At 47.5% G+C, this 72,089-nt stretch overlaps 1 protein-coding gene across 1 annotated transcript; it reads left to right on the top strand.

Annotated features, from left to right (window-relative positions):
- The first annotated feature begins 31,736 nt into the window (after positions 1-31,736).
- LOC120933612 (vitelline membrane outer layer protein 1-like) lies at positions 31,737-69,307 on the top strand. Its single transcript, XM_040346911.1, has 3 exons — positions 31,737-31,950; positions 41,858-41,970; positions 68,868-69,307. The coding sequence occupies exons 1-3, from the start codon at positions 31,786-31,788 to the stop codon at positions 69,154-69,156; spliced, it is 567 nt and encodes a 188-aa protein (XP_040202845.1). The 5' UTR covers positions 31,737-31,785; the 3' UTR covers positions 69,157-69,307.
- Positions 69,308-72,089: the final 2,782 nt, after the last annotated feature.

Genomic DNA, 72,089 nt, shown 5'->3' with positions numbered 1-72,089 from the left:
AAGGGCAGTACACCAACTGCATTACGTGGCGCTGCTGTGTCTCAACAGTACAGCAAAAGTTCTTTGGTGTGGGCCTTTTTTGAAACCTGTCCATCAGATGCTACCTTTGCTGTTTGCAACATATGTCTCAAGCGTATCTCGCGTGGCCAAAACATCACCCGCTTGGGCACCACATGCTTGTCCAGACATATGTCGACCTGCCATGCAGCTCGTTGGCAGGCATACCAGAAAGACCCACACCAAAGACCAAAGCGGTCCTCCCCTTGCCCTTCTGTGACCTCAAACCCCACTAGACCCCTAGTCCTCTCTGCAGCCTGCACCGAAGGTGTAGAAATAGGTGTGTCACAACGTAGTAGTGGTAGTACATCCGGCCAATCTACTGATATTACCAGACAAATTTCCCTGCCCCAGCTGCTGCAGCGCCGAAAGAAGTACGCTCCCAGCCATCCACATGCCCAGCGGTTGAATGCTAGCTTAGCAAAATTGCTAGCACTTCAACTGCTACCTTTTCAGTTGGTAGATTCTGCCCCCTTCCGTGAGTTTGTGGAATGTGCAGTACCTCAGTGGCAAGTACCCAAACGCCACTTTTTTTCACGGAAGGCGATTCCGGCTCTCTACCGGCATGTGGAAGGCAATGTCCATACCTCGCTGGACAGGGCGGTCAGTGGTAAGGTGCATCTTACCGCTGACTCATGGTCCAGCAGGCATGGACAGGGACGTTACCTGTCTTTTACGGCCCATTGGGTGACTCTGCTGGCAGCTGGGAAGGACGCAGGTCAAGGCACAGTAGTTTTGGAGGTTGTTCCACCACCACGCCTCCAAAACACTACAACTGCTTGTGACACACCTCTCTCCTCCACCCCCTCCTCTTCTTCTTCCTCTGTGGCCTCTTCCTGTGGTGATGTTGGCTCAGAACCAGCCGTGCTCCGTAGGCGTACGACGGGCTACGCAGGAATGCAGGCCAAGAGATGCCATGCGGTCCTAGAGCTGGTGTGCTTGGGAGACAGGAGCCACACTGGGGAAGAGGTTCTTTCAGCTCTGCAGGGGCAGGCTCAGAGGTGGTTGACGCCACGCCAGCTGAAGCCTGGAATGGTGGTCAGCGATAATGGCACCAACCTCCTCTCTGCCCTGCGACGTGGAAAACTCACCCATGTGCCCTGTTTTGCGCATGTTCTCAATTTGGTGGTGCAGCGGTTCTTGGGCAGGTACCCTGGCTTACAGGATGTCCTGAGGAAGGCCAGGAAAGTCTGTGTGCATTTGCCGGAGGTCATATAATGCCACTGCTCGGCTGACAGTCCTCCAGAGGGAATACAACCTGCCCAAGAACCGCCTAATCTGTGACATGCCCACCAGATGGAACTCTACGTTGGCCATGCTGCAGCGGCTGCACACGCAGCAGAGGGCCATCAATGAGTACCTGTGCCAATATGGCAGCAGAACTGGCTCAGGGGAGCTTGGGTTTTTTTCACCACGCCAGTGGGCCTTGATCAGGGATGCATGCACTGTCCTGTCACCATTTGAGGAGGCCACGAGGATGGTGAGCAGTGACAGTGCATGCATCAGTGAGACTGTCCCGCTTATTCACATGTTGGAGCACACCCTACGTGGAATAATGGACAGGGCCCTTGAGGCAGAACAGAGGGAGGAAGAGGAGGACTTCCTTACCTCTCAAGGCCCCCTTTATCCAGACACTGTTCCTGCTTGCCCACCTGGAACACAGGAAGAGGAGGAGGAGGATGAGGAAGAGGAGGAGGAGGAGGATTGTATCAGCAGCATGGAGGTGGAGCCTAGCACTCAGCATCAACAGCAGCAGTCTTCAAGGGATCATTTACAGTCCCAAGGAACACGTGGACTTTTACGTGGCTGGGATGAGGTGGCTGAGGATCCTGTCGTCCTCAGTGACCCAGAGGACTGTGCCCCGAATGCCTCTGCAAACCTACGCTGCATGGCCTCCCTGATTCTGCAAAGCCTGCGTAAGGATCCTCGTGTACGTGCTATCAAGGAGAGGGATCATTACTGGCTGGCAACTCTCCTTGATCCACGCTACAAGAGTAAGGTAACGGATCTTATGTTGCCATCGCAGAGGGAGCAGAAAATGAAACTACTGCGGGAGGCCTTGCAGAAGGGTCTGTGCAATGCGTTCCCAGAACCGGGGGGATTACCAAAACCTGGCCCTGGACAACGTCTTGCTGAGGCTTCGGTGAGTCAGAGAAGGAGCGGTGGAGAAGGTGGCCGTCTGAGCGATGCGTTCAGACAATTTTTTAGTCCGCAGCCCCAAGGTCTGACCGGTTCCAGCAACCATCGCCAGCGTCTGGTTTACATGGTCCGGGAATACCTAGCGGCAAGATCCGACTTGGACACCTTCCCCACGAAAAATCCTCTGGCTTACTGGGTCTTGAGGATGGATCACTGGCCAGAGCTTGCACAGTACGCAATTGAGCTACTGGCTTGCCCTGCATCCAGTGTTCTTTCAGAACGTACATTCAGTGCTGCTGGAGGCTTTGTGACCGATCACAGGGTACGCCTCTCCACCGACTCTGTTGATCGACTGACCTTCATAAAAATGAATCAGGCTTGGATCAACACCGGCTACCAAGCACCTGATGCCGATGTTACTGAATAAGAATTTTGTGTTGAAATATCAGATCCCTTTGAGACTGCTGATGCTGAGTGACTGTCCTGTTGTGCTGCTGATGGAATATCCTTCTCCTCCTCACTTTTCATGCTGTTAGCTAGTAAGAAATTTTGTTTTTCTGTGCTCCGCCACCAGTGCCTAAGGCCTAATTTTTCTGCCCCTGTTTAACAGGGGCGCCTAATAACAATTTTTGATGCAATACTTTGCACGTGGCCTAAGGCCTAATTTTTGTGCCCCTGTGTAACGGGCGTCTAATAACAATTTTTGTTGCAATACTTTGCATGTGGCCTAAGGCACAATTTTTGTGCCCCTGTGTAACAGGGGCGTCTAATAACAATTTTTGATGCAATACTTTGCACGTGGCTCCTTGTTGCGCTCCAATTACAGATATTGGGAGGGGTTACAGTGTTATGTTGCGCCTAATATCAATTTTGGATGCAATACTTTGCACGTGGCCTAAGGCCTAATTTTTCTGCCCCTGTGTAACAGGGGTGTCTAATAACAATTTTTGATGCAATACTTTGCATGTGGCCTAAGGCCTAAGGCACAATTTTTGTGCCCCTGTGTAACAGGGGCGTCTAATAACAATTTTTGATGCAATACTTTGCACGTGGCCTAAGGCACAATTTTTGTGCCCCTGTGTAACAGGGGCGCCTAATAACAATTTTTGATGCAATACTTTGCACGTGGCTCCTTGTTGCGCTCCAATTACAGATATTGGGAGGGGTTGCAGTGTTATGTTGCGCCTACGGACACATTTTTATGCCCCTGTGTAACAAGGGCGCCTAATAACAATTTTTGATGCAATACTTTGCACGTGGCTCCTTGTTGCGCTCCAATTACAGATATTGGGAGGGGTTGCAGTGTTATGTTGCGCCTACGGACACATTTTTATGCCCCTGTGTAACAAGGGCGCCTAATAACAATTTTTGATGCAATACTTTGCACGTGGCTCTTTGTTGCGCTACAATTACAGTATGTTTGAGGGGTGCCCTTTTTTCTACAATTTTGCTTTCCCAAAAAGATAATGCCACCACCCCTAAAATAATCGAGATATTGTTCCCAGACAGCACGTGCGCAACCAGTATTAAATTACTTTGTTCTTATAATAATTTAATGTTGTGCAGGGACATTTCTAAACATGTGCCACTACTAGAGCCACACAGCAGGTGTGATATTTGAAGGAATTTTTCATTTTTTTTTTTTCACTTTAAACATCATTAAAATCGCTGCTCCGCAAAAACGTCCGTTTTTAAAATATTTTTTTCGATTGATACATGTTCCCTGGGGCAAGACCCGGGTTCTGAAAGACGTTTACCAACATTAAATTGAATATTGGTCTTTAAAATGATTGTTTTTGAATTCGAACGTTCGAGTCCCATAGACTTCAATGGGGTTCTAAATGTTCGCGCGAACCCGCGGTCTGTTCGAACGTTCTGATGCGAACCGAACACGGGTATGTTCGGCTCATCCCTAGTGCAGGCATGTCCCAGATCAGCCTGGGCCAATTGATTCCACACACAAAAAAAAGGAACAAATAGGATAGAAGATATAATACATTTATATATTAATTTATAACATACCATAGGAGAAAGTTTATCCATAATTAAACAATTAATATAATCCAAAAAAATAAAAATAAAGGATAGATATATGTATATAAAATTATTATATTAATTTAATAAATAGAAATGTTGGGGGGGGGGGGACATATTGTAATGTTTTCCCTTATCTTTTTTTTCCCACCTTTCCGGGCTGTCTCTCTGCTATCCTCATGGGGGCCACTGCCCTCGCAGACCACCATCAGCTGACCAGGTATAGAGGCCATCCAGAAGGTGGTAAGTAGAGAAGAGACAAAAAAGAGAGCCTGGCCACTGACGCTACAGTTTTGGTAGCCCTATCGGGTCAAGAGACGCAAGTTTGCGGCACAGAGGGAGATTCAAGCCATGCTTATGGCAGAAGGCGCAAGAAGTCACTCAGGGTTACCCTCTTGTTTTCTTCAAACAAGGCATAGCCGCTCGCGTCACAGCCACTCCCGTCATAGTCGGTCCCACCGCAGACGATTACCTTCATCCCAGACGGAGCTATCTTACCCGCACCACGGAAAATGTTTGCCAAATATGCGGGGCGCCAGCCTTGCCAGGGGAATTGGCCTGCCGCTCGTGCTTCATTGAAGTAACCAAGGATTCGGAGGCCAGAGTAGAAACTGAGCTTCTAGGAGAATCGCCACAGGGATCAATTGTGGGCGATCCTTCCCCAAGCACATCGCCCAGCACCCGGCCGTAACGCCAGGCTGCAGAAACCCTCTCTAAGAATGAGGAGTGTGAGCAGGCGTCGGACTGTCTCTTCTTTTAGTTGAACCATTTGCCCATTCAGTCGAGGAAGCGATCGGCTGGGACGAGGTTATGGCAGAACCTCTGAAGGTTCAGAAATATTTCCTGGTGCTGAAAAGGGGGTCCTGAATCATTTCCCTTCATCGAAGAGCTGGAAAACCTCATAAAGGATGAGTGGGGGAAATCGCATAAGCGGCCCAGTATGAGCAACAAGTTTGCAGATTGTACCCCTTGTGGGAGTCTAAGATCAATTTTTTGATCAATGCAACTACGGTCGATTCATCTTTAATGCGACTCGCTAGAGACGTTTCTCTACCGATTGAAGACGCAGTTACCTTCCGGGATGTTCCTGATCGTAAAATCAATATAGAACTGAAGAAAGCCTGCTCCACGACAGGAGACGCTTGTAGGCCGGCTATCACCACGGCGGCAGTAGCTAAAACTATCGATGCATGAGCGGTTAACGTTGAGAATTCCATTCTAGAAGGAGCCGACCAGGGGAAGATATTCTCCTCCCTGCAGGAAAATTAAGTTGGCTTACGGCTCCTGAGGGGGCGACTTCATGGCTGGGAAGAGCCTTATGGCTGAGACCCTGGATAGCGGAGGCAGCATCAAAATCAATTGGTGCAAAATTCCATATGGCGGCTCAAGTGTATTTGGCACAAAGATGGACTCGGCCATCTCCAAGGTTACCGGGGGATTCCCTCCGATAGGAAACCAGAGCCCCAGGAGGGCCCTGCTTACAGGCGTGATCTTCCTGTCAAGTATAGGGATGTTAGATCCTACCATCCCGGCAGGGAATTTAGGTGGGACTGGAAGACTCAACCCTCCTTCATGTAGGTACAGTAAGCCAAGGCTATCACAGCCTGGGAACAGCAGAAGTCCTTTTTGAGGGTCCGTCTGCCCACCCAGCTCAGGTGGGCACCAGACTCAAGAGATTCGCTCGGATATGGGCAACTCGTATAACAGATCCATGGACACTATCCTCTATCAAGACCGGTCACAATTGGAAATTCATGGGCACATTGCCAGAGAACACATTCCAGCCTACCAAGTACTTCCGCACCAGAAGGGAGGGGGTTTTATTCCCCTTTATATCTGGTACAAAAAAAAAAAAACAGGGGATCTACATTCAGTCTTGGACCTAAAGAGGTTCAACAGACGATCAAAATAGAGGCCCTCAGATTGGAAAAGCCTTCAGTCCATTTTGTTGACAGTGGACATGGGAGACTGGATGCTATCTCTAGATTTTTCAGACGTATACCTTCACGTCCCGGTTCATCCCGCCTTCCAGATGTCCCTTCGGTTCTCAATCTATCAATCTCATTTCCAATTTTTGGGGTACATTTTTCTTCCAACTTCTCGGATTACAAGATTCCTGTCCCGACTTCGGAAGTCCTCAGCCACGGTTATTGTACTAATACCATTCCGGCCAAGGAGGCCATGGTTTACGACCCTGCTACAACTAGGTACGCGGCCTCCAATACATCTTCCATTAACCTGGGATCTCATATATCAGAGGCAATTCTTCCATCCAGCCCAGAGAAGCTGCATTTGCCAGCTTGGAAGTTGAGAGGGCTAGGTTAGGGGAACTAGGATACTCAGGAGGTAATATCAACCTTAGTACAAGCTCTAAGGAGCTCCACTGATGTCACCTATACTAGGATCTGGGAGAGGTTTGTGTCGTCGCAGCAAAGAGATTGGAATCCCATCTCAAATTCTTGAATTTCTTCAGTCAGGGCTTAACAAGGGTCCGGGCTCGGGTACCCTGAAGGAGCAAGTATCCGCCCTTTCAGCCATGACGGGTACTAGATGGGCTCTTCATCATCCGGTCACTCTGTTCCTCAAGGCCTGCGTAACATCAGACCACCTAGGAGGCCAGCCTTTCCAACAGGGGATCTCTGTGTAGTACTCAAGGCCCTGTCCAATCCACCCTTTTCTCCATTCAACTTAGTCTCACCGTGGAACCTAGCTCTGAAGATAGCTTCCCGTATTGCTATCACCTCAGCTAAGAGGGTGTCGGAGATACAAGCACTTATGGCTACGGAACCCCTATTTAGTGTCCTCCCCTGACAGAGTGGTTCTGAAGCCCTCAGACCATTTTTATCCAAGGGTAACTTCCTCCTTTCATTTATAACCAGGACATCGTCCTTCCGTCTTTTACTAATGAGAGGGGCGAGTCCCATGCCTAGGATGTCAAGTCTACCATCTCCAGTTACTTCACAGCTACATCTCAGGAAGACGGATTCTCTCTTGATGCTCCCACACAGGAGCAGACTAGGTCAGCCAGCTACCTCCCGTACCATTACCTCTTGGTTGTTAAAGCTACCAAAGAGACCTATTCCATCCAGCAACTTACGACTCCTAAAGGGCATTAGGGCTCATTCGACAGGGGCAGTGGCCACTTCTTGGGCAGCATATTGCGGGACTTCACCGGAAACCATAGGCAGAGCAGCAACTTGGTCTTCCCAACACATCTTCATTTCTCACTACAGAGTGAATTCTGCTCTCCTGGCTACCGTTGACTTCGGCAGTTCTGTTCTTAGAGCCAATTCCTCAGCGCTATAGAGAATAAATATTACTGTTTTCTTGCACCCTCCCGACTGGCGAGTTATTTCCCAGTGTGTGCTGCCATGAATGCGTCAGGAAAATGGAAAATTGCATACTCACCTTTCCGTAATTTACCTTTCCTGACGCATCTTCATGGCAGCACACAGATGCCCACCCTGCTGTTTTATGATGATATATACAGAGAATGGTGCGGGGCGTCTCCCCTTCAAATTTATAGCTAACCAATCCTGTCAGGTTGTGGGGGCGGAGTCACAACCCAGTGTGTGCTGCCATGAAGATGCGTCAGGAAAGGAAAATTACGGAAAGGTGAGTATACAATTTTCCGTTTTCCTGGTGATTAGACATGGCAGCAAACATTTCAAACATGAAGGCACCAGGAAAGGAGCTTTGAGACAAAATCACACCTGTTTTGTTAGGCCAATCAGGCCTATTTCAGCTGCAGCTGTCAAAATCTGTAGCATGAAAAGGTAACAAAAAAAACAAACTTCAAAATTTGAAAGTAATTTTATTGGTCAACAAAACAAGGAAAGCAAAAACAAACAAAAAAAAACAAACAAAAATAAATAAATATAAAAAATACAAATAAACATAGGTTCATTTGAGACAGTAAACAGAATATGGTTTATGCTTTGAAAATAACAGGATAACTAGACCCACAGACACAGGATGGAAACATTAGTCACAACATCTTGAAAAATATTTAGCAAAATAATGCAGCACAGACAAATACATCAAAGTGAACACCCTAAAAAAAAAAACATACATTGACAATCTGAAATATTTCAGGCGAAAATAGCCCCCACCCAAAATAAATAAATAAGCCAGTCAAAAAATCTTTGATCAAAAACATATCTGTTTTGCAGAGACATTCGATAAGGACACACAAATTTACTCTTGCCAGCTGGCCCCCACACACAATCTGCCCTCTTTTCAGGGCAGGTAGCAACTGCTCTATACAAGCTTTATATATGTGTGCTAATGAGGCAATTGAAAACACATGCACAGCCCATGAAACATACAAAACTAAAGTTCAGTTTTTACATTGGGTGAACTTGTAAGTGGGTACACCTGTTAAGGATGTCCTTAAATTACTAACCCAAAAAACATGTAGGTAGATTCAGGTAGAGTTAGGCCGACTTATCAGTAGATAAGTCGACCTAACTCAGAATCTACGCCGACTTATGTTTACGCGTATGCTCAAACAGAGATACGCTTAAACATATCTAAGATAGGACGGCTTGCGCCGTCCTATCTTAGATTGCAATATTTTGGATGGCCACTAGGTGGCGCTTCCATTGCGGTTTGCGTAGAATATGTAAATGAGTTGATACGCCGATTCACGAATGTACGCCCGGCCGCCGCAGTCGATTTACGCCGTTTCCGTAAGGCATTAGCAGGCCTAAAGTTATTCCATCTATTAGGTGGAATAACAATGTTAAAGTATGGCCGCCTTTCCCGCCGCGAGACTTGAATTTTTTACGTCGTTTGCGTAAGTCGTCCGCGAATCGGGATTTACGTTGTTTACGTCCACGTCAAAATCAATAGGCCCGTGCGGCGTACTTAACCGCAATGCACACTGGGAAATGTAGGCGCCCGGCGCATGCGCAGTTAAAAAAAACGTAAAAAACGTGAGGTCAAGCCTCATTACCATTAAACACGCCCCCTCCAAGACATTTGAATTCGACGCCGGCCCGCTTTAGGCTACGGGCCGTATATTAGCAGGAAAGTACATTGAGAATCATGTACTTGCCTAGCTAACTTACGGCAGCGTAGCCTAAACAGGCTAAGCTACGCCGCCGCAAGTTTACACCCAGGTACCTGAATCTACCTAATGCTCTATGAGCATGCTCAGAAACATCCAAGTGCTGTTCACACACAAAAAGCAACATCAAAAAATCTAAGTCCCTGGGCATGCTCAGATCACCAGAAATGCAGAGGCAAAGCCCTGTCCAAAATGAATCACATCATCCAGCATGCTACAAAATTAGAGATGGGACAAATACCCCCTGTCCTGGGTGGGCAAACAAAGAGCCTAACATGGGCAAAATTTATACCATAAATACAATTGCAGTCTATGGGAATTGTCTTGTTCATTTTGCTAGACCCCACTTGGCTGGCTTATCTTCTAGTAATTGGCCTTAAAATGGGTATGGGGGCCCAGGTCCCACCTAAGGGACATACAGTACCTGCTGCCGTTATTGTACTTTCAGCGTGATCTCATCACTCTGGTTCTCGGCGACAGGGTACTGTATATCTTGCGCTGTCTGCCGCAATAGGAAAAACACAGGAGAGAGAGAGTGGTCTCCATGATGGAGGGGGGGGGGGGACATGCGACGTATGGGCACAGGCAGCACTGGGCAGAAGCTGAGGCAGAGCTGGTTGGCTGTAGCGGAGCCGGAGCGTTACATCAGAGGCAGACTGGTGGTGCATGGTAACAATGTGACCGCAGGTACACAGACAGGTCACACTCACTGCCAGTGGCACTGTGATGATCAGGGGCGCGCAAGGGATGTTTTATTTCCTTCCTCCATTCCTCCACCGCTGCTGTGCCAGCGCCTCTAACACTGTACGGAGGGACTCTATAGTGGAGCGGCTGCCTGTTGAGTTAGTTGCTGAGAGGGAGTGGGATCACCGGTGGCCGGGCGCCCTGGGTGGTAGTGCCACCGCCTCTCTCCAGTGCGCCCTAGGCGGCTGCTAGTGGTAGCACCGGCCCTGACTCCAAGGCAAATTTTAACCACTTCCGTACCCTAGGATGTCATATGACGTCCTGGACTTAGGTGGGGGATATCTGAATGATGGGTGCAGCTACAGGCATCATTCAGATATCCTTTTTTACAGGCGGCGATTGTTCGCACCATAAGAATGATCATAGCGGCAGTTCCGGCACTTGATCGTTCTTACAGGCGGCGGGAGGGGACATCCCCCTCTCACCGCCATCCCGTGCTTCTCCGGGCTCTCCCGTGCCATCGTAGGCCCAGAGAACAAATCGTCCACCGCCGAATGAGGAGCATAGAGATTTAAAAACATAAACAAAGCTGCAATCGCGGCGGAAAGCATGAGATCAGTGTTTTTTTTTTCCCGATCTCATGCTTTCCAGCCTGGAGGACAGATGTGGGGTCTTATTGCCCCAGCCTCTCTCCATAAAGAGGACCTGTCACACACTATTCCTATTTCAAGGGATGTTTACGTTCCTTGTAATAGGAATAAAAGTTATTTTTAAAAAAATGGACACAAAAGTGCAAAAAGAAAAAAAATTATGTTAAAAAAAAATAAAAAAATAAAACGCCCCTGTCCCTAGTAGCTCGCACTCATAAGCGAACATGCATGTAAGTCCCGCCCACATATGTAAACGCCGTTCAAACCACACATGTGAGGTATTGACGCGTGCGTTAGAGCGAGAGCAATAATTTTAGCACTAGACCTCCTCTGTATCTCTAAACTGGTAACCTTTAAAAAAAAAAAACAAGCGTCGCCTATGGAGATTTTTAAGTCCCGAAGTTTGGCGCCATTCCATGAGTGTGTGCAATATTAAAGTATGACAAGTTAGGTATCTATTTACTCGGTGTAACATCATCTTTCACATTATCCCCAAAAATTGGGCTAACTTTACTGTTTTGTTATTTTTTAACCACTTCAGCCCCGGACCATATTGCTGGTCAATGACCAGGCCATTTTTTTTGCGATTCGGCACTGCGTCGTTTTAACTGACAATTGCTCGGTCGTGCAACGTGACTCCCAAACAAACTTGAGCGACAATTTTGAGAAAAAAATAATATTTTTTACTTTTTGCTATAATAAATATCCCCAAAAATATATAAAAAAAATTTCCTCAGTTATAAAGTTATAGCGTCTTCAAAATAGGGGATAGTTTTATGGCATTTTTATTAATATTTTTTTTTAAAAGTAATGGCGGCGATCAGTGATTTTTATCGGTACTGCGACCTTATGACGGACACGTCGGACACTTTTTTGGGACGATTGTCATTTTTATAGCGACCAGTGCTATAAAAATGCATTGATTACTATAAAAATGACACTGGCAGGGAAGGGGTTAACACTAGGGGGCGAGGAAGGGGTTAATTATGTTCCCTGTGTGTGTTCTAACTGAAGGGGGGTGGGAAGTGGTTAAATAAAATTCCGGCATGGGTTTTTGTTATGCTGATCATGAAGGGGAACTCCGCACTAAATAAAAAAAAAAAAACGGCGTGGGTTCCGCCTCAGGAGCATATCAGGCCCTTAGGTTTGGTAGGGATTGTAAGGTGGAACACCTATGCCGAAAAAACGGCGTGGGGTTCCCCCCAAGATCCATACCAAACCCTTATCCGAGCACGCCGTCTGGCCAGACAGGAATGGGGGTGGGGACGAGCGAGCACCCCCCCCACCCCAAGGCACCTTGTACCCATGTTTATGAGGACAAGGGCCTCTTCCCGACAACCCTGGCCATTGGTTGTCGGGGTCTGCGGGCGGGGGGCTTATAGGAATCTGGGAGCCCCCTTTTATAAGGTGTCCTGAAAATACGGGCCCCCCACCCTATGTGAATGAATATGGGGTACATCGTACCCCTACCCATTCACCTGTGGGAAAAATGTTAAGTTAAAAAAACACACTACACAGATATTTAAAGTAATTTATTAGTAAGCGGGGGTCTTCTGCCGGGGCCCCCTCCCCCTTTAAGCTCTTTTACATGGAGGAGGGGTGCGCCCGGTCTTCGCCGTTTTCTGCGGGGGGAGCCAAACTTCACCGGCGCCTTCTGCCAGGGGGGGAGGCGGACTTCACCACTGCCTTCTGCCGAGGGGGGGGGAGCTGGACTTCACCGCCGCCTTCTGCCGGGGGGGGGGGACCAGACTTCACTGCCACCTTTTGCCGGGGGGGGGGAGCCGGACTTCACCGCCGCCTTCTCCCCCTTTAAGCTCTTTTACATTCAGGGGGGTGCGCCCGGTCTTCTCCGTCGTTTTCTGCCGGGGGGAGCCAGACTTCACCACCGCCTTCTGCCAGGGCACCCTCCCCCTTTAAGCTGTTTTACATTCGGGGGGGTGCGCCCAGTCTTCTCGGCCGCCTTCTGCCGGGGGGGGCGGTCTTCTCTGTTGCCTCTTCTGCCGGGCCCCGCGTGAAGCCCGGTCTTCTCCTGCACTGTGTTCTCTGTTGCCACTTCTGCCGGGCTCCACCGCGGGGCCCGGTCTTCTCCTGCGCTGTCTTCTCTGTTCCCTCTTCTGCCGGCCCCCCTTTCTTCTGTAAGCTCTTTTACAAAGGGGGGGTGGGCCCGTTCTTCTCCGCTTTCTTCTGCGTGGGGGGGAGGGGGCGGTCTTCTCTGTTCCCTGTTCTGCCGGGCCTGGTCTTCTTCTCCGCTGTCTTCTTTGTTCCCTCTTCTGCCAGGCCCGGTCTTCTCCGGGGGGCACTCTTCCCGACAACCAACGGCCAGGGTTGTCGAAAAGAGTGCCCCCCTGCCCCAAAGCACACACTCCCCCATATTGAGGGCATGCGGCTTGGTACAGCTCAGGAGGGGGGGGCGCTCGCTCATCCCCACCCCCATTGCTGTCCGGCCAGGCGGCGTGCTCGGATAAGGGTTTGGTATGGATCTTGGGGAAACCCCCACGCTGTTTGTTCCGGCGTAGGTTTTCCCCTTTACAGTCCATACCAAACCCAAGGACATGGTATGCTCCTGGAGGGGGACCCACGCCGTTTTTTTTGTTTGAAATTTGGCGCAGAGTTCCCCTTCATGGTCAGCGTAAGCTGAAAACGATACGGGAATTCACGTGCGCCGCTTCAAGCCACGCAAAGGCAGCTACGCCGCTTGGTATTTACCAAGATTTTGCCGGCGTAGTGGAGAGGCGTGCGTGAATGGCCCAAATTGCCGCTCACGCATGCGCAGTACACAAATTAACCTCCTGTAGGTTTACATGTATTTGCCGGCGTACGTGCTAGTTTTCAGAAAAATCACTTTCACTTTCAATTCGGCCCGTAAATGTTAAACAAACACATGTCACTACACTTCCCCACATCACCCCACATCCCCCACCCTAATAAACTCCCTCCCAAACCCTTTCATTTTACATTTCTAAATGCCGTGCGCCAGGTCCATAGAGGCGCACCATGCGCCCCCTCCTGGGCGCACTCGGCATTATAGTAAATAAAGAAATGCGCTGCTCTGCCAGCGCATTTCTTTAGTAAATGTCAAAATGGCTGCTACTCCAGCCTTTGCTTCATGAATCATGGAGCAAAGGCTTAATAAATCAGCCCCTCTGTGTCTATGGATGCAAAGTGTATGACACTGGAGCATGCCCGCAAGCTAACCCCCTCGGGAGAGAGCTTCCCAAAGGAGGTTAGCTATTGCAGGGAGGAGCCGCGAGAGCCGCCGTGGGACCCCAGAAGAGGACCTTCGGGGGTCACTCACAAACTGCACAGTGGAGGTACGTATGACATGTTTGTTATTTAAAAATAAAATAAAAAATAAACCTTTGCAATCACTTTAACTTCCTTTCTGTTTACTGTATGCTTTTATTTCTTTATCTAAAGTCTGTTTTCTACATATTACTCAAGGAAGCATTCCCAGATATGAGCTACAATATCTGATACAGTCCTCCTTTCTTTTCTCCATCTTGTTTTCGGTATATTCTTCCTTCCTTGTTACAGGAAATGATGTTGCAACATTTGTACCTTCTTTGTAATATTTTGTTGCGTACTTGGAGTCTATTCATTGTTTTTTCTTATTTATTCAATAAAACGTTTATGCAACAATACAAAAAAAATTAAGCAACCTACATGGAAAAAGCCAACATTCATAGCTCTCGGCTAAATTCCATGAGCACGGTATTAAACCCAAAACCATGAGATACGCTACGCCTGCCTAATGTTAGGCTGATCTACCTGAATCCAGCTAAAATGGATAGAAAACTGGCTAAAAGACAGAATTCAGAGAGTCGTGGTTAATGATTCTTACTCTGAATGGTCGAAGGTTATCATTGGTGTACCCCAAGGTTCAGTGCTGGGACCCTTATTCACTTTACAGACATCACAAAAGGCATGGGGTCATTCTTTACGTCTAGAGGAAAAGAGATTTTATCTTCAAACACGGAAAGGTTTCTTCACAGTAAGAGCTGTGAAAATGTGGAATAGACGCCAGCTCAGTAGATTCCTTAAGCGGAGGTCTGCCAAAAAAAAAATATAAAAAAAATATTAAAAGCCAGCAGCTACAAATAAATGGACACTTACCTGTCCTGGAGTCCAGCGATGTCGGCAGCAGAAGACAAGCAATCGATTGGCTCTCGGCTGTCCCCACCAACATCCTCGGTGAGGGAATCGGGAAGCAAAGCATTGTGGCTTCACTTCCCGGTTCCCTACTGCGCATGCGCAAGTCGCGCAGCACATCCTCACTGGTACCCGCTGTCTTCTGGGACCAGTGTGTTTCCCAGAAGACGGGGGAGGGGCATGACCCCCGCGTGAGTCTATGCCCGGAAGTGGGTGCAAATACCTGAACGGTGCCAAATGTGACACTGGAGGGGGGGAGGGTTCTGAAAAGCGGAGGTTCACTTTTTGTGTGGACCTCCGCTTTAAGAAAGGCCTGGATACTTTCCTAAATGCACACAATATAACTGAGTACTGACATTTATAGGTAAAGTTGATCCGGGAAAAAATCAGATTGCCTCTCGGGGGATCAGGAAGGAATTTTTTCCCCTGCTGTAGCAAATTGGATCTCATGCTCTGCTGTTTTTTTTTGCCTTCCTCTGGATCAACTGTGGGTATAGAATTGTACTATATATATATTTTTTTTTATAGTTGAACTTTTAACCTGACTAACTATGTAACCACATCTAAGAATTGCCAAGCTTTAATATATTGGGCCAGATTCACGAAGCAGATACGACGGTGTATCTCAGATACACCATCGTATCTCAGCTTTTTTCAGGTCCTATCTATGCGCCTGATTCATAGAACCAGTTACGCATAGATAGGGCTGAGATCCGACAGTGTTACACTGTGTTACACTGTCGGATCTTTTTTTTGAATTAAAAATGGCGCCGGGGGCGTTCCCGCTGATTTACACTGAATAATATGTAAATCAGCGAGATACGCGAAATTCACGACCGTACGCGGACCCGACGCAGTGTTCTTACGTCGTTTCCGTAGCGCGGTACCCGTCGTATACTTACCCCTGCTAAAAGCAGGGGTAAGTATTGTTAAGTATAGCCGTCGTTCCCGCGTCGAGTTTGAAATTTCCTACGTCGTTTGCGTACGCCGATTCACGAACACGCGCGTCGCAAGTCTAGCTCCCGTCGCAACCACTGACGTCCTATTGACGTCAGTGGGAGCAATGCACGCCGGGAAATTCCCCGGACGACGCATGCGTATTTAAATCGGCGCGGGAGCGCGCCTGATTTAAATATGACACTCCCCTAGCCGCGGAATTTGAATTCCGCTGGGGGATTTAGGATCCGCCGTCGCAAGTTTGGAGGTAAGTGGTTTGTGAATTAGCCACTTGCCTCCTAAACTTGCGGGAGCGGATCTTAATTCACGTAGAACGAGCGGATCTATTAGATCCGCTGCGCTACGTGAATCTGGCCCATTATATTTTGGCCAGTTTTACTATTGTATATTATACATTTATGGCCATAGCACTCTGTATGCTGGACTGTACATTACAGTTGTGCTCATAAGTTTACATACCCTGGCAGGATTTATTATTTCTTGACCATTTTTCAGAGAATATGAATGATAACACAAAAACTTTTCTTTCACTCATGGTTAGTGTTTATCTCTTTTAAAAAAAATAATGACGGGGGGCGCATGCGCGAGGCTCACGATGGAGGACGTGTCCCGTTAGAGCTCCGCACTCTCCGCCACATTGCCGGGACCTAACTAGCCGTCTGGACCACTCTACAACCCCGCATTTCCGAGCAATCCCCTCCGGAATACCCACCGCTCCTCCCGTGATGGTTTTAACCGGCCATCGCGGTAAAACAAAGCCAAAACCCATCAAAGAGGCGTTAGCCCGAGCCTCCTCCAAAATGGCGGCGAAGGCCTTAGCCAGACTGCAGGCAGCTCCCCCGGACGAATCCGCACAGGCTGACAGTGGGGAAGATGACTGCTCCGACTCTCACTCTGGCAGCCCCCCCAATCCTCCGGCATCAGGTATGTCTCAGACATACTTTCTCAAGCACATGGAGTCCATGCTGCAAAAAGCCCTTAAAGTAACATCAGACCAAATAACAAATAGACTGTCCCGTGAAATCAGGGAGCTGGGCCAGAGAACATCTGATCTCGAAACCAGGGTGGACGACCTGGAACTCACCCTCCAAGAACAGGCCCAGGAGCAGGCAGCCTTGCGTGATGAGAACGCCACCCTCCTCTCACGCCTGGAGGACGCGGAAAATCGCTCCCGCAGGTCAAATTTACGCATCCGTGGCATACCTGAGTCCGTCGACGATTTACAGTCCTTCTCAACAGCCCTATTCCAAGAACTTTCAGCTTCCTCCATACCGATTGAGCGGCTAGAATTCGATCGAATCCACAGGGCACTCACCCGACGTCAGCAGGACGGTCCCCCTCGGGACATTATCGTTAAATTGCATTTTTTCCGTACAAAAGAGCAGCTGCTGGCTGCTGCCCAAAACAAGGACGCCCTCCTGTTCCAGGGCCATGCTTACCAGCTCTTTTCTGACCTAGCCCCCCTCACCATTGCCAAGCGTCGCGCCATGAAACCACAGCTACAGGTGCTTCTGCAACACCATTTGAAGTATACCTGGCGCTTTCCTTTTGCTTTACAGTTTACCCATCAAGGTCAGCAACACACGTGTACATCGCCGGATTCTCTCCAGCGTCTCTTAGAAACCCTGCGTCTGGTCGTCCCTGCACAATCTTCAGAGACTAATTTGCCCCGCACTCCAGCCCGGGATGCTGCCCATCCATATGGATCAACCCCACAAAGGCCCCACCCGGGTCCATCCTCTGTTCGGAAGGGAACCCCTGCTCATACTCCAAAATCCGGTCTCCCTGACCGCCGACTATACTCGCCTCGTTGAGCCTGTTTACCTGACTTTTTTCTTACAGGTTTTTTCTTTACAGTACTCCCCTGACGTCGAAGTTGGCCTCCTCTCCTGAGTTGAGATGATCGAATCGCATTGATCTTCCATTTCACTTCAACTTGCCTATGGACGATTCGTCACTTGAGGCACACAGGGACTACTGGCTCTGGCTTTCTCTCTCTTTGAGGAGGGGATTGCTGTAATCTACCTCCAATCTGGAGGTTGCTAAGGTCCAGATTTACACTTTTCCTAAAAGCTCTTTTTTCTGTATTATTATTTTATTTATGTTTAAATTGTGTTTTATTTAATGTTGACGTTCCAGACAGTTTGACTGGATTTTTTTTTTCTCCTTATCTTAAGATCCACCCATTACGGGTGATTATCTAAGTGATGCTGGGTTGATCTCTGCCTGTATTCTACGGCGTGCTGGCTGACATTGACCCTTGAGTGATATTTGAAATGAGCAAAGCCTCTTGTTATAGCCGTAACTGTATGAATGGGATACTGCTACCCCATCATCACTAGGTTGTTTATAGTTCCTCTCTGTCCTGATCCCTCCCCTCCCCTTCCCCCCTGATCCCTTCCCCCTGATCCTCCCCCCCCGATCCTTCCCCTTCCACCCCCCCCACCCCCCCCAACTTCCCTCCTCTCTTTCCCCTCCTCCATCTTCTTACCTTTCTCACCCCCTCCCCACTCTTCCTGCCCCTCACCATATCTTTATTCTCCCGTCCTGATATTCCCACCCATTTCCAATCCCTCCTTGTACCCCCCCCCCCCCCTCCCACCTCATTTTTATTTTTATTTTTTTCCCTCCTTCCCCTCTCCCCTCCCCCCCCGAGATTTTACCCTTTTATAATGTTTTCCTGATCTCAAAGGGGTCCCCCCTCTCTGGACTTCTTATATGGCTTTGCTCAGGCTGGGCTGCAGTTGTCAGCCCAGCTGATTTTTGTTGTTATCAGCTATTTTAGCACTGTTTGTAGATATGTGCTAATAAGCACTAGTCTCTATCCACCTAACTGTTTATTATATGTCGTTTTATATAATATATTATGTTTCTCCCGCTTGTGGCGGTGAGTCGTCACTGCTCCCCTTTTCCTACGGTCCACCCACCCACGGGCTAGCTGGCTGGCCCCTGTGTTGGTGCACTATTTAGTCGGGCGATAGAGTTACACTCTTCCCCTTCTCTTTGTCCATTTGCTTGCCCTACATGATTGCTCTTATTTTCTTTTTCCTCTTCGCTTTTTTTTCCCTTTCTCCTTTTCTCCCCTATTTCTCAGGTCGGCTGGGCTGCGTGACCCCGATGGTCTCATTTTGCTATCCTACTCCTGATCCTGGATGGCCCCCTTGACTGTGCTCTCGTTGAACATTAAAGGTCTCAACTCACCGCATAAGAGAGTCAAGGCCTTCCAAACTTTTGCTACTTTGAAAGCAGGTATTGTAGCTCTCCAAGAAACCCACTTTTTAGTTCGCACCACCCCTAAATTTTTCAGTTCCCGGTACCCACAGGTGTATACTGCCTCGGCCTCCAATAAACATCGTGGTGTCCTGATTGCACTGCACCACACCCTTCCCTTCACAGTGCAATCGGAGATCAGGGATCCGGAAGGCCGATACATTATACTAGTGGGACTACTCCAGGATGTTGAAACTACCCTAGTCTCTTACTACGCCCCAAATACTAATCCAAATCCTTTCTTCTCACATCTGTTACAGGTGTTGCGCTCACACTGTAGAGGGACATTGTTCCTGTGTGGAGACTCTAACTCAGTTTTACAGCCGCACATCGATAAATCACCTTATGCTCCTGATCAGTATTCCCCCTCTCTACGCTTTCGTAAACTCTTGCAACAAGCCTCTCTGCTTGACACCTGGCGAGAATGTAACCCAACTAAAAAGAATTTCACCTTTTACTCTTATCCGCATAAATCATTCTCTAGAATCGACCATATTTTTATCTCAGTAGCCTCCTCCCCCACTTTACTTAAATCCGTAATTCAACCCATCTCCTGGTCCGACCACTGTGCAGTGCTTACCACCGTCTCCTCCCTAATCCCTTTGTCCACAGACCGCACATGGTGTATAAATGAAGCCCACCTATCCAACCAATCATATTGCTTTGATATTCAAATTGCTTTAGCGGATTATTTGAAACACAACGCCATCCCTGATATCTCCCCTGTCCTCCTCTGGGAAGCCCATAAACCGGTTATCCGGGGCAAATGTATCTCAGTATCCACTCATCTGAACCGAGACAAAAAAATTAGGCTAGCTGAGCTGGAATCTGATTTCCATCTCTGCTCTCTTCAATTTCAATCCTCCCCCACCGAAGCCCATAGAATTTTGATGGAAAAATCTAAGACTGAATTGGATTTAGCCCTGGCTGATTCGGCTGACAAGGCCATCCGTAGATCAGGTCACACCATCTACACTAAAGCCAACAAACCAGACTCCTTTTTGGCCCTTCGTCTCCGTCGCCCTGAGAGGAACCATGTTCCGATAAGGTTACGGATAGACAAACACACCTACACCAGTAATCCTATAAAAGTCCTAGCTGAGTTTCGACGGAGATTACATGACCTCTACAATACCCAGTCTGTTTTCTCCCCCTCCATGGCAGATTCGTTATTTCAGGATATCCCCTAACCCACTTTATCAGATTCGAATCGTGAGTGCCTCGAGAGACCCGTCACAGTGGATGAGGTCTTAGCTGCCATCAAAACCCTTAAATCTCATAAACGACCTGGTCCTGACGGGCTCTCGGGCACTTACTTTAAGAAATTTGCTGGTACCCTCGCCCCTCTCCTTGCTAACTCCTTCAATGCATTACTCCGACAACAGTCTTTTGGAAGGGACACCCTGACAGCCATCATAGCCATGATCCCTAAACCCAACGTAGATAACTCCCTCTGGTCGAACTTTCGACCTATCTCACTCTTAAATCTTGACATTAAGTTACTAGTTAAAGTTATGGCCCTGCGTCTTAACCCCATTATAGGGAGACTGATTCACAAAGATCAGGTGGGCTTCATACCACGCGGCAGGCTAGTGACAACATAAGACGAGTTGTTCTCCTACAACACCTTGCCAGAACACGCAAGATCCCTATGCATTTACTATCCCTTGACATCAGGAAGGCCTTTGATACGGTCTCCTGGCCCTACCTAAATTACATCCTGGCCCGTTGGGGCTTCGGTCCACACTTTTTGCAATGGGTGAATTCCCTTTATAACCATCCCCAGGCCTACGTCAAATATTCAGGTTTCCGTTCAGAGAGCTTTCCGATAGGGAGGGGTACTAGACAAGGGTGTCCCCTATCCCCTTTGATATTCGCTCTGGCTATAGAACCCTTGGCAGCCTTGATTAGAGCTAGCCCTGATGTCAAGGGATTGGAGGTGGCCTCTACCTCACATAAAATCTGTCTATTCGTAGATGATGCACTTTTATTTGTCACCTCTCCCCGTACATCTCTCCCGAACCTCGTAAGAATTTTGGAACAGTTTGCCAATGTCTCTGGCCTAGAGGTGAACAAATCTAAATCCAAGGCTCTCAATGTTTCTCTTCCCCCCTCAGAAGTCACCCATTTGCAAGAGTATTTCCCCTTCGCTTGGTCTACCACCTCCCTCCCATATTTAGGTATTAAATTAACTTCGGATTTATCTTCCCTTTACAGAACTAACTACCTCCCTATGCTGTCACACTTAACCGCTTTAATGGATTCTTGGAAACCGCTTTGTGTTTCCTGGTTGGGACGAGTGGCAGCCGTAAAGATGTCTTTACTCCCAAAGCTGTTGTACTTATATAGAGTTCTCCCGATTCCGATCCCCTCATATTTTCACCGTGTCATTCAATCTAGAGTCTTTAAATATGTTTGGGGTCCCATAAAACCACGAGTTTCTAGATCTATACTCCTGCGTAATAAACTTAGTGGAGGCCTGGGTGTCCCTAATTTTGCCCGCTATTATCAGGCTGCACAACTTGCCCAAATTACATTATTTCACGCCACATCGGAAACGCCTATTTGGGTTAGTTTAGAGGCCGTTGATATTTATCCCTTGCTAATCTCTAATCTCCTATGGTTACCCCCGATGGCTCGTAGTCCAATTCTCAATCCGGTAACACGCCACTCACTAAAGCTATGGGATAGTTTACGTGGCCGTTTTCGACTGTTGTCCACCCATGCCCCGCTACTATCTTTTTTTGGCCATCCGCAGTTCTATCCCGCATACACAGAACCTGACTCTTTTCATCTATGGCTCCAGGCAGGACTACACAGGATAGGGGACCTTGTTACTGACACGTCCCTCAAGACCTTTCCAGACTTACAAGCTCAGGCTAAACTTCCCCCTAGGGAATGTTTCCACTACCTACAAATAACTCATTTTGTTCGCTCAATTATAGGGGACTGTTCCTCCCTGGACAGTATGTCCGTCTTTGAAAACATATGTCAATCGGATCCCCACGCCCCTGGTATCATCTCCCGCCTTTATAGTCATTTTACCTCTGACTCCACTGACCCTCCCCTCTACGCTGCACAGTGGTCCAAGGATCTCCAGATAACATTGGATAGGGAAGATTGGATTGGTATTTGGAATCGCACAAAATCCTCATCCCAAAACATCATAGCCCTTGAGGCCAATTATAAGGTCCTGATGCGATGGTATCTAGTCCCCGATAGGATTTCTAAATTTCTACCCTCCTACCCAGCGGGATGTTTTCGTGGATGTGGAGAGAGGGGTACACATGAGCATATCTGGTGGTCTTGTCCGACAGTGAGACGGTTCTGGATAGCAATATTTCAAATAGCCTCCACCCTATTACAAGAAAAAATTTCGCCCGACCCATCCCTAGCCCTTTTGAATCATATACAATCAGATTTTACCAGAGCCCAGGTTAGACTCTTGCTTCAATTGACTACTGGTGCCAAGCAAACTATTGCTAGGGCTTGGAAGACCCCAACTATACATATTGCAGAAGTTAAGAATAGGGTGACTCAGGCGATGATCCATAGTAAGATTGAGGCCAGGATTCTCGACCGAATGGCTCAACACGACAAAACCTGGACCCCCTGGGTGGAACATTTTCTACCCCCGGGATTTGATTTAACTCTGTTAGTATCTTAAGACATGATGTGTGCTCTGACCACACTGAATCCGAACCTGTTGGGGTTTGCGCGACTCAGCCGACATCCTTCCTACCCCTCCTACCTTCTCCAGGCCGCTCCGGCCTTCTTTTCCCCTTCTATTCCCCTTGTCCTCTCTTTTCTAATCTTTTTCTTTCTTTTCCTTCTCTGTTCTTAATTGAAATGCTCTTGTTTGTGTTTACTGGGCGAGGCTACTAGCTATTGCCTAGTGTTACATCCCGTTATGTCCCAGTATAATGTACAGAGTACCCCCTTTTTTTGGTAAATATGCCTTTGATGATACAGGACCTCCCCTATCCTTTCCCCCCCCCCTACTTATGTTGATATTTCTGTTAATTTTCTCTTGCTACGGATTGGTTGGTCCTTTCATCTTTACGAGATATACTTGACAATCCTCATTTTGTATTTTGACCCTCCACACCTTATATATTTTGTAATCGTCTTTAAAGCGGTAGTTCACCCTCCTTCACCCCATTATTCCATTACTTTCGGCATCGTAGCGCGAGCTACGGTATGCCGGTCTTAAATTTTTAAACCCCGTACTCACTGTGCTATTGTTGATTGAAGAATCCGACTCCCGCGGGGAATGGGCGTGCCTATGGAGAGGGAGGATGATTGACGGCCGGCTCTGGCACGTCACGCTCCCCGAAGACAGCCGGAGTAGGTCTCGGCTATTCACAGCGCCTGCGCACAGGCTATGCGCAGGCGCCGTGAATAGCCAAGCCTATTTCGGCTATTTCCGGAGAAGCGTGACGTGCCAGGGCCGGCCGTCAATCACCTTCTCTCACCAGAGGAACGCCCATTCCCCGGATTCTTCAATCAACGATACCGCAGTGAGTACGGGCATAAAAAATGTAAGACCGGCATACCGTAGCTCGCGCTACGATGCCGAATTTAATTGTCTAATAAAAAAAAACTTTTTTTTTTTTTTTTACAGGGCGAACCCCCGCTTTAAGCTGTTACTTGCCTCTGGTGGATTGTACCAGTATGTTTTCATTTGTGTGGTAACATGCAAATAATTGTTTCTGTACTCTGTCATTTGCTCTTTAATAAAAAATTTGAAAAGAAGAAAAATAATGACAACAGAAACTACCCAAATGACCCTGATCAAAAGTTTACATACCCCAGTTCTTAATACTGTGTATTGCCCCCTTTAACATCAATCACAGCTTGAAGTCTTTTGTGGTATTTGTGGATAAGGCTCTTTATCTTCTCAGATGGTAAAGCTGCCCATTCCTCTTGGCAAAAAGTCTCCAGTTCCTGTAAATTCTTGGGGTGTCTTGTATGAACGTCACGTTTGAGATCTCCCCAGTAGGGATGAGCCGAACACCCCCCTGTTCGGTTCGCACCAGAACCTGCGAACACACCAAAAGTTTGTGTGAACTTTAGAACCCTATTAAAGTCTATGGGACTCGAACATTTGAAATCTAACCAGACCCCTTATCCGAGCAAGTTAACCTGGCCGGCCGCAGAAAAGAGGGGGGGACAGAGTGCGGCCCCCCCTCTCCTCTCCCCACAACCACCTTGCCCGGTGGTTGTGGGGGTCTGCGGGCGGGGGGCTTATCAGAATCTGGAAGACCCCTTTGACAAAGGGGACCCCAGATCCTGCCCCCCCTATGTGAATTGGTAATGGGGTACATTGTACCCCTACCATTTTACGAAGGAAGTGTAAATGGTTGTAAAAAACACACACACCGTAGAAAAAATACCTTTATTAATAAAAAAAGAAAAAATAAATCCAGCGGTGGTAATCCACTCGGTCCCGGCTCCCTGCTCCAACGTTGTCGGTATCCAGCGATGGGTGATCTCCTCTCCGGTCAAGCGATGAGAAGATCGTCCGGGATCCAGAGCGCAGCATCGCTCGCCTCCTCTCTCCGCCGGACACAGCTTGGCGAATGACGCGGCTGAAGCTGTGACATTTCTTTTATTGGTGAGGCGGGGCCACCCGTCACGTGACCCTGCCCCCTCTGACGCAAGGGGGAAGCCAGGCTTCCCCAGTGACGTAGCAGAGGGTGCGTCAGAGGGGGATGGGGTCACGTGACGAATGACCCCGCCTCACCAACAAAATAAATGTCACAGCTTCAGCCGCATCATTCTCCGGGCTGTGTCCGGCGGAGAGAGGAGGCGGGCGATGCTGCGCTCTGGATCCGGGATGATCTTCTCATCGCTGGACCGGAGAGGAGATCACCCATCAGTGGATACCGACAATGTTGGAGCAGGGAGCCGGGACCGAGTGGATTACCACCGCTGGATTTTATTTTTATTTTTTTTATTAATAAAGGGCTTTTTTCTATGGTGTGTGTGGGCTTTTTACAACTATTTACACTTCCTTCGTTAAATGGTAGGGGTACAGTGGCCCAGATTCAAGTAGCAATTGCGCCTGTGTAACCATAGTTTACACAGCGCAATTGCTTACTTGCTCCGGCGTTACGAATGCTCCTGATTCAGGAACATCGTAACGCCGACTGCAGCCTAAAATCTGTGTGGCATAAGGCTCTTATGCCACGCATATTTTAGGCTGCATTCTTGCGATGCCCGCTAGGGGGCGCTCCCATTGTGCTCAGTGTATAGTATGCAAATTGCATACTAACACCGATTCACAATGTTGCGCGAGCCCTGCGTACGCAAGTTACGTCGTTTCCGTACGGCGTGTTTAGCGTAAGGCTGCCCCTTCTAATAGTAGGGGCAGCCAATGCTAAAGGATACCCGTCGTTCCCGCGTCGCGATATTTGAATGTTACGTCGTTTGCGTAAGTGATTCGTGAATGGCGCTGGACGCCATTCACGTTCACTCTGAAGCAAATGACGTCCTTGCGACGTCATTTGCCGCAATGCACGTCGGGAAAGTTTCCCGACGGAGCATGCGCTCTACACTCGGCGCGCCTAATTTAAATGATTCCCGCCCCCTACGGGATCATTTAGATTGCGTGCTCTAGCGCCGGGCAATTTTGCCGGTGCGCCCTCGCAATTTACGGAGCTACTGCTCCGTGAATCGAGGGCAGCGAAGCAAATTTGCGGGGGGCGCAGGGCAAAATCGTTGCCCTGCGCCTCCGCAAAAAAAGCGCAATTCTCTTTGAATCCGGGCCAATGTACCCAATTACCAATTCACATAGGGGGGGCAAGGGTCTGGGGGTCCCCTTCGTTAAAGGGGTCTTCCAGATTCTGATAAGCCCCCCGCCCGTAGACCCCCACAACCACCAGCCAGGGTTGTGGGGATGAGGCCCTTGTCCCCATCAACATGGGGACATTTTCCCCATTTTGAGGGCATGTGGCCTGGTACGGTTCAGGAGAGGGGGGGCCGCACTCTGTCCCCCCCTCTTTTCTGCGGCCGGCAGAAATTTGGGGGGACCCCACGCTTTTTTTTTTTTTTATGAATTAATTCTCTCTGAATTCCCGGGAGCCAACAATTCATTATAGCCGCAAATCCGGTTTTTAATTACTTTTTTTCTTTCAGAAATGACACTTTGTGCAGGGACAGTTCTATGTACGGGAAACATGCGTTATTTCACATGCTTACTTTACACACCCCCCCTATGTACGAAATTTAAAGGAATATTTCACTTTTATTGTTTCACTTTGAGCATTATTAAATTCACTGCTCCGGAAAAAACGTCAGTTTTTAAGGCCCCATGCACACGAGACGCTGCTAAACTCGAGTTCAGAGGCATTTGGGCATTTTTTTCAATGAACACATTTAATGTTATCCTATGTGTCCATGCACACGATCACGTTTTTTGGCGTTTCAAAGCAGTTGGGTTTAGGGCCGTTTTTCCAAACCCAAAATTTTGGATTCAGAAGCTTTCAGCTTTTGCGTTTTAGACGCAAAACGCTGCTGAACGCGGCAAAACACGGCACAAATAGTTTGATTCTGAGCTTGGGGAGGGTCTATAGTGTTTTGGGGATAAACGCTGACAGCCGCAAATCGCTGCAAAAACGGGCGTTTTAAATGCCGGTTTTTGCCTTTGAAAAGCTGAGATTAGAGGCGTTTGTAATAGCGTCTCGTGTGCATGGAGCCTAAAACTTTTTTTATACAGTTCAACTTCCTTTTCCCGCAGATCCTTTGATGATTCTTCTGCTTTCCTCATGACTCAGAATCCAGAAACATCAGTGCAGCACTGGATGAAAGATGCAAGGGTCTGTCAGGAGTCCAGAAACTCATTGACCTTTTATATACACACACACTAATTACAAGCAAACAGATCACAGGTGAGGATGGTTACCTTTAATAGCCATTCAAACCCCTTTGTGTCAACTTGTGTGCATGTTATCAGGTCAAAATCACCAGGGTATGTACATTTTTGATCAGGGTCATTTGGGTCGTTTCTGTTGTCATTATGATGTAAAAAGAGTAAACACAGTTGAGTGATAATAAATGGCTTCAGCCAAAATCAAACCATGAGTGAAAGAAAAGTTTTTGTGTTATTCATATTCTCTGAAAAAGTATGTAAACTTATGAGCACAACTGTACATACCCCTGACCACTGCACTATGTATGCTGGACTGTAAATCACATACTCCTGACCACTGCACTCTGTATGCTGGACTGCCCATTACATACTCCTGACCACTGCACTCTGTATGCTGGACTTCCCATTACATACTCCTGACCACTGCACTCTGTATGCTAGACTGTATATCCCATACTTCTGACCACCACACCCATTGTGCATTACATATTTCTTACCACAGCACTCTGTATGCTGGCATGTACATCCCATACACCTGACCAACCACACCCTGTTTGCCAGACTGTGTATCACATACTCCTTACCACTGCACTCTGTATGCTGGACTGCTCATTACATACTCCTGACCACTGCACTCTGTATGCTGGACTGCACATTACATAGTCCTGACCACTGCACTTTGTATGTACATTACATACTCGTGACCACTGCACTTAGTATTTTGGACTGCACATTACATATTCCTGACCACTGCACACTGTATGCTGGACTGTACATCACATACTCCTGACCACCACACCCTGTTTGCCAGACTGTGCATTACATACTCCTGACCACTGCACTCTGTATGTTGGACTGTACATTACATACTTCTGACCCCTGCACTCTGTATGCTGGACTGCCTATTTCATACTCCTTACCACTGCATTCTGTATGTTGGACTGTGCATTACATACTCTTGACCACTGAGATCTGTATTCTGTACTCTATTCAAAACTACCTTTACCTAAACTTCAAATGGATAATGCCGCGTACACACGATCGTTTTTCGGCATGAAAAAAAACATTGTTTTTAAAAATGTCATTTAAAATCATTGTGTGTGGGCTTCACATCGTTTTTCGGCTTCTGAAACATAGTTTTTCGTGTTGTTAAAAATGATCGTGTGTGGGCTAAAACAACGTAAAAAACCTGCGCATGCTCAGAAGCAAGTTATGAGACGGTCGCAGGCATGGAGAGGCACTATGACCGCCTCCATGGGTCCAGGAGTAAAACGACAAGCAAGGGGAGAAGGGATGAGATCCTGCAGAGGATAACGGATCAAGTGAATGCTGTGGGCAATGAGGCAAGGAGGCCCAAAGACATAGCCAAAAAGATTAATGATCTAAGGCGGAGGGTCAAGGACAAGATGGCCCTCATGGCGAGGCATGCCAGGGGCACTGGTGGGGGACCTGCCTCAAGGGTCCGTCTGACACCAGATGAGGAGGTAGTTGCCCGGTGCCTTACCAGGGTGCAAGTTGAGGGTATGCCGGGCTATGATTCTGTTCATCCGCCCTTGAGGACAGGTAAGTGTGTTTATTTCTACTATCTGGTGTGTAGCATGTGAGGGAGGAAGTGAATATGTGACAAGTTTGTGGGTCCACCAACATGTGAATGTTTTGTGTCATCCACAGGTGTCCAGGATGTAGCTGGCCCGTCTCGTGCCCCTGCCCGTCCCACACCATCCCCTGATGATGATGCCCCTGCCCGTCGCACACCATCCCCTGATGATGATGTCCCTGCCCGTCCCACACCATCCCCTGATGCTGATGTCCCTGCCCGTCCCACACCCTCTTCTTCTGATGAAGATGCCCCTGACCCCCAGGGAAGGCAAGCGGCATTGGTGGAGGAGAGTGGTGGCCACGCCTCCATTGAGGAGGTTCTGCAGGATGCGGAGCATTTGGGGGAGGAGGTGTCACTGTCCCTTTTCATGGAGGATTTGGGGAGCTTGGCTGGTCCATCCCGGATTTTAAGCCCACGATCCTCCATATCCTCGGACTCCATCTCCAACCCAGCCACTCCCTCTGTCTCCATCCCCAACCCACCCCCTCCATCTAATCACTTCCCCTATGCCAGGCCTGAAGCCTCTCGTGGACCAAGGAGGGCAACGCGGAGAACCAGGGGGGTACCCGATTTCCTGCCTGTGACCCTGACCACTGCGCAGGAAAACCAGACCCGCCTTATGGGTGCGATGGCCCAGGACATCACTCGAGTGGCTGACAGCCTTGGGGAGAGGGGACATGTCACCGATGTGATTCAGGACATTGCAGGCAACACCACTGCAATTATCACCTGTTTGCGGGATCTAGAAAACACCACAGCAAGCCTGGTGAAAGAGGTGCAGACCCTAAATGATTCCGTCCAGGGCCACACAGCTGCCATTGTTGTTGTTCAAACCGAGACCAATAACCTCCTGAGGAGGATAGCGGTGGCATTAGAGGGCAGGCCTTCAGCCCCGGTGGATGCTCCTCTGCCTGATGCAAACCCCCCCCCCCTCAACCAGGCAGTTGAGGAGCCGGGGCCGGGGCCGTGGCCGAAGGCAGGCCAATTAGTTTTTTTTTTCATTATTATTATTGCTCTGGTAAAGAGTTTTTTATTTATTTTTCTAAGTATTGCTCTGGTAAAGAGTTTTTTATTTATTGTTGACAAATGCACACGGTGAGGCGTGCAGAATAGTGTGACTGGTGTGTGAATGGGGGGGGGGGTGACACTCCTGCCAGCAAAGGGGTGTCACCCTCTGCTGTGTGAAAGGTGTATGAATGTACAGTGACATAATTGGAGCCTTGGCGTGGCGTTACTGCTCCCTAAAACCATGTGGTTTAATTGGGTCTAATCCAATTCGATGTGCATGTGGGGGGTGTGTGCTAGGGACCACAGTGGTGTGCACGCGTGCATTCACATTGTGCCATGTTTAATGTGTGTTTTTATCGTTCAACGAGGCATCTCCTGATTGCTGATCCCTCAGCAGATGGGGTACCCTCAGGCAGGGGTGGATTGTCGGGTTGGGGGGTCAGGTCATCACGTAGCTCAATCTGCAGGCCCCTTCTCACGGCGAAGTTGTGCAGAATGCAACATGCCCCGATGATCTGGCACACAAAGTCTGGGGAATACAACAGGGTACCCCCAGACTTATCCAGGCATCGGAAACGGGACTTCAGGAGGCCAAAGTTTGTTCCACCACTGCACGGGTGCGTATTTGCGCAGCATTGTAGTTTTCCTCTCCTGGGGTTTGGGGGTTCCGGAATGGGGTCATTAGATGGGGTCCCAGTGCATATGCAGAGTCACCTGTAAGGGAAAAGACAGGAGGATGTTAGTCGTGCATGTGCCCCTCGTGATGTCTGCATCATGGGGGGGGGGACAGTCATACCTGACACCCATGTCACTCACCAACCAGCCAGCTGTCCCCATACACGTTCTGTTCAAACTCCATTGGAATCTCGCTTTGGCGGTATATATAGCTGTCATGACAGGATCCAGGGTGTTTGGCACGGACGTGCCATATGAGGCCATGGGCATCAACTATTACCTGGACATTGATGGAATGCCAGTGCTTCCGATTGCGGAATATGTGCTCTAGGTCACGGGGGGGCCGTAGTGCCACATGGGTGCAATCAATGGCCCCAATGGTGCGTGGGAATCCTGCAATTCTGACAAAATCTGCCCTTGCCTTATTCCGCTGATGCTCCTGGGTGGGTCTGATGATTTGGTTGGACATGCGTCTCAAGATTGCGGGGACAACCTGGTGCACACACCTGCTCATGCTGGTTTGTGACATCCCAGCCACACCTCCACTTGTGCGCTGAAAAGTTCCAGTGGCCAGGAAATGGAGTGTTGCCATGACCTTGAACAGAGGCTGCACTGCATGTGAGCGGTGTGTTGGGCTGGTGAGGTCATCCTGCAGGATTGTGGTTATTTCCTGGATGGCTTGAGTGTTAAATCTGAAGAGGCGATACACCTCTGCTTCCCCGATGGCCAAGACGTCTAATGGTGTTCAGTAAAAACGCTGCCGTGCCCTCCTCCTTCTCCTTCTCATTCTAAGCGCCTGGGCGCACACTAGTTGTGCTATGACCATGCCTGCCCCTGGCATGTTGGCATACAGAAGTCTTGTCCTGCAAGTGTGGTTGCTCAGCTCGTCCGTAAGGGTGCTGCTAAAGCTGCTCTCCAGCTGACCTGCACACGTCTGGTGCAAAGTTGCCCCTGCTTTTATGAGGGGCAAGTTTACACCGGACGAACAGCTTACGCGCACCGCTCGTAGCCTGTGTCGGGCGGTCGTAAGTTCGGGAATCTACGTATATCCCTCATTTGCATATTTGATTAGGAAATCAATGGGAGCGCTGGGCGTTCTCGGCGTAAATGTGCGCCTACGCTACGCCGGCGTACAAACGTTGCGCCGATCGGAACAAGACTAATTTCTGGCGTACCTGGTTCTGTGGGTACGGCGCACCGATACGACAGCGCATTTGTACACTTACGCCGCGCATATCAAGGTGCCCCGGCGTAACGCCTTTGAGAATCTGGCCCGTAGTTTTTTGGACATGCTGAAAAACGTTGTTTTTTTTTTCATGCCGAAAAACGATCGTGTGTACGCGGCATAAGACTTGGAGAAAGGTGCAGTTTTTGCCAAGATGCACGGTATATTTTTTCTTTATTTTGGCAGTACTTCTGGCTCCCAGTCCCCATAGAACTTGTTTTACAGGTAACAACAATATCTGTGTTTGTATTTTCTGTTGGAAAATAAACATTTTAATAAGACTGTAATAACTTTGGTGTCCCAACCAACGTCCTTTGGCTGACATTGTACGGTGCTATAAATCTGGTAACTTGGTAGACTAGTCCCATAATTTCTGGTCTACGCTGAGGAACCATGGCGAGGAAGATGCTGCTGAGCTGGATTGTCACCTTCACCCTCCTCCACGCCACGCTCACCCACAACCAAGAGATTTCTGTAAACAACGGTGGTCCTTGGGGTGTGTGGGGAGACCTAGAAAACTGCCCACCTGGAACCGTAGCAACTGGCTTTGCTTTGAAGGTAAGTAATCCCCAAATTTTTTTATTTGACTGAAAGAGAACTCTGTGCCAGAATCTGAAGGTCCAGCCTTAACCTTAACCATTACATACTCCTGATCACCGAACTCTGTATGCTGGGCTGCCCATTACATACACCTTACCACTGCATTCTGTATGCTGGACTGCCCATTACATACTCCTTACCACTGAATTCTGCATGCTGGACTGCCCATTACATACTCCTTACCACTGCATTCTGCATGCTGGACTGCCCATTACATACTCCTTACCACTGCATTCTGTATGCTGGACTGCCCATTACATACTCCTTACCACTGCATTCTGTATGCTGGACTGCCCATTACATACTCCTTACCACTGCATTCTGTATGCTGGACTGCCCATTACATACTCCTTACTACTGCATTCGGCATGCTGGACTGCCCATTACATACTCCTTACCACTGCATTCTGCATGCTGGACTGCCCATTACATACTCCTTACCACTGCATTCTGTATGCTGGACTGCCCATTACATACTCCTTACCACTGCATTCTGTATGCTGGACTGCCCATTACATACTCCTTACCACTGCATTCTGTATGCTGGACTGCCCATTACATACTCCTGACCACTGCATTCTGTATGCTGGACTGCCCATTACATACTCCTTACCACTGCATTCTGTATGCTTGACTGCCCATTACATACTCCTTACCACTGCATTCTGCATGCTGGACTGCCCATTGCATACTCCTTACAACTGCATTCTGTATGCTTGACTGTACATTACATACTCCTGACCACTGAATTCTGTATGCTTGACTGTACATTACATAATCCTTACCACTGCACTATGTATGCTTGACTGTACATTACATACTCCTTACCACTGCATTCTGTATGCTTGACTGTACATTACATACTCCTGACCACTGCACCATGTATGCTGGACTGCCTGTTACATACTCCTGATCACTACCTCCTTCCTGACCAGGCCATTTTTTGCGATACTGCACTGCAATACTTGAACTGATAATTGTGCGGTTGTGCGACGTTGTACCCAAATAAAATGTATTTCCTTTTTGTCCCACAAATAGAGCTTTCTTTTAGTGGTATTTGATCACCTCTGCGGTTTTTATTTTTTGCACTATAAACAAAAAACAGTTGGAGCGGCAGCACTCCTCCACTTTTATCTCAGCTCCCGGCCTCTGAATGACTTCACGCTGAGCGGGGCTGCCCTAGGAAGCTCCTATCAGGCCGGGCAGAGGTCTCTGACATGGAACACACTCGGCACACATATACACTCTGCCAGCATAGCACTGTGTAGGGGTGGCCAGTGGCTGTATACAGTGTCTGGCCCCTCATTAATCCAGCCCTGAGTGCGGCCTTTTTACCAGGCATCAGAGCAGCCCGGGGGTGATTACCACCCTGCCCCCTGGCTCAGTCCGCCTTTGTACTTACCTGTTCTGTGCAGTTGGATTTGCACAGAGCAGCCTAGATCCTCCTTTTCTCTGGTCTATCTTCGACTCTCCTGGCCCCTCCCTCCTGTTGAGTGCCCCCACAGCAAGCAACTTGCTATGCTATGGGGGCACCCGAGTCACAGCTCTCTGTGTCCATTAACCACTTAAGCCCCGGACCATATTGCTGCCTAAAGACCCAAGGGGTTTTTACAGTTCGGGACTGTGTACCTTTAACAGACAATTGCGCGTTCGTGCGACGTGGCTCCCAAACAAAATTGGCGTCCTTTTTTCCCCACAAATAGAGCTTTCTTTTGGTGGTATTTGATCACCTCTGCGGTTTTTATTTTTTGCGCTATAAACAAAAATAGAGCGACAATTTTGAAAAAAATGCAATATTTTTTACTTTTTGCTGTAATAAATATCCCCCAAAAACATATATAAAAACATTTTTTTTCCTCAGTTTAGGCCGATACGTATTCTTCTACCTATTTTTAGTAAAAAAAATCGCAATAAGCGTTTATCGATTGGTTTGCGCAAAATTTATAGCGTTTACAAAATAGGGGATAGTTTTATTGCATTTTTATTAATTTTTTTTTTTTTTACTACTAATGGCGGCGATCAGCGATTTTTTTCGTGACTGCGACATTATGGCGGACACTTCGGACAATTTTGACACATTTTTGGGACCATTGTCATTTTCACAGCAAAAAATGCATTTAAATTGCATTCTTTATTGTGAAAATGACAGTTGCAGTTTGGGAGTTAACCACAGGTGGCGCTGTAGGAGTTAGGGTGCACCTAGTATGTGTTTACAACTGTTGGGGGGTGTGGCTGTAGGAATGACGTCATCGATCGTGTCTTCCCTATAAAGGGAATGACGCGATCGATGCGCCGACACAGTGAAGCACGGGGAAGCCGTGTTTACACACGGCTCTCCCCGTTCTTCAGCTCCTGGGAGCGATCGCGACGGAGCGGCTATAAACAAATAGCCGCGCCGTGGTCCCGGATCGCTCCCCGAGCGGACCCGACCTCCGCATGTAGCGGGGGGGGTCCCGATCGGACCCCCCACCCGCTAATAGGCGAGGACGTACCTGTACGCCCATGTGCCTGTACGTGCCATATTGTGGACGTATATGTACATGCGGGGGTCGGGAACTGGTTAAGACACAGAGCATCTGTTCGGACCCTGCCCCCTCTCTCTCCTGATTGGCTAACTGACTTTAATTGACAGCAGCAGGAGCCAATGGCGCCGCTGCTGTGTCCCAGCCAATCAGGAGGAGAGTCCCGGATGGCTGAGGCACTCGTGGGCATCACTGGAGAGAGATGTGGCTCAGGTAAGTATTAGGAGATGCTGGGGGGGCTGCTGCACACAGAAGGTTTTTTATCTTAATGCATATGTAGCACTACCCCCTAAGGAGCTGCTGGTTTGTTTTGGTATCTGTACTTTGGCTATCAACCCCTTAAACTGTCTCGAACCCTCCCAACTGGTATTGGTAAGGATTGTGGATCCCACTGGCTGTTAGGAAACACAATTCTATCACATCACAGTAAAATTTGGAAATAAACTGTTACCTTGTATTGTACTAGTCCCACGGGATAATAGATAGACAGCACACAGGTTTAAACTTAACCAAGGAAACTTTACTTGGTAAGCAATTAAAGTAAAAGAACAAAGTAAAACGGTTAGTGGACTGCTTACAGGGCCCGATAAGAATGGACCGAGGTTCAGTTTCATCGGTCCAAACCGACCGTGTATATGGGCCATCGGTCTGTTTTCCTTCGGTCAAAAATTTTAAAACTTGCTTCAAAATCGAACCGATGGACCGCTGACCGATCGGTCCAAACCGATGGATAGTACAGAAAAGCATCAGAATCAAGTCGACGCATGCTTGGAAGCATTGAACTTCGTTTTATTCAGCACGTCGTGTGTTTGACGTCACCGCGTTCTGACCCGATCGGTTTTTGGAACGATGGTGTGTACACACATCAGACCATCAGGCCACTTCTGCGGTGAACCGATGGAAATGGCCCGTCGAACCATTCTCTTCGGTTTGGAACGACGTGTGTACGCGGCCTTAGAGTCAATGGTTATAATAAATAAATACAGGTTTGATTATAGCACTTAAAGGAGTTGTAAAGGAAAACATTTGTTTTGCTGAAATGACTGTTTACAGGGTATGGAGACATAATAGTTAACTGATTCCTTTTAAAAATGATTAAAAATAGATAAAAATCAATCATATAATGTACCTCTAGTTTCGTTTTTGCATGTTAACCTGCCTCTGTGCTAGACAGAGCCATAGAGCAGTGATGGTTTGGAAAATGAAACTAGAATCTCCCAGTACTGTGGTCATCCGGAAACAGACAACCAGGAAGTGTTCAGAACAGAGAAGGATTACAGCAACATCAAAGCAAAAATGAACAATGAGGACATGAAACCAGGAATGCAGTAAGGTAAAGGAAGCTATTTAGCTAAAAAAAAAAAAATCCTTTAGTGACCCTTTAAGACAGACCTGTGTAAGCACACAGCAAAGGGATTCCTTCAGTAAGGTATGTCTAAGGCCTCGTACACACGATAGGTTAACCAGAGGACAACGGTCTGATGGACCGTTTTCATCGGTCAAAACCGATCGTGTGTGGGCCCCATAGGTTATTTAACCATCGGTTAAAGAAAAGCCAACTTGCTTTAAAATTAATTGATAGATTCCTGACCGATAGGTCAAAACCGATCGTTAGTAGGCACAACCATCGGTTAAAAATCCACGCATGCTCAGAATCAAGTCGACGCATACTTGGAAGCATTGAACTTCGTTTTTTTCAGCACGTCATTGTGTTTTACATCACCGCGTTCTGACACGATCGTTTTTTTAACTGATGGTGTGTGTGATGCAATTGCCTATATATGCTCCAGTTTAATTCTCCCTGCTAATTTAATGCTGTGGGTTAGAGGTAACAGGTGTTTTCATGTGTGATTCATCTCTCTCTGTAAAGACTGTTCATATGTTAAATAAGGCTAGCTTTTGAAAGGCCTTTAATTGTGTGACAACGCTGTCTACAACCTAGTGATGCTCAGAGGTGTTCACAGTGTGTAGGCCCGACGGACCATCAGTCAGCTTCATCGGTTAACCTATGACAACGGTCCATCAGACTGTTCTCATCGGATGGACTGATCGTGTGTACAAGGCTTTATACTGAAGCACCTCTTCACCAGGCCTCACCCAGCTCTCACTAACAGCAACACTGTTCAACTCAATATAACCAAATACTTTAGATAAAGGAGTGTAGCACTACCCCCGAAGGAGCTGCTGATTTGTTTTAGGTGGCACGTTACCTCTGTATCTCTGCCATCTAGGGTACTTGATGAGAGCTGTAGTAAAGGGAATGTGCTTTTATTACCCAGCCGGGTAAAAACAATGAATAGTGGAGAGGTGAAGGGATAGCAGAATGGAAGATAGCAAATTCAGGTGTAACTGGATAGGGAAACAGTCCTGCTTCCAACGACAACTTTACATCGCCACTCCAGCCGGAGTGGGTATAGTGCATCTGGACAGGCCTCTCTCACCAGCCTGGCAGCCGGAGTGTCACTCGAACTTAGGATTAAGTCTCTGCCACAGACCCTCCTAAAGGTTGGAGACAATTATGGTCCGGAATCCCCTTTCAGTAGATTCAGCACCCGGATCTCCTTCAGGTAGTTTTGGTCAAATTAGCAACTGACAGGCGACCAACATCCAGCCTCTCAGAACCAAGGTTGTCCTCCGATGAATGGACAGGCCTCTCCTGGAACACCAGCCTCATGCTTGGTATCCTTCAGACAGACTCCTCATAGGTCAGCTTCCTCCACTTTGGACTGACAGCTCAGGACCCCCTTTAGATTAGGGACCCAGTCGATCACTGGGTCCACACAGCAGATCAATTGCTCTGGGCCATTGTGGTCCCAGAACCAGGAACACTGCGACACACACACCCCGGCCTGGAGGACCGTTTGCGGGGGTATCGTGGAATGGCTACCCCAATGGTGGGCGCCACACGAGGAAGAGAACCTTGAGAGAATGGCGTCTGCCCCTAAATACCCCTCCCCAGCATGCACAGCGAGGTGCTGCCTTCCGGGGGTGACGGGAGTCCCCAGACAAAAGGATAGCACACAGCACAGCCAAGCTAGAGCAGAGACCCTAATTTAAATAATTAAACTAGTTCAGAGCCAACTATTTCTCTGAACTTTCCCCTAAATTTCCAATAGCACTGAAAATAGCCAGGCGCTACAAGAGTATATGTATATCAGCAACTGACTCTTCCTAACAGACAGTCTTTAAAACATGTCTCCCTAGGAAGGTTTGGTTGATCAGACCAAACCTTGATACGATCGTTCTCAACAGTTCGTGGGTATCTTCGCTAGCGTGCGCTGGCACGCAATGAGTAATTTGTAATCCAAAGATTTTTGGGCAGGTGCCCATCTCACCCAACCAGGCCTGGCCCTTCAGCACTGCCCTGCCAGCGAAAACTCCGATACTCGGTCCTTCCCATTACCGACACTTCCTGGTCTTCCACGCGGCCGTCACACACTGCTGATTGAACAGGTCACCAGCTGCTCTTGGACACGGTCCAGTCACTCCACCAGGAATCCCCCTTACAGGATGGGGCGATCCGCATAGGTGAGTATAGGCCCAGGCTTCTCAGGCCCAGGCTCCAGGAGACAAGCCTCAACACAGACCTCCTTCTTGCATGGAGAGGCGGTCCAGAGAGAGCGAGCCAAGGACGTCGTCCTCCTTAAATTCCTTCCCCCAGCAGGCTGTGCGGGGCACAAAGTATTTTGGAATTGCACAGTTGCACTCTGCACATTGTAGTCTGTCCACTGACCAGGACAATGGAGTCTTTTTCTCCCTGCACTTCAATTCCCAGCATTCATTGCTGTACCAGGGTAAAACCAACAGGAGATGGCTATGATAACTGGCCACCGGAGGGAGCCGAGTGCCTTCTTTATCTGCAAACGGCAGTCTTTTATCCATATCAAAAGTGGCACCTTGCTACACATAGAATGCATTAAGATCAAAAGCCTTCTGTCTTTACAACCCCTTTAATGTTTATAGTATAGTTTGGCTGTCCCTTAGCTATGTTAATTATATTCCTGTTTACAGTTTGTATTATTAGGGTAATATGATCGGGAGGGGAATATCCTCCTGTGGGGTATAAAGTATGTGTCTGAGTTTCAATAAACAATCATTCCTTTGGATTTTATCTCACATCTTGTCTGTGTACGATAATTGGGGTAAAAAGGGCTTGGTATTAGCTCTTGGTCTGGTTTGGGGGGGCAGGAGGCACTGTTTGGCAGAAGGAAGCACCTAGTCAGTGTGGCAAGCAGTTTCAGCACAAGCATGTAGTGGTAGACAGTCAGTGGACAGTAGGTGGTGGCAGTGAAGTCAGTCAATTACCACAGGGCTGGAGAAGGACGAATTTCAGAGCTGTTGTCTCTGCTCCTCCTCCTTCCTCATCTTGAGCTGGTGGATTAGCCAGGGTGAAGTGGTCACCTGTGAGAGGAGGTGGGTATGATCAGGGCTCAAGTCCTGCGGGAACGCGTGGGAACGGAGTTCCTGCACTTTTTTTACAGCAGGAACTCAGTTCCCTTTGCAGGACTAGAGCAGCAGCCGAGCCACCCAAGCCAATCTTTCACTAAGCGGCGATGCCCAGCTCGAGTCACTGTCAGGGGCAGGCGAACCTTAGTAATCCTTAATGTTCCTGGCCGCTTCCTGTATATGGATTCATCGGGTAGTGTGCGGGTATTCCGTCACTTCCTTGATGCCGCAATGTCTCCTGGGAACAATGACAAAAGCTCCCAGGAGACATTGCGGCATTGAGGAAGTGACGGAATACCTGCACACTACCCGATGAATCCATATACAGAAAGCGTCTGTTACTTAGGTACATTGGATCGAAAAAAAAAACATGCGGTTTAGTAATTATGCATATGAGCGTATCATATTTTTTTTTTTCTTTGGTGGGGGAGTGGATCTTGGGTGGGAGTTCCTACACTTTTTTTCCCCAGGACTTGACCCCTGGGTATGATTATAAGTTTTTCATATATTCCAAGCGCTGATTTGCATGGTGCTGTTTGCTCAGCAATTACTTGCTGAATGACAGGCAGTGATGAAGTTAGTATGATACCTGTTCTGTTCTCGCTACCAGTTTGCCCCTGGTGTATATGTAGCTCAACATACAGCTTAACCACTTCCCGCCCGGCCTATGGCCGATTTACGTCTGGGAAGTGGTTGTGAAATCCTGACAGGACGTCCATGGACGTCCTGCAGGATTTCATGCCGCGCGCGCCCGTGGGGGCGCGCAGCGTGGCGATCGGTGACGCGGGGTGTCAGTCTGACACCCTGCATCACCGATCTCGGTAAAGAGCCTCCGGCGGAGACTCTTTACCACGTGATCAGCCGTGTCGAATCACGGCTGATCACGATGTAAACAGGAAGAGCCGTTGATGGCTCTTCCTTACTCGCGTCTGACAGACACGAGTAGAGGAGAGCCGATCGGCGGCTCTCCTGACAGGGGGGTTTGCGCTGATTGTTTATCAGCGCAGCCCCCCCTCGGATCGCCACATGGACCACCAGGGAAGCTCACCCTGGACCACCAGGATGGGCCAAAAAAAAAAAAAAGATTGAAAAAAAAAAAGTCTTAAAAAAAAAAAAAAAAAAGCTTTTTTAAAAAAAAAAGATGCCAATCAGTGCCCACAAATGGGCACTGACTGGCAACAATGTGTAGATCAGTGCTGCCCCACAATGTCCATCAGTGCCACCCCAAGTGTCCATCAGTGCCACCCCAGTGTCCATCAGTGCCACCCCACAGTGCCCATCCATGCCCAGTGCCCACCTATCAGTGCCCATCTGTGCCACCCATAAGTATCCATCAGTGACACCCATAAGTGCCACCCATGAGTGCCCATCTGTGCCGCCCATGAGTGCCCAGTGCCGCCCATGAGTGTCCATCAGTGCTGCCTATGTGTGCCCATCAGTGCCGCCTATGTGTGCCAATCAGTGCCGCCTATGTGTGCCCAGCAGTGCCGCCTATGTGTGCCCAGCAGTGCCGCCTATGTGTGCCCATCAGTGCCGCATACCAGCGCCGCCAATCAGTGCCACCTCATCTGTGCCCGTCAGTACTACCTCATCGATGTCCATCAGTGGCATCTCATCGGTGCCCATCAGTGCCACCATATCAGTGCCCGTAATTGAAAGAGAAAACTAATTTACAAAAAAATTTACAGAAAAAAATAAAAACGTAATTTTTTTTCAAAATTTTCAGTCTTTTTTTAGTTGTTGCGCAAAAAAAAAAAATCGCAGAGGTGATCAAATACCACCAAAAGAAAGCTCTATTTGTGGGGGAAAAAGGACGCCAATTTTGTTTGGGAGCCACGTCGCACGACCGCGCAATTGCCATTCAAAGTGCGACAGTGCTGAAAGCTGAAAATTGGCTTGGGCGGGAAGGTGGGTATGTGCCTGGTATGGAAGTAGTTAAAGGGGTTGTAAAGGTTTGTTTTTTATTTTCTAAATAGGTTCATTTAAGCTAGTGCATTGTTGGTTCACTTACCTTTTCCTTCCATTTCCCCTCAAATAGTTTTTTTTTCTTTGTTTTCTTTGTCTAAATTTCTCACTTCCTGTTCCTTCTCAGTAAGCTGTTCAGTAAGCTGTTCTGACTGACTTTCCACTGCTCGGATGATGGTGGAAAGCGTACTGAAGAGAAACAGGAAGTGAGAAATTCAGACAAAGAAAAAAAAACATTTAGAAGGGAAATTAAAGAAAAAGGTAAGTGAACCAACAGTGCACTAGCTTAAAGGAACCTATTTAGAAAATAAAAAACAAACCTTTACAACCCCTTTAAACCTTGCATCCTAAATAAACAGTCTTTATCATACCAGCGATGCTGTCTTAGGAGATCAGGACATAGGAAACATGTGGTGCAGGCTTAGCTCACTCCATGTGGACTGTCCAGTGGAAAAGATAAAAGAGTGGTGACAGGAAGTAAAGACAGTTTTCAATAACACGACAGGAAATGTGCATTACCATAGAACACTGCCCATCAACAGTCCTTTAAGAGTGACATCTAGTGGACAATATTTGAATTACAAGTCCAAAAGATATTACTGTATTTCCTTGTAGGCCAAAGGCATGATAATACCACTCCACCAGGGATTGAGGCGGGGGGCCAGAACTTTAATTTTATTATTGCCAGGCCCTGTCCTGGGTGGAGGCACTGCCAATGTTATTATTAAAACAAACTCATCCACTTAGCGAAGTATCTGATTCTATTATTTACCTACAGATTTAGCGCACTATCCTGTTTGGGGACGGTCATTTCTCATAAATCCGCCCCCCACAAATGAGAGCTACATTAGCAATCTTTATATCATTTTAAAAGTCAATCTCCAAGCACTAAATGAAAATATATTTTCATAAAACTGTTATTTCCTTTTAAGAATGAGGGACCTCAAGGAAATGGAGATGACACTGGGCTAAATGCGATCAAACTGTTCTGTACAAAACCTTGTGAAAGAATCATTCAAGGAGAAAAAATGTCGTTGGCTGGAAGGTATGTCCATTCACTTACTGTATATTACCTTATGCAAAATCCAACAATAAAACAACTGCATCTCAAATTGATAATTTCTCTGTGGGGCAATCTGAGGATCACATACTCCCCGCATTTTTCACTGTTGAAGATACGTTTCTATTTTTACCCTAAAAAAAATACTCACAAGTGTGCAGAAAGGATCACAACAGATTCTGATAGCTGTTGCACATACATGTGTGATTTTCTGAGATAGTAAAGCTGGTAAATCAAAATATATGGTGGTCAATCAGCGCAAGGAAAGAGAAATCCCTAACTAAATAAGCAGCTAAGCACTCAAGGTCATTATATCAAATTATATCAAAAGGTGTAAAATTCATAAGCATATAGACTAGTGCAGCACTAAAATAAATAAATATCTATAAATTCATAAAGGATGAGCACAAAGTCATAAATAAAAATTCATTAAACTTCTTTCAAGAACATGGTAAATCCAAATTCAAATATGATAGTCCATACTACATCCATAGGATGAGAATAAAGCAGAGAACTGAGCCACTGAACACCGCCGATGGCTCGGTTCTCTTCGGTGGCACAGATCCCCGGGAGGAGAGCTGCTGACTGTCAGTCAGCAGCTCTCCTCTCTGTTCCTCCACATTAATTGGAGCGCAGAGCTGTAGAGCCGCTGAGACTGCCATCCGTCAAGGCAGCTGACAGATCCAGACTTCGGATGTCGGGGATGATGCGCTGCCTCGACTGATGGCAGTGATGTCAGCGGAGAGCAGACTTCAGGCCGCTGTCCGCTGAAAAAACTACATTTATCTAATCATATTCCTAGCACCTATCTAGCAGTTTGGCTGCAAAGTGAAAAAAACCATTAGAGCCAGTTCACACACAGGCGGCACGACTTTGGGGGTGACTCGGCAAGGCGATCTCAAGGCGACTTGAGAGGCAACTTGCAAAATGACTTCTGTATTGAATTCAATGCAAGTTGTTCCGAGTCGCCCCCAAAGTAGTACAAGAACCTTTTTCTAAGTCGGAGCGACTTGCGTCGCTCCTATTAGAACGGTTCCATTGACTACTGCGGACCGCCACTTGTCAGCCGCCTGATAGTTCGCCCCTGTGTGAACCGGCTCTTAAGATCTAAATCTGAAACAGCTGTGACAATTCTTCCAGCAATTTTTTTTGGCTGATGCAACAATAAATGGATTCTCAATGAAAGTGAATGTTGAACTTTTACCATTTTTGTATACTTGGATTATGAAAATAATAATACATGTGTAGCACTACCCCGTGAGGGTCACTTGAAGATAAAAAGAAAGATACGGCTGCACTCCACCATCGTATATATTTATTTTTCCTTACTTTGGTGGCGAGCCAGGGTTTTTTGATCCATAGGATTGCAATCACCTGGAGCAGCGTTACCTTCTCTGGGACCACTTGAAGATATTTGACCCAGGGGCGGACTGACCATTCGGTCATTCGGGCAGTGACCGAGGGCCCCATGCCACTAGGGGGCCCCATCAGGGTTGCCAGCCTTAGAAAAATCAGGGACAGATTGTAAAAATCTGTGTATTTTTTCATTTGTCCCTGAATTGTTTGACACCGACATCATTTTGAAGTGAGATTTCGGAGGCAATAGCTGCTCCACCCCTCCACTACCTCCTCAGCCAATGTGAAAATGGTGTACACGCCCCCCTTCCCCCGCGCATCTTCTTTGAATACAGAGCAGGAGATTGCCGACAGCTGGAGGAGAGGAGAGGAGAGGGAGGCAGGGACACAGCATGGAGTGTGGGATGGACTTCAGGCTGATGCAAGGTAAGTTAAATGTCATTTTATCAGTGCTTTCTCTGGTGAGGGGGAGGTTGTGTTTACTCTAGCAGAGCTTCTGTCTCTGAGGCTGTTAGATCGTTTTTCTGTGTGTGAGAAGTGCACTTCTCCTGGAGGAAGCATGTTCTGAACTTCTGCCCAAATCTCTGCTACATCTCAGTCCCTACAGTTTACCTGCCCACCAAAACACAGGCTAAGCCTCCTCTCCTGTATTACCACTGAATGTGTCTGTATACTGCTGGGGAAGTACAAGTCCCAGCATGCCAGGAGATGGGGGCAGCAGCAGTGTGTTCAATTAGGCTGATTTCTAGATGAAAAGTGTGTATACTGTGTGTGTGTGTGTATGTATATGCTTACTGTGTCTGTGTGTGTGTGTGTCTGTATACTGTGTGAGTGTGTGTGTCAGTATACTGTGTGTCTGTATACTGTGTGTGTCCGTGTTTTTATATTGTGGCTGTATACTGCGTGTGTCCGTGTCTGTATACTGTGTGTCCGTGTTTGTATATTGTGTCTGTATACTGTGTCCGTGCCTGTATATTGTGTCTGTATACTGGGTTTGTATACTGTGTCTGTATACTGTGTGTGTCCGTGTCTGTATACTGTGTGTCCGTGTTTGTATAATGTGTCTGTATATTGTGTGTGTGTCCGTGTCTGTATACTGTGTGTCCGTGTTTGTATATTGTGTCTGTATACTGTGTGTGTGTCCGTGTTTGTATATTGTGTCTGTATACTGTGTGTGTGTCCGTGTTTGTATATTGTGTCTGTATACTGTGTGTGTGTGTCCGTGTTTGTATATTGTGTCTGTATACTGGGTTTGTATACTGTGTGTTTGTCTGTGTGTATACTGTGTCTGCATACTGTGTCCGTGTCTGTATATTGAATCTGTATACTGTGTGTGTGTGTGTCCGTGTTTGTATACTGTGTGTGTCTGTATATTATGTCTGTATACTGTGTGTGTGTCCGTATATCTCTGTATACGTGTGTATCTGTGTCTGTATACTGTGTGTGTCCATGTTTGTATACTGTGTGTATGTTCGTGTTTGTATATTGTGTTTGTATACAATGGGCCATATTCTCAGTGAAGTTACGATGGAGTAAGTCAGATACTCCATCGTAACTCCCTTTTTTGGCCAGTGTATCTATGCTCCTGATTCTCAGAATCATTTTTGCATAGATACACTTAAGGGCCCAGATTCACGAAGCAGATACGACGGTGTATCTCAGATACACCATCGTATCTCGGATTTTTTCTAGTCCTATCTATGCACCTGATTCATAGAATCAGATACGCATAGATAGGGCTGAGATCCGACAGTGTCACACTGTGTTACACTGTCGGATCTTTTTTTTGAATTAAAAATGGCGCCGGGGGCGTTCCCGCTGATTTACACTGAATAATATGTAAATCAGCGAGATACGCGAAATTCACGAACGTACGCGGACCCGACGCTGTGTTCTTACGTCGTTTCCGTAGCGCGGTACCCGTCGTATACTTACCCATGCTAAAAGCAGGGGTAAGTATTGTTAAGTATGGCCGTCGTTCCCGCGTCGATTTGTATTTTTTTACGTAGTTTCCGTAAGTCGTTCTCGAATACGGAACTACGTAGTTTGCGTACGCATCGAAACCACTGACGTCCTATTGACGTCAGTGGGAGCAATGCACGCCGGGAAATTCCCCGGACGACGCATGCGTATTTAAATCGGCGCGGGAGCGCGCCTGATTTAAATATGACACTCCCCTAGCCGCGGAATTTGAATTCCGCTGGGGGATTTAGGATCCGCCGTCGCAAGTTTGGAGGTAAGTGGTTTGTGAATTAGCCACTTGCCTCCTAAACTTGCGGGAGCGGATCTTAATTCACGTAGAACGAGCGGATCTATAGATCCGCTGAGCTACGTGAATCTGGCCCAAGATCCGCCATCTGTAAGTCACTTACACTGGCGGATCTTAAATGCAATGACGCCCGCCGCCGCTAGATGGCATTTACATGAAGGAGTCATTTGCATATGCAAATGATCCTTCTACGCCGATTCCCGAACGAGTTCGCGTCGCGTAACCGTCGCTAACGTCGTTTGCGTAAGCGGAAATTTAGTCCTGCTATATGGAGGATTAAATTTCCTCAAGTCTCGCGTAGGCCATGTTACGGATGGCGTTGGGTCCCCGTCGTGTTTTTTCGTCGGGTACGTCGTTTACGTAAGTCGTTCTTGAATACGACTTTACGTCAATGACGCACACGTCGGCGTCATTGACGTTTTCCGCCGAGAACTGGAGCATGCGCACTGGGCTTTTTGCAGCCCGGCACATGCCCAGTTCTTTCGCATCGGGGGCGCGCTTCATTTGAATAGAAGACGCCCCCTTGGAGATCCGCCAGGCTACGCCGGGACACTTACACTCCGCTGTCCCAACTTATGGAGCAAGTGTTTGGGGAATACAACACCTGCTCCAGTAAGTTGGGACAGCGGAGTGTAAGTGCCCTAAGCGCAGCAGGCGGATATTTTTTGAGAATATGGCCCTGTGTGTCTGTGTCTGTATACTATCTCTGTATACTATCTCTGTATACTGTGTGGCCCGGATTCACAAAGCACTTGCGCTGACGTATCTCGAGATACGCCGCGTAAGTGCAAATATGCGCCGTCGTATCTGTGCACCGTACCCACAAACTAAGATACGCCTAAAAACAGGCTTCATCCGACCGACGTTACTTGCCGGCGTAGAGTGGGCGCATATTTACGCTGGACGCATTTGGCGCTCCCATTGATTTTCTATTTAAATATGCAAATGAGGGAGATACGCCGATTCACGATCGTACATGCGCCCGACGCAGGTTACGACTGGTGCGCGTAAGTTGTACATCCGGCCTAAAGTTATGCCCCATAAAGGAGGTGTAACTCAGCAGCATCCATGCAAAGGTCTGCACCAGGGAACTCAAGCCCGCGGTTTTTACGTATTTTACGTTGGACGTGAATATGACTAGGTGTAGGTTACGTTCACGCCGTAGGCAGTGATCCGGCGTATCTTAGGCAGTTGTTCCGACGTGATTGTGAGCATGCACACTGGGATGCGCCCACGGGATGGGGCATGCGCCGTTCGTTATACGTATCTATCTGGCGCTCGGCCCATCATTTCCATGGGGTCACGTCTCATTTGCATGGCTCACGCCCACTTCCACTTACGCCGACTTGCGCCTTGGAAACCCAGCGCAGTTTTGGGAGCAAGTGCTTTGTGAATTCTCTGCGTTGCGTCGGCGTAGCGTAAAGGAGATACGCTATGGCGGCATAAATGTGCGCCAGCGGCTGTGAATCTGGGCCATTATGATGTTTTGTTTGTTACTTACTCCTGACCCACATACTCTGTACATTACACTGTACATAGACCTGACCAAGGTGTTGTCTCAACAGTTGCTGGTTTTAATTAAAGGGATTGTAAAATCTTGTTTTTTTATTTATTTTTAAATAACAAGCATGTCATACTTACCTCATCTGTGCAGTTGGTATTGCACAAAGCAGCCAGGATCCTCCTCTTCTCTGGTCCCTCTTCGCTGCTCCTGGCCCCTCCCTCCTATCGAGTGCCCCCACAGCATGCAGCTTGCTGGGGGGCCCCATAATCTCCTATTGCCCGGGGGCCCCATGAGTTGTCAGTCTGCCCCTAATTTGACCCCAGTAGGTTTCCCTGACCTTGACAGTCTCCCGACCCCTCTGACACTCTGGGTTCAGACATTTCTCACTGTACAATGCAGACACCAAACTATTGTGCAGTAAGCAAATATTTCTTTACTTAATATTTTGCCATTGACAAATTAACAAGTCATAACATACAGTAGATATACATGAAATTATTACAATAAATAGAAAAATTATGGGCATAAGGTATCAAAGATGAAAGAGCAGCAGAAACTGGCACACTTATAGAGTCTTTGACCACAAGTAAAAAAAAGGAAGCAGAATGACTTTAGTAGGGATGGGTTGAACGACCCCCTGCTCGGTTCGCGCCAGAACTTTCGAACACTGTGACAGTTCAGAACTTAATAATGAACTATATTAAAGTCTATGGGACCCAAACTGGAAAAAAGTGACCATTTTGAAGTCTTATATGCAAGTAATTGGGCATACAATGGTTATGGGGGTCTGGGTACTGCCCTGGGGGACATTTATTAAATAAAAGAAAGTTTGTAAAAAAACATAATTTTTAAATGAGCAGTGATTTACTGAAGCCTAAAGTAAAATAATAAAAATGGAAAAATTCCTTTCAATATAGTCCCTGGGGGGGGGGGGGGGTCCCCTTAGTCTACCTGTAAAGGGGCACATCTGTACCATGTATAGAAGCTGCTGCAGCAATAATTGCATTTATAAAGCCAAAACTATTTTAATGCAAGCTTTCTTTATTTTATTATCAATAGCTTGCGGAGTCAGTCTGTAAGATGGGGCCACAATGTAGTGCACTGGGAACAAGATCAGAGATTTTTTTAATAAATGCTGGTGTCTCTACCACAGATTTTGGATAGAAACAACATGCACTGTCAAAAATTGAAATTATATGCACCTGTCAAACAGGTGTGGAAAAATTGGTCTTTGGGTGTCGTTGGCGCCTTCACACCGTAACCCTATAGAGGTACTCTTGATGGATGCAAGAATTGGCCTTGCTGTCAGCAATTATATGCACCTGTCAAACAGCAGAAATATTGGTCTTTGGATGTTAATTTTGTCCATGAAACCTACACCAAAAAAAAATCTTCCAGATAAAATCTACACCCACAACACTAAGCAGTCTAGAAGTCCTGCAGAGATTCCACATCCCAAAAACATTTAAAGTCTCTTTTTTTTTTTTTTAAATAACAAACATGTTATACTTACCTGCTCTGTTGCAGTGAATTTACACAGAGCAGTCCGGATCCTCCTCTTCTTGGGTCTCTCTTTGCTGCTCCTGGCCCCTCCCTCTAACGAGTGCCCCCATAGCCCAGCAGCTTACTATGGGGGCACCTGAGCCGAGTTGCAGCTCTGTGTGTCCATTCCCCACCCCCTCTCTCCCCTGATTGGCTAACTGACTATGATTGACTGCCGTGGGAGCCAATGGCATGGAGGTTGTGCCCCAGCCAATCAGGAGGAGAGTCCCGGACAGCCGAGGGAATCATGGACATCGCTGGAGAGAGATGGGGCTCAGGTAAGTAATTAGGGAGTGCTGGGGGGGCTGCTACACACAGCAGTTTTTTTTTATCTTAATGCATAGAATGCATTAAGATAAAAAACCTTTTGCCTTTACAACTCCTTTAATCAGCGACATCAGCATCAGGGGCTTCATAGCTGCTGATAATCCAGGACTCATGCATTTTGATAAATGTCATACGGTCCACGGAGTCTATGGACAGATGCTTCTATTATCAGTAATAAAACCTCCAGCACTGAATGCCAATTCAGAAAGCACGCTGGATGCAGGGCAGCCCAGCAGCTCAATTGCCTACTGGGAAATTTCTGCCCAGTGGTCTATTCTCATAACCCAATAAGCCAGTGGATAGTCAACTGGAAAGCTCTCCATCTACAGTATGTTTTCATCCCTAGATTATCATCCACCATATAATGCAGACACTGCCGATGGAATGTGAAAGCTGACAGTCCTGAGCGGCGAGGACTAACAAAATTGTAAAAAAAAAAGAATTACTTAGGCTCCACAGCTCCTCTCTTGACCAACAGAAGCCTCAAAACTACATTCCCACAACACTGTAACTTACCAGAGTCAGGAAAAGCATTAAATAAACTCCTCTTTAGGGTGTCCTCAAGAGATTTCATCTTCTGCACCCTCTGTGGGGACAGGATGAGTTCTGGGACTTTCACCTTGTAACAGTGGTCAGGGAGGTTGCCAACCAATAGCGATCCCTCTCCTTTATGCCAGGAACAAAACATCAAACAGGATGGGACTTTAAATGTTCTGAAAGACCTTCTCTCAGAATGAAAGTCATTACAATTTTGAAGATAAAAAAACTTTTTATTACAAAAACGATAAAAAAGAAATCATACTTTTGCTTCAATAAACTCTGATTGTGAAAAAAAAAAAAAAAAAAAAAAGATGCAAGGGGTCCAACCTTGTGCATAGGAAATGGTGTCTGCATAAAGTGGACTTAGAGAGGAAAGAAAGTCCTCCTCTTCCTCCCGCTGCTCTGACTTGAGTGCCCTGTCCATAATGTCATGCAGAGTTGCTCCAGGAGGAACCTACCAGGAATTGTATCACTGATGCATGCATTGTCATGGCGCACCATTCTTGTGGCCTCCTCAAATGGTGACAGTACAGTGCATGAATCCTTTATGAGAAGCCATTGGCGTGGGGAAAAAAGCTGAGCCTGTCGTCGTGCCATACTCATACAGGTACTCATTGACGGCCCTCTGCTGCATGTGCAGCCACTGCAGCATTTCCCAAGTCAAGTTCCATCTGGTGGGCATGTCACAAATCAGGGCAGGTGGAATTCCTGCCGAATTTCAGCCGACCAAGCACTATCTGTGTATGACCACCTGAAATGGCAATAGACTCTTCTGGCCTGCTTTAGCAGATCTTCCAACCCTGGGTACCTGTTTAAGAAATGCTGCACTGCCAAAATGTAGAACATGTGCCAGTCATGGCACATGTGACAACTTTCCCTGTCCAAGGGCGGACAGGAGATGTGTGCCATTATCGCATGCCACCATTCCTGGCTCCAGCTGGCATGATGTTAACCACCTCTGGGCCTGCCCCTGCAAAGCTGCAAGAATCTGTTTTGGTGTGGCTCCTGTCCCCTAGACACACCAGCTGAAGCACTGCATGGCATCTTTTAGCCTGACTCATTGAACACTTAGGGGGTACTTGTGGTTCATAGGACAATTCAGCAGAGGAGGACATAGAGGGGGGGTGGAGGAGGAGGAGGGGGTAGAGCTATCAAATCTCACATCACCACTAGCTGTATGGAGACATGGCGGCACAACAAGTTGCAGCACTGAGTCCTGTCCTGCATTCTTCTGAGTTACAAGCAGAGTGACCCAATGTGCTGTGAACAAAATAAATCGTACCTGACCATGCCTTCTGGACCACGTGTCAGCAGTAACATGGACTTTGTGGCTGACTGCCTTGCCCAACGATGCCCCAACATTGCCCTCCACGTGATGGCACATAGCTGAAATGACCTTTAGGTCAAAAGAAATAGCGACTGGGAACCTGCCATTGTGGTACATCACATTCTGAAAATTCACGGAAGGGGCAGAATCAACCAAGACGGAGAGGCAGAAGTTATAGAGCCAGCAGCTTTGACAAGCTTGCATTTAGACGCTGGGCATGTGGGTGGCAGTGATTGTATTTTCTCATAAGGCAAGCAGGCCTACTGGTATACGGCTGCCCCAAGGTCTTTTACACAATGCTATAGTGCCTGGTCACTGTTGTGGAGATGTATTTAATATGTATTGTCATAGTGTCACCCAGTGTTAGAACTTCCGCAACCCACTCTAAAGAGCTGACTGGGGCAGTCTGAGACTGGTTGAGATAAACTTCCTGATTTGGAGAAGGGTGTTTGTGGAGTGGGGATGTCGGCCGGCGAAAGGGCCCCTGTGTGATGCACAGAAATTCGCCTGTGGGCATGTGTCCGCTCTGCAAACGCATTTTTATCGGTTTGGTGGATGTGTGTTTTTGTCGCCTCAGTGTCTGATCAACATAAATATGGTGGCATGAGCATGCACCTGCAGATAAGCTCCCCTCATCAGGAACTGTGTTCATTGGTTATTGTATTATTATTGTATTATGCTGTTGTTTTTTTGTATTGGTATTATATTGTATGTATCTAAATATCCCTGTTAGAAGGGTTATCATGTATTGTCACATCCTGTGTTGTCAAATCCATATATGGGCATTTGGAGCCCCACCCTGTGAGCTCACTTCCCATGGAGGAGGTCACATGCTGTGTCCTGACTTCCCATGGAGGAAGTCACATGCTGTGACATCACTTGCTATGGAGGAGGTCACATGCTGCGGCCAATCACCTGGAGTTTGTGAGATCTTTTGTTATAATAAAAAGACCCTGTGGCGGCGGTGGCAACTCAGTCATGCTGGGGAGCTGAGACGAGAACACAAGAGTTTGGTGATGTCTCTTGACTCGAATGAATGGCAGATCGAATGAATGGTGAGTGAACCTTTAAGCTTAAGATGCATTATATCACTGAGACGAAATGTGTTACTATGAGGCCTCGTACACACGAACGAACATGTCCGCTGAAACTGGTCCGTCGTGTGTACGGCTGACCGGACAGTGTTCCGGCCTAGCGGACAGGTTTCCAGCAGACAAATGTTTCTTAGCATGCTAAGAAACATGTCCGCTGGAAGCCTGTCCGTCGGACATGTCCGATGGTCAGTACGACTCATCGGACATGTCCGCTGGCCCGAGAACCCACGCATGACGTCGAAGTGATTCGACGCATGCGCGGAAGCATTGAACTTCCGGGTTCGCGCACGTCGCCGCGTCATCGTCGCCGCCACGTCACTGCGTCGTCTGTCCGCGGGGAATTTGGTCTGATGGTGTGTACAGCCATCAGACCAAATGATCCCAGCGGACATGTCCGATGAAAACGGTCCGCGGACCGTTTTCATCAAACAGGTCCGCTCGGCTGTACGAGGCCTTAGAGACACGATATCAGGTTGTGTGTTACGCATACAGCCTGATTCCACTAACACCACCATGCCAGGGAAGGCAGGAACTAAGCACAGTAAACAGGTTCTTGAACTGAGCACAGCAAACAGGTACTTTGCATTTTAACATTTTAGTGTGATGCTCCCATTTTGTGATCCAACCACCATAAAGATTGCCCAAGGTTTTTCCACAGAGGTCCATCTGTACAGGAAAGCAGCAGTTATTGTTTTGTGCTTGCTGACTGTTGGGGATGTACTGTCTCTGGACATTACCCAGCCATTGAATATCTGCTGCAGGGGGCTTATGCAATAGGTACAAGTTTACTTTGATGAGAGATTGCTTGTCTCTTCATATGCTTCCTCCTATTTGGGATTTGACCTGATGTCTACTCTGCCACCCTGACTCCCTCTGTATGTACTGGGTGTAATGGAGACTCGATCTTGGAGGTAGCGGCCGGAGTTCACAATACCACTGCTGATATCGCTAAGATTGCTGACATGGTCGTCCGCTCCATAGGGCAAGGGAGGGCATCCCCCCCCCTAGAAATCAGTGCAATGATTCTCGGGGTGGAAAACAGCAGGCAGGAAGCAAGGCGGTAGCACGACAAATTCAATTAGAGCCGCTCTCTTTCTTCTAGCTTCAGCTGACAGAGTGGGGGAGGGGGCGATCGGGGGAGATATACAGTACAGACACTCTCCTCTCCCTGTCACAGTGCTTTACCAGAAAACTCGCAGTGGCGCTGTGACAGGGAGAGGAGAGCCACGGGCTGTCTGTACTGTATATCTCTCCTGATCGCCCTCTCCCCCTCTCTGTCAGCTGGAGCTAAAAGAAAGAGAGCGGCTCTAATTGGATTCGCCGTGCCGCCGCCTTGCTTCCTGCCCGCTGTTTTCCTCCCCGAGAATCATTGCACTGATTTCTAGGGGGGGGCAGAAGACTCTGGGGACTGGGGGGCATCATGGGAAATGTAGTTCCTTAAGAGTGGCGGCCCCAGCATGTCCATAGACACCATGCTAAAGCCCCCAGCATGCAAGCACTCTGCTGGAGGGGGTTACAAAAGGAAAAAAGAGAATACTGTGCTCATGCTGGGGGAAGCCAGAGAGAGCCACGCTGTTTCCGCACCACCAGAGAGACACGCTGTACCCGCACCAACCAGAGAGCCACGCTGTACCCGCACCAACCAGAGAGCCACGCTGTACCCGCACCAACCAGAGAGTCACGCTGTATCTGCACCAACCAGAGAGCCACGCTGTGACCCAGAAACTGGCACTGATCCTGGGGGTTGTTATTTCCTTGGGGGGGGGGGGGGGACTCAATTTTTTTATGATATTGTTATTCAAAGTTCCTAGTTGCTTGACAGTTACATCAGGTTTCTCAAACCTTTGCATGCCTGCGCTTTATGTGATAATGACTAAGCCCCTCCCCTTCATGACATTGTCAAAAAGGGACCGATCATGGATGACCTTAAAATGATGCTCAGTGGACGCCCATGATTGCTGAGTGCCGGCTTAGGCACTAAAAGATGTGGGTCGCCATTTTATTGTACTTTTTACATTTTTAATAAATTACCAAATTGGTTGTGCTATGAGAAGCATGTTTTCCTTTTGTTTTTGAGATTGTTACAAGTGGGGAGCAGAGGATGTGAAATGAGTAGGAGCAGTCTAGGAGCACTACATTCAGGAAAGGACAGGAGGTCTGGAGCAGGTGGTTGTACTGTTACATGCAAGCTGACATACAGAAATTGGGTCCTAATATCTGGTGAGTGGGAGTGTTTGTCTATGAGTGGTGAAGATCACAGGATACACAAGTCTATGGAACAATTGTTTGCATTAAAGAGAGCACTATTTGGAGGTGGAGATATACTCCTGGATACACGGTGGATGGTTTAAGAAGAATTAAACAGATGAACATTTGTTTTTTTATATGGCCTTTAACAGGATATTATATGTATAACATTCACTTGTGTTTATGAGTGCATAAGTTTACAAGTGTATTATGCTTTAATAGTAGTTTCACGATACCTAGCGCCCATACACTTTCTAATGTAACACATGTTTTTTTTTTTGGCCAAGCAGTAGGAGTATCCAGTGCCGGCCCAAGACATTGTGTTGCCTGGGACCAAGAATGAAATGCTGCCCCCCCCCCCCAAATAAATCATGCCCACCAAAAGGCCCCCTCATTCATTATTTTATATCATGATAGCTAAAGGGGACACGTCATGGCTCTATACATGTATAAAGGCGTATAAAGAGAACCTGTCATGGCTCTATACATGTATATAGGAGTATAAAGAGGACCTGTCATGGCTCTATATATGTATCCAGGAGTATAAAGGGACCTGTGCATTGCTGGCGGCCACAATGTATTTTGCGCAAACTAACCATGTACGCTAATTGTGGTTTTTTTTGGTACCAAAAATATGTAGAAGAATACATATTGGCCTAAACTGATGAAGAAATTTGTTTTTTTATTATAGCAAAAAGTGTGTTTATAGCAGTGGACGGTGGACGGTGTCAGCAGCATTGTACCTCCATCCAAAAAACTGAATCAGCTCTACTGAACCCAACCACATACAAACTGTTCACAAAGTGCCACTGTGCATTCTACAACTTTTTCAAGCACCTTTTAATTACAAAAAAAGCCCAAAAATTTCAAAGCAATCCACAGGCACCTCACAAATAGAGAAGAAAATAACAGATTAAATATCAGACAGTGCCTGTCCTCCCCCCAATAGAGACCTCCATTACAGCAAGACAAAAAAAACATTACCTTCCTGGAGCCGCTGCAAAGATGTGGCCCTCCATTCACTGTCTCTGGAGTGCACAGACAGTGCAGTGTGACCTGGCTGCAGGACATTAGCCCTGCTGGAGTGGGGGAAGAAAGGAGGGGTTTGCATGCTGTTTGGGGGTAGCTGACAGAGGGAGGGGCGGGTTGACAGAGAGGGGTGGGTTGACAGAGAGGGGGGCTGACAGAGGGGGGGGGCTGACAGGGGGGTTGCTGACAAAGAGGCAGAGAGGGGGCTGACAGAGAGGGGGGTTGCTGACAGAGGGGAGTGGCTTACAGAGAAGGGTGGGCTGACAGAGAGGGGCAGGCTGACAGGGGTGGGTTGCTGACAGAGAGGGGGGCTGACGGGTTTGCTGACAGAGAGGGGGCTGACAGATGGGGTTGCTGACAGAGAGGGAGGCTGATAGAGTGGGGGTTGCTGACAGAGGGGGTGGCTTACAGAGAATGGTGGGCTGACAGGGGGTGTCTTATAGAGAGGGGTGGGCTGACAGAGTGGAATGGCTTACAGAGAGGGGCAGGCTGACAGAAGGGGGGCACTGACAAGGGGGGTTGATGACAGGGAGGGGGGTTGCTGACAGAGAGGGGGGCTGAAAGGGGGGTTTGCTGACAGAGAGGGGGGCTGACAGGGGGGTTGCTGACAAAGAAGCAGAGAGGGGGCTAACAGAGAGGGGGTTGCTGACAGAGGGGAGTGGCTTACAGAGAAGGGTGGGCTGACAGAGAGGGGCGGGCTGACAGGGGTGGGTTGCTGACAGAGAAGGGGGCTGATGGAGGGGGGTTGCTGACAGAGAGGGGACTGACAGATGGGGTTGCTGACAGAGAGGGAGGCTGATAGAGAAGGGGTTGCTGACAGAGGGGGTGGCTTACAGAAAATGGTGGGCTGACGGGGGTGTCTTATAGAGAGGGGTGGGCTGACAGAGTGGAATGGCTTACAGAGAGAGGCAGGCTTACAGATGGGGGGCACTGACAAGGGGGGTGGATGACAGGGAGGGGGCTGACAGGGGGGGTTGCTGACAGAGAGGGGGGGTGAAAGGGGGGTTTGCTAACAGAGAGGGGGCTGACAGAGAGGGGGGGCTGCTGACAAAGAGGCAGAGAGGGGGATGACAGAGAGGGGGGTTGCTGACAGAGGGGAGTGGCTTACAGAGAAGGGCGGGCTGACAGGGGTGGGTTGCTGACAGAGAAGGGGGCTGATGGAGGGGGGTTGCTGACAGAGAGGGGGCTGACAGGGGGTTTGTTACAGAGAGGGGGCTGACGGGGGTTGCTGACAGAGAGGGGGCTGACAGATGGGGTTGCTGACAGAGGGGGGTGGCTTACAGAGAATGGTGGGCTGACAGGGGGTGGCTTATAGAGAGGGGCGGGCTGACAGAGTGGAATGGCTTACAGAGAGGGGCAGGCAGACAGAAGGGGGGCACTGACAAGGGGGGTTGATGACAGGGAGGGGGCTGACAGAGAGGGGGGTTGACAGGGAGGGGGGCTGATAGGGGGGGTTTCTGACAGGGGGGTGTTGGTGATGGGGGTTGCTGACAGCCAGGGGAAGGCTTACAGAGAGGGGCAGGCTGACATACGGGCGGGTGGAAGAGCGGATGACACAGACCTCATCCCATGCAGTCAGAAAAAACAGCGCGCCAGGCAGGGGGGGCGGGACTCCGGGTGGCCGCGAATCGCGATCACACCCACAGTCACGTGTTTAATCCGGACAAGACCTACGGGTGTTCCGCTCGCTCCTGTGTCCTGTCACCACTACAGCAGCGCCGGGCTCCTGAAAGGCAGCTGAGCGGGCGGAACGGACTGGCAGGGGCGGCAGAATGCCGCTCCCCTAAACGTGCCGCTTGGTACCCATGGTACCACCCGGTCCTATCATAGGGCCGGCCCTGGGAGTATCACAGATTTGTTTTTAGGTGTAAATATACTGTGGCATGGTGTTATTATTTGGTTTAAAGGGGTTTTCCACCTTTTTTTTAAGTTTATTAAAAGTCAGCAGCTACAAAAATTGTAGCTGTTGGCTTTTAATAAACTGACACTTACCTGCTCCAGCGGCGCGCCGGCTGGGGCTCCGCTCCTCGCCCCCCCTCGCCGGCCGGCGTCTTCATTCTTAGTGTGGGCACCCGGCAGTGACAGCTTTCGGCTTCACGGCCGGGCACCCACTGCGCATGCGTGAGCGGCAGTGCGCATGCGCTCGCCTACAGGGGGGCTCACTCCAATTAGCTCTTGGAGATGTCATTAGCATAGGGGTTCACATTCTTTTTCCACCTGCACTGTGAATGTTTACATGGTGTGTTTAATAAAAACATGGTAACATTTAATTCTTTGTGTGTTATTGGTTTAAGCAGACTGTGATTGTCTATTGTTGTGACTTAGATGAGTGAGTGAGTGAATAACTTATATAGGGCTACAAATGCAAACTGAATCGCCTCAAGGCGCTTGGCATCCCTTTTTCCTTCTATTTAGCCTTCAGAAAAGATGGGTCTTGAGTTTTTTCCTGAAGGCCTGATGATTCTCTTCCATTTGTAAATGAGGTGGTAATGAGTTCCACAGTCGTGGTCCGTGGACTGCAAATCTTCGTTCTCCTTTTCTCTTGTAGCGGGCCTTGGGGATTTGTAGTAGATTTTGGTTAGTTGATCGGAGAACGCGATTGGGGTTGTGGAATTTTATTTTCCCACATAGATATTGGGGGGCGATGCCGTTTGTACGAAAATAGATCTGAGTATCATCGGCGTAAGAATGGTATGGTAGATCCTGGTTACTGATAATTTTGAGGAATGGGCGAAGATAAATATTGAATAACACAGGCGACGGGGGGGACCATTCAGGGACTCCACATGTCAGAGTCCGTGCTTCTGAAGTGAAAGGTCCTAGTTTCACTGTCTGGGATCGATTTTCCAGAAATTATGAGAACCAGGGTAGATCTGAGTCGGCGACTCTGGCTACTTCTGTGAGCCGAGTCAGCAAGATTTTGTGATCTACTGTGTCAAATGCCGCACTAAGGTCCAGCAGTATCAGAAGACAAGATTCTCCTTCTTCTGCTGCTTCAAGAGCATCATCCCATATTTTAAGTGCTGTTTCCGTGCCGTGACCTGGCCGGAAACCCGATTGTAGTGGGTCCAGTAGTTTATGGGTGTCCAAAGCTGTTGCACTACAACTTTCTCCATGATCTTGGAGAAACCGCTGAGACCTGTTATAGGTCGATGGTGGTTTGGGTTCTTTGGGTCGAGATTAGGTTTTTTTAAGATGGGTTTTATTACGCCTTGTTTTAGGGGGGTTGGCACCATGCCTTCCTTAAATGATTGATTTCCTGCAGGCTATCAATGATGTTTTTGGTGGTGTCGATGGAAATGGGCTGGAGTTTAAATTTTATAGATTGAGGTATATTTATAATATCGTCACTTTTTTTTTTTGTAGGGACGGGGTTGGTGGTTTTATTTTGCTGAATTGTTTCACGGATATTATTGATTTTGTTAATGAAAAAATCTGATAATTCATTGCAAAAATCTCGAGTATCATGATTCGGAGCCTCTAGGCAGGCTGGATTCATGTTTTGGGCAACTAAATTGAAGAGCTCACGGGGACGATTCAGGGCTTTTGCGAGGATGATTGAGAAGTGTTCTTTTGAAGATTTCTTTATAATAGTTCTTCGTGATTGATTTGTAGATTTTGTGGGTTTCAGTAGTTGGGTTTCTTCTCCAGGCGCCTTACGCTCTTCTGCGTTCTTGCTTCAATAGTGTGAGAGCGTCATTGAACCAGCCAAAGTTGTTTTTTCGGATGAGCGTTCTGCGTTTCGGAGCGATTTCGTCTGCAGTCTGTAGTAAAGCTTTGTTAATGGAATTGAGTGTTTCCACTGCCGATTGATTTTGGTTTATTGTTGTTATTTTATTTACTAATGTGGTTTTGAAGAGTTCTGAGTGGAGTTTCTTCTGGGATCTTGTCCAGTGTGATGTTAACGGGTTTGTTGGTTTTTGAAGGACGGCATTGTTGATTATTTTGAAGTTGATTGCATGGTGATCTGTCCAGGGTAACGGTCTATTCTCCATTATGTCTATATCCTATTTAAAGATAAGATCGAGGGTGTGACCTAATAGATGCGTGGGTGCACCTATCAGTTGCTGCAGACCTAATCCTTCTAATTGGTCAATGCAGGCCTTAGCAATGGGGTCCTGTGGGGAATTAGCCCAGAGGTTGAAGTCTCCGAGTAGCAGGAGGTGTTTGGTGTTCAATGTATACGTCGATATAAATTCCGTTAGTGATGCGAGCAGATGCGTCTTTGGTCCTGGCGGTCTGTAGCACAGTAAGATGTGAGCGGTGTCCTAGGGTGTTGTTTGTAGTTGCAGAGTAAGCGTTTCCATGAATGGCAATGAACTCTGTAGGTCAGGTTTGATGAGCGTGAGGTGAGACTTGTATATCACTGCCAGGCCTCCTCCTCTTTGCCCCTGTCTATTTTCAGTTATGATACCATAATTCTCTGGGACAAGTTCTCCAAGAATAGTGTTGCAATCCAATGTTAGCCAACTTTCTGTAATGAAGAGGCAGTCTAAGTTGTCCTGGGTGATGAGGTCGTGGATTTCCTGTCTATGCTTGACTGCAGATCTTGCGTTTATCATGGTCCAGGGGGAGCCGTACATCAGACCTCTTCTCAAGAGACATCTCAACCCCCGCAAAACCTGCAAAATATAAACCCAAGGGTAAAAGGTCCGAGGGGAGGAAGGGGTGGTTACCGGACACGGAGCCAAAAATAAAGTACCCCAGTGTCCTTCCCCTTACTGAGGACAATAAGGTCATTAATCTATCTACGTTCACCTTGGAGAAAAGACACGTCACCTTACTCCAAAAGGGACTCTCTTTTTCTCCTTTGAATAATATGGAGGAATTCACTGTGTATAAGGACATTATACTATTTCTCCGTAAAATCTTCTACAGATCACTGTATGAGAAAGGTGACACAGGTGGTCCAACCCCGGATATGGATGACCAATATGCCCTTGACATTTTGAATTCTCTATTAGAGGAAAATGATACAGCTGCAGCCAATAATCCTACTAGGAGAGAGGCTAAGATGATAATTAAATCTAATAAAATGCCACCTCTTAGTAAGAATAAATGGCTAAGTGTCTTCCTCGAGCTTGTCCAACATGATTTGGAACAGCTCGATTGGAAACCCAAAAATGAGGATAACCTCTCGGTAGAGGAACGACAGGCCCTTAGAGAACTCAGAGAAGCTAAGAACATAATCATCAAAAAGAGTGACAAAGGGGGGAACGTTGTTCTTATGGATGACTCTAAGTATGAAGCTGAAGTAAGACGATTGTTAGGCGACAGTAACACATATCGCAGACTAGAAAGAAATCCATTTCCCCCAATGGTCCAACACCTTAATAACATCCTTGACAACGCAAGAGAGGCAGGGATTTTATCTAAACGAGAATATGACCATCTCTTTGTCAAGGAATACAATATTCCAACGTTTTATTGTATCCCAAAGATACATAAATCTTTGGAGAACCCACCGGGCAGGCCGATTGTGTCTGCCATAGGTGGACCACTTGACAAAGTAGGGACTTACCTCGACCTCCTTCTTAAAGACGTTGTGTACCAACTAAAGTCTTACGTACAGGATACGAGACATGTGCTCTCAAAATTAGAAGCACTTACCGTGGGGGAAGGGGTATGGCTTATTGCCATAGATGTAGAGTCCCTTTATACCTCTATCCCCCACTCTTGCGGCATCAAGGCGATAAGAACTTTCCTTGACCAACATTTTCCTCAGATGGGAACCCAAAACGAGTTTCTCGAGGATCTTCTCGTATTCGCACAGGAAAACAATTTTTTTCAGTTTGCGTCACAATTTTTCCAACAGGTCAAAGGTACCTCAATGGGGGCAGCATGGGCTCCGGCCTATGCTTGCCTCCATTTAGGATTATGGGAGGAGGAAGACGTTTACACCCAGCCAGAATATCAGGAATATGTACAAACATGGTTAAGGTACATAGATGACATTTTTGTCATCTGGGCAGGTGACATCGACTCTTTCCATACCTTTATAGGGAAGCTCAATATAAATGAGCGTAACATCAATCTCACCTTTTCTTATGATAGAAATGAGATTTCTTTCCTAGACCTTAAAATTGGCCTTAGAGAGGGGAAAATCTTCACGCGTACCTACCGTAAAGAGACAGCGGCCAATACCTTGTTACAGGCCAACAGTCATCACCCGACATGGCAAAAAAAAGGAATACCCATTGGGGAATTCATAAGGATAAAACGGAATTGTTCGGATAAGGCAAGTTATGATCAAGAAAGTAAGGAGCTTTACAAGAGGTTCAGAGAACGGGGATACTCCCACAAGCAGATTAGGCATGCCAAAAAGAAAGCAGCCGAACGCAGTAGAAGCAGTCTCCTCACCACGAAGTCCAAACCCCTCACATTTCCAAATAAGGATACCAACCCAGTGAGGCTCATCACTACATATGGCCCTCAGTGGGAGGATTTAAGACACCTGTTAGTGAAACACTGGGGGATCCTTTCCGGCAACAAAACACTTGCAAAGATTGTGGGCTCTAACCCACACATGGTGGCTCGCAGAACTAAGAATTTGGGGGATCTTCTGGTCCACTCTGAGTTCACCAAACAGCCGCAGACTTCGTGGTTGTCGGAGTATCCCCGGAGTTCGGGAATGTTCCCTTGTGGCAGGTGCCAAGTATGCCCATTTGTTGATAGGACGAACACATTCTGTGATGCAAAAGGTGAGAATACCTACACGATTAAAGGGCTCATCAATTGCACTACAGAAAGAGTCATCTATATGCTCACTTGTCCATGCCCAAAAATATATGTGGGCAAAACCAAGAGGCAACTTAAGGTTAGGATCGGTGAGCATATTAGGGATATCAGAAATGAGGAGAAAGAGGAAGAAAAACGTAAAAAACCTGGATACATAGAAAGATTCCATGACAGCCCGGTAGCTAGACATTTTCTGCAATTCCATGGTGGCAAACCCGATGGCCTCAAGGTCAAGGGTTTGTACACCTTGAACTTACCTGCAAGAAGAGGTGACCATGATAAGGTATTAAACCAAAAAGAAAAATGGTGGATATACACTTTAAAATCATTGGCGCCTCTTGGAATCAACACGGAGCTAAGTATGCAATCTTTCCTCTAATCTTGCTTCATCTATGTCCATTGTGGCAGTTTTTTCAATTCATTCCATTTTTCAAAGTAAATCCATCCCCATGGCATATGTCATTTAAGGCCTATACTGGTTTAGGATACTTCCTCTAACCCATTTTTCTTTTCCTCTCCCTCTTACCCTCCTCTCCTTCCCCCTCCCTGCCGCCTCTGACATGGGAGGTAATCAGTCTGTTTCCCCCATTCCCCTACATATACATATATATTTCTTGCTGATTAAGCAATGATTTTTAAGAAGGAATACCCACCTATGACTTGTACATTTCCACATCTATATGTTCTTTTTGGGATTTTATTACTGCTTCTTATGCTCCGCCCACCCTTCCTTCCAGTAGATAATTTGGATACATATCTCTTTCGCTCTTTATATCAGGGATGAGTGTTAATTTGTATAAAATCTCATTTCCTTATGGAGGAGCATTTATGATTTATAATTTAAATATGCATCATAAGTGAGTAAAAATAATGTGGTAGGTCTTTGTGGTGTTGGTATTATTGTTGTCTAGTATATGTGTGGGGATTTGTGAATTGTCTTTATTTTCCTCAACCAACTACATATCAGGCTATGTTATTCCAGAAGATATGGTTTGGGGCAACCAATCACCCCCGCGCTGCAATTTCAATGAAAAAATGCATGCAATGATGATACCTATACATTTCCAATGTCCACATCTGTAGGACCCTTATCATGAAAGAATGGAAGGAGGAGAAATAAAAAGATAAAATTCAAAAAGAAAGAGAGTGAAAAAAGAAAATAACAAGTGAAAGTAATAAGAAGAAAAGAAGAAAAATCCAAAAAAATCCCTGTCAAATAGCCCGCAAAAATACCAGCCAGACTTAACGGACATTGTATGTCATTACAAACAATCACTCCAAGAACTACTCGAGACCTTTTTGGTTTAGGAGAGTGGGCGTGCATAGCAACATGCATAAAAAGGAGTGTTGCACGGCCCATCTCTAAGCGTCCAGACGAAGCTACGCAAGTCATTTGCGAAACGCGTTGACGTCATCACGCCCGGGCTCCAGATACTGTTGTACAACCCTCCTCCACCTGGGGGCGGACGACGGAGGAAGCATTTGCGATCGAAGGATTTCCTTTAGGGATCAGCTGGCTCCGGATTCTCTGGTGCAGATTACCGCACATGACCTCGTATACGGCATCAGCCGTCCAAACAGAATTGCGGAGTCACTTTGTTACCCACGAGTGTCATCTCGACTGGTAGGTCCTCTAACATCATAGGACTGCCAGAGGACTGAGCACAAATCCCTGCACGATACCAGGACAATTTTGATCCAATTCAACCAGCAATCGGTAAGCCCGTTCCAATCTCATCCTAACACTGTGTCCTGTCTGACACACACAGACTGGCCTATTCAGAAATTCACACACAAGTTTTGTGTACTTTGTTAGGAATTGCCGTGAATACTGTGACTTCTCTTTAATATTATTTATAAGAGCAAGATCCTTACTGATATGTTCAGTCTGGTTTGAATACCTTCCAACAATAGCAGAATTGTTGCTCCTCAGTCCATTGACACTCTGAACCTATTTTTATTGGTGGATCGTGAGACTTCCTTACACGGGATACAACCCACCAAGTTGCTGGACTTTACTGATGTCGATCACATCAGATAGGAATTCATTCACATTAGTGTAACGAATCCCAGGTTCAGGGGAATTTTCAACATAGCCTGCTTCCCCCTCCCCGCAGTGTTACCCCTGTGGTTTGCTCACCGCAACTAGTTATATTTATATTTTTTTCGGTTCTATTTGATCTCATTGATCGGGGTTTCCACCCCAGGTGAACCACCACAGAGGTAACACCACAGTATCCGGATTGTCTGGGTTTATGTTACCAAAATCTGGTCAGGGTACCAAAAACCAAATACAAGTCCAAAGGAGAAAGAAGGTTTGCTTTTCAGGGTCCTAGACTATGGAACGCTTTACCAACCAGCATTCGGTTGGAGGAAAACCATCTGACTTTCAGAAGACGGATCAAAACTCTGCTCTTTTGATGTCATGAGACACGAACAACTAGCGCCCAGAAGCGATTCAGTTTGCATGCGCCGCGCTTTATAAGTTTTTCATTCATTCATTCATTCATTCATTCATGTTTGTCAGTTGTCTTCATGTTCGTTAGTCTAATTTTAGCTACACCGCTAACGCGGAAGCATACCATTCCCTATACTTGCCCTGCCACGTTGCCCAATAGCAGATTAATTTTTATTGATATTTTGTAGTAATTTAATAAAACATTTGCAATTTTGCACTAACTGAGTATAGCCCATTATTTGCCGATAGTAACCTCTTTCCTGGGGTTAGCCCTTTTTCTCCAGGCTCTCACCCAGGCTCATTTTGTATTTGCATAGTAGTTTGGTTACGGCAAATACCTCCTCATTTGGGGGAGTGTCTACTCAGGACAGTAACTACCTCATATCAATTGGTTGCCATATGGGACACTGTTCCTTTTTTCCTAACGGTCTATTCTCCATTATGTCTATATCCTATTTAAAGATAAGATCGAGGGTGTGACCTAATAGATGCGTGGGTGCACCTATCAGTTGCTGCAGACCTAATCCTTCTAATTGGTCAATGCAGGCCTTAGCAATGGGGTCCTGTGGGGAATTAGCCCAGAGGTTGAAGTCTCCGAGGAGCAGGAGGTGTTTGGTGTTCAATGTATACGTCGATATAAATTCCGTTAGTGATGCGAGCAGATGCGTCTTTGGTCCTGGCGGTCTGTAGCACAGTAAGATGTGAGCGGTGTCCTAGGGTGTTGTTTGTAGTTGCAGAGTAAGCGTTTCCATGAATGGCAATGAACTCTGTAGGTCAGGTTTGATGAGCGTGAGGTGAGACTTGTATATCACTGCCAGGCCTCCTCCTCTTTGCCCCTGTCTATTTTCAGTTATGATACCATAATTCTCTGGGACAAGTTCTCCAAGAATAGTGTTGCAATCCAATGTTAGCCAACTTTCTGTAATGAAGAGGCAGTCTAAGTTGTCCTGGGTGATGAGGTCGTGGATTTCCTGTCTATGCTTGACTGCAGATCTTGCGTTTATCATGGCGCATGGTAGATGCTGTACATGCGATGGGGCCTTCCTGTTTTTGCCGGTTGGTCGTTGATGGTTTCTTGATAGTTGTTCTCTCTGTAATATTTTTTGAATGATGTCTGGTAATGTTGTGGCGGTGTTCCTTAGACCCCGAATAGTGTTTGCTGAATACTTAAGGTTAAGCATGATCCCCAACACACATCGGCGATGACGAGATGATGCACAGTGAAAAAGTCTGGTGGCTAGCTACAGCGGTTACTGATTGGAGAACCTTGCTGCTGCTGATTATCGGCGCGGTGTGGTGGGCCCCCCAATATAACCCTCCTGGTTGATCCAGAGGAAGGCGGAAAAAAAACTGCTGATCAAGGCCAATATGCTACAGTGGGGGGACAAAAATTCCTTCCTGATCCCTTAAAGGCGATCGGATGTACCCTGGATCAACAAGACTAAGGTGACGGTGGCCTGGGTTCTTACCTGTTGTAGGCGCAGGTTGCGACTGCTTGGTGCTCCTTTGTCGTCTGTACGGCCGGTAGCAGGGTCAAAAGATGGGGGTGAAGGGGTGCAGTACAGTGGATGGGAGAGGTGGTCTGAGTGGTGTGGGGTTTTACAGGTTTGTAATTACTATCCCCAGTGATGATGGCAAGGGGGGTGAGACTGGGCTGTCCCTGCTTTACAGTCAGGGTGTACCAAGATGGCCGCTGGGATGAAGGTAGGCCTGAGCCGCGGTCTTTCCTGCCGGGGGTGGAGGACCGTCGGCTCAGGGGGCGGTGTAAGAGGCTTGGGGCGGCTGGCAAGGAAATAGGCAGTCTGGACGGCGCTCTGCTAGGCCGCAGCCTGTCCTCAACGGACGGCCGCGCACTGTCACGGGGACGAGTAGTATCGAGGGGCGGCACATATCTCCTTGAGGGCTCACGGGGGGTCCGGGATAGCGATGCCTGGTGGTTCTTAGTGGTGGATGTATGTACAGCATACGGCTAGGCCGCAGCCGCGGCCTGTCCTGACACCCGCGGCCGCGAACTGTCAGGGGGGCGGACTGACACGGAGGGGCAGCACTTACCTCACTGAGGGCTCCGGCGGCTCCCGGGTTTCGGGGAGATCGATATCTGGCAGATCTGCGGGAGGAAGAGGGGGGAAAAAGGGGCAGTGGGTGGCAGATGGATGTGGCCTGTAGATGAAGATCAGATCACATTTTATGACCAATTTGTGCAGAAATCCATATCATTCCAAAAGGGTTCACATACTTTTTCTTGCAACTGTATTTGTATCTGTTTGGCTGATTACATAGGCTCAACTCAATATTATAAATAATATTAAATGGAGCTCATGTGAACAGCCTAACAGATACAAATAAAGATTTAAAAAAAAAAATCCATAACAATAATATTTTTCTCATATTAATAAATTGAGCATAGTGTCAGCCAAAGAGATACAAACTATGGGCCAGATTCACAGAGAGATACGACGGTGTATCTCCTGATACGCCGTCGTATCTCAGAGTTAGGCTGGTCGTATCTATGCGCCTGATTCATAGAATCAGTTACGCATAGATATGCCTAAGATCCGACAGGTGTAACTGTGTTACACCGTCGGATCTTAACTGCAATCTAAAAATGGCCGCGGGGGGCGTTCTCGCTGATTTACACTGAGAAATATGTAAATCAGCGAGATACGTTAAGTATAGCCGTCGTTCCCACGTCGATTTTTGTTTTTTTTACGTTGTTTGCGTAACTCGTTCTCGAATACGGATGGACGTCATTTACGTAAGCGTCGAAACCACTGACGTCCTAGCAACGTCATTGGGAGCAATGCACGCCGGGAAAATTTGCGGACGGCGCATGCGCTTTTGAATCGGCGCGGGAACGCGCCTGATTTAAATAGTACACTCCCCCTAGCCGCGGAATTTGAATTCCGCCGGGGGATTTACGATCCGCCGCCGCAAGTTTGGAGGTAAGTGTTTAGTGAATTAGCCACTTGCCTCTCAAACTTGCGCCAGCGGATCTTAAATCACATAGATCACGCGGATCTAAAGATCCGCTGATCTATGTGAATCTAGCCCAAAGATTACAAAATAAATATGTGAGTGAGTAGCAGGTGAGGTGACAGGCTGAAAATCCCCCCCCCCCCCCCCCTTCATATCCCCGGTTGGTGGAGGGATTGTCTTCTGTAAGGCCACGTACACACGGTCGGTCCATCCGATGAGAATGGTCAGACGGACCGTTTTCATTGGTTCACCGCTGAAGTGGCCTGATGGTCTGATGTGCGTACACACCATCAGTTCAAAATCTGATCGGGTCAGAACGCGGTGACGTAAAACACAACCACGTGCTGAAAAAAACTAAGTTCAATGCTTCCAAGCATGCGTCGACTTGATTCTGAGCATGCGCAGGTTTTGAACAGATGCTTTTGTGTACTAACCATCGGTTTGGACCTATGGGTGAGCGGTCCATCCGTTCGATTTTAAAGCAAGTTCTAAAACTTTGGTCTGAAGGACAAAAGACCGATGGGCCGTACACAGGGGCAGCACAGTGGTGCAGTGAGTAGCACTTTCGCCTAGCAGCAAAAGGTTCGCTGGTTCGAATCCCAACCACGACACCATCTGCCTGGAGTTTGCATGTTCTCCCTGTGTCTGCGTGGGTTTCCTCCGGGTACTCCGGTTTCCTCCCACACTCCAAAGACATGCTGGTAGGTAAATTGGATCTCGTCCAAATTGGCCCAGTATATGTGTATATATGTGTGTATGACTGTGTGTCCCTAGCGTGTCATGATCCTACGGGGTAAAAACGACCGCACCAGCCAAGCAGACACTGGCTGAAAAAAAGCGCCCAGAGGCGATTCAGTTCGCATGTGTTGCGCTATACAAGTCATTCATTCATTCATTCATTCACACGGTTGGTTTGGACCGATGAAACTGGACTTCAGGCCGTTTTCATCGGTTTGGACCGACCGTGTGTACGCGGCCTTAGGTTGGTCCCTGGTGTTTGGGAAGTTGGGGACTGCTGCTCCATAAAAATGATTAGGGGCTCAGTGCTCATACATGGTGTAAAAAAAGAGTCAGCTAGAGGCTTTCTCTTTGAAGGCTGTTTGGCACCGGAGTGGGCCACAACAGCGAACATTGCTGGATTAGGGCTAAATGTTTGTACATTACTGGGTAAGCTGCTCCCAAGTGGGTAGGGGAATTAAATGAAGAGCAATTTCACCAAAGGTCAGGTTGTCTTTCAAAGTGGACTTGTGATTGCCCATGCAGGGCAGTTCTTAGATTGACAGGGTTTTCTGTTTCAGAGTAGAGAAGCCGCAAAAAGGAAGGTGTGTATAAGTTGTGGCTGAAAGTGCATGATCGAAATCTAAATACTGTATACAGTAACTTAAATGTAAAGCCAATTGCCTCGTATTACTGCAGTGCTAAATAAGCAGATCTCCATAGACCATCAATGAGATGATTTTTGTTTTTCTCTACAGTTGGGGAAGTTGGACTGATATTCAGTGGTGTCCCTCAGGGGTACTCATCAGATTTGCTTTGCAAGTTGAGGGGTCCCAGGGCAATGGTGACGATACTGCAGCCAACAATATCAAGTTCCAATGCTGTGATAATAGTATCCTGACAGGTAATGGTGGAAGATGGGGAACATTTGGAGACTGGAGTGACAAATGCCAATCTGGAATCTGTGGCATCAAAACCAGTGTGGAGCCTTCCCAAGGAAAAGGAGATGACACGGCCCTGAATGGTGTGGTTTTCAGATGCTGTTAAAATCAGGATCACAATTATAAAAAAAAAAATTAATAAGAAGAATAATATGAAGATTTATTTGGAATAAAATGATTCATGATATTGTTTTAAATAAGGAATACTTTAACCACTTAAGGACCCCTTCACGCCGATATTCGCCTTTAAGAGCCCAGCCGTGGGTCGCGCACACGTCGCTGAGCTCTTGACCGCGCCCGTGGGACCCCCAGACCTGATCGCCGCCGGTGTCCCGCAATCGGGTCACAGGAGCTGAAGAACGGGCAGAGGTGAGTGTAAACACACCTTCCCAGTTCTTCTCTGTGGCTTGTCACTGATCGTCTGTTCCCTGTCATAGGGAACAGACGATCAGTGACGTCACACGTCCAGCCCCTCCCCCCTACAGTAAGAAACACACAATAGGACGCACTTAGCCCCTTTAGTGCCCCCTAGTGGTTAACCCCTTCACTGCCATTGTCATTTTCACAGTAAGCGGTGCATTTTTATAGCACTTTTCGCTGTGAAAATGCCAATGGTCCCAAAAATGTGTCAAAAGTGTCCGATGTGTCTGCCATAATGTCGCAGTCACGAAAAATTACTAGTAAAAAAAAATATTAATAAAAATGCCATAAAACTATCCCCTGTTTTGTAAACGCTATAACTTTTGCGCAAACCAATCAATAAACGCTTATTGCGATTTTTTCTTTTTTACCAAAAATATGTAGAAGAATACGTGTTCCTAAACTGAGGGGAAAAAAAAGTTTTAAATTGTTGCTCTATTTTTGTTTATGGAGCAAAGCTCTATTTGTGAGAAAAAAAGGATGGCAATTTTGTTTGGGAGCCACGTCACACGACCGCGCAATTGTCAGTTAAAGCAACGCAGTGCCGAATTCGCAAAAAGGGGCCAGGTCCTTTACCTGCATAATGGTCCGGGGCTTAAGTGGTTAATAAAGAAATCAGATGAAATGTTGTGTTTAAACATGATAAATGTGTTGTGATACATTACCATAAAAAAGTATCAAATAGCAAAAAAGCTAACAAAAGATTTCTTTTGAAATAAAATAATTAATGCTATTGTATTTAATTAGCTGTTTTAAATAATAATAAAAAAAAACTGTTCTAAATAAATAACACTTCAATAAAGAAATCAAATGAAATGGTCAATGTGTTTTGTTTAATATAGATAATATCAGAAAGCTTAAAGGGGTTGTAAAGGTCACCCCCCCCCCCTAAATATCTTCCTTTACCTTAGTGCAGTCCTCCTTCACTTACCTCATCCTTCCATTTTGCTTTTAAATGTCCTTATTTCTTCTGAGAAATCCTCACTTCCTGTTCTTCTGTCTGTAACTCCACACAGTAATGCAAGGCTTTCTCCCTGGTGTGGAGAAAGCCTCTTGAGGGGGCGAGCAGGCAAGTCAGGACACTCTCTACTTTGCAGATAGAGAAAGAAGCTGTGTGTTAGTGGGCGTAGTGACACTCCTGCTCGCCCCCTCCCCCTCAAGGCGCTTTCTCCACACCAGGTAGAAAGCCTTGCATTACTGTGTGGAGTTAAAGACAGAAGAACAGAAGAAATAAGAACATTTAAAAGCAAAATGGTAAAGGAAGTCATTTAGGGAAAAAAATTGTACCTTTACAACCCCTTTAAAGCCCAAAACAAGCCTAAAGTATATCTTTTAAATGAAAAAATAAAGTGTATTTAGTAGTTTTCGGGTTTTCAGTCACCTTTTTTTATTTTTCATTTTATACTTTTGTAGCACTACCCCCTCAGGAGCCGCTGGTTGATTTGGGATTGGCGTATTAAGTTACCTCTTAGTGTTGTCTAGGGGTGAAGTTAGTGAGTAGAGCAATAAACGAATGTCCAATCGGTAGCTGAGATTTTCTGAATGCTTTAATTCCTTGGTCCAACATCAACAGGAGGTAGATAGGACATGTTGATGAAGTAAAGGAACCTTGCAGTATCAGGCTTTGGATAAGAGGAAAGCAATCCTGCTTTCTGCAATAACAACAGTTTGTCGCCACTCCAGCCAGAGTGGGGGAAGTGCCTCCGGACAGACCTCTGCCACAGGCCTGGCAGCCGAAGTGTCACTTCAGGTTGCTGGGAGGAACAGGTCCCTGCCACGAACCTGGCTCTGAGGAAGCCTCTGCCACAGGCCTAGTACTTTTTAGTTTCAATTGAGCGAGCAGATCCTCCCAGTAAATTAAGTCAGGGTCACCGGTTGACAGCTGAAGTGTACCTGTCAGTGTTCGGTCACCAGATCCCCGATGGTTCAATCAAGTCTCTCGGATAACCTGCCTCCGGGTTCTCCTTGAGCTGATCCCCCACCGTACAGCCCGCAGCTTAGGATCTCTTCAATAGAAGTGGGGACCCAGTAAGTCACTGGGGCCCCTTGTTGCATCAGCAAGGAACTCCGCGTAGCATGCGACCCCGGCCTGGTAGGCCATATCGCCGGGGTCTGTTGGATGCGCACACCCTAAGGGTGGGTGCCGCACCTGGAACCCACGAAGAACCAAGAAATATGGCGTCTGCCACAGATATACTCTCCCCCAGCACGCCCCGCGAGGGAAAACTCCTCTAATTGGCTGCTGGGGAAAAGTGTCTCTGCCAGAACCCCTCTAGCGCCACCTGTTGCCCAGGGATCGGATCGGCATCCCTGGAGCGCAGATTGACCTACAGCAGCCCTCAAAAATTCCACTCGCCTGCTCGCATTTGGCGAGTGGATATTTATGTAGGGCGAGTGGAGCAGGCAGAAGCAGGCAGGATGCTGCTGAGGGAGGAGAAGAGGCGCCCGTTGGATGCTGAGGGAATAATCCCAAACCGTCCTGGCTTGCTGGCAATCTCTGCTCTCCCCCTCCTCACTGCAGACTCCAATCGCACGATTTTCGGCCAGCTTTGCCCTCCGCCTTCCGCTCCTACTTTTTGCCTCGGTTTCAGCGGCTCCCCTGGTAAGGAATTCTGCAGC

This window comes from Rana temporaria, chromosome 3 (assembly GCF_905171775.1).
Source record: "Rana temporaria chromosome 3, aRanTem1.1, whole genome shotgun sequence".
NCBI classification, from domain to species: domain Eukaryota; kingdom Metazoa; phylum Chordata; class Amphibia; order Anura; family Ranidae; genus Rana; species Rana temporaria.
This window is presented reverse-complemented; position numbering and strand designations above follow the sequence as displayed.

Excerpts from the sequence above, each read along its gene's own strand:
- LOC120933612 (XM_040346911.1), top strand. The coding sequence starts at position 31,786 with ATGGCGAGGAAGATGCTGCTGAGCTGGATTGTCACCTTCACCCTCCTC. Across the intron at positions 31,951-41,857 it reads CAACTGGCTTTGCTTTGAAG|AATGAGGGACCTCAAGGAAA; the intron begins GTAAGTAATCCC and ends TTTCCTTTTAAG. Across the intron at positions 41,971-68,867 it reads AAAATGTCGTTGGCTGGAAG|TTGGGGAAGTTGGACTGATA; the intron begins GTATGTCCATTC and ends TTTTCTCTACAG.